This window comes from Schistocerca cancellata, chromosome 5, assembly GCF_023864275.1.
Source record: "Schistocerca cancellata isolate TAMUIC-IGC-003103 chromosome 5, iqSchCanc2.1, whole genome shotgun sequence".
Lineage (NCBI taxonomy): Eukaryota > Metazoa > Arthropoda > Insecta > Orthoptera > Acrididae > Schistocerca > Schistocerca cancellata.
Genome location: NC_064630.1, coordinates 378893647 through 378965735, shown reverse-complemented (window position 1 = coordinate 378965735; position 72089 = coordinate 378893647). Strand labels below are relative to the sequence as shown.

Here is a 72089-nt window from a genome sequence, read left to right as displayed (position 1 = left end):
GGGCTAGCCATTACAAACTTTGCCTTTGTTACTTCAATGATGGTTTGTCCAACTAATAGTAACTGTTAGATTTGATACATGAACAGCTTTGCACCTACGTGTTCATCAAGCCTAAGTTAAGTAGATGTCATTTACTAATATTCTCTATTAAATGTGCTTTTACTTTACATGCAGTACTGAAGTGCTTTACCTCTCCTGCTCCTCCTCACTTCCTTCATTCGGCCTATTTTGCAGATAACAGGAGCAGACCCACATGCCGCCCTCCAGGCGGGATACAAAACTTGAAGTAATATTCAGTTCTTTCAATTTGGCATAAGCCATTGATTTTACTATTTAGGTTGTACAGCAAAACAGCACCCTGATGGATAATATATTTTCATACACCACAATATATTTAATCAAATACACATTTATCCTCTTGAGAATGGTCTTTGTGATTATAATGCACAGCTGGTTGTACACTCATGCTCATAAATTAAGGATAACTGCACAATGTGGTGCCACACAATGTGGCACTACACAAAAATGGTACTAATAGCATAGGCACATAGGGAACACACGACACACATCTGTAAGTCTACAGTATTGGTGATAAGTTGAGAAAACCGTCCTGAAGCACATGTTACAAAACGCCACTGTTTCCTGCACATGTACCTCGACATCAATATGGGATATGATCACCATGCACACGTACACAGGCTGCACAATGGGTTGGCATACTCTGGATCAGGTGGCCTAGCTACTGCTGGGGTATAGTCTCCCATTCTTGCACCACTGCCTGTCGGAGCGCCTGACGTGGCCTAGGGGTTTGAAGACATGCAGCGATATGTCGACCAAGAGCATTCCAGACGTGCTCGATGGGGTTTAGGTCTGGAGAGCAGGCAGGCCACTCCATTCACCTGATATCTTCTGTTTCAAAGTACTCCTCCACAATGGCAGCCCGGTGGAGCCATGTGTTATCATCCATCAAGAGGAAGGTTGGACCCACTGCATCCCTGAAATGGTGGACATACTGGTGCAAGATGACGTCCCAATACACCTGACCTGTTAATTCCTCTGTCAAAGACATGCAGGGGTGAACATGCACCAATCATAATCCCACCCCACACCATCAAATCACGACCTCCATACAGGTCCCTTTCAAGGACATTAAGGGGTTGGTATCTGGTTCCTGGTTCACCACAGATGAAAACCGAGCAAGAATCACTGTTCATAATATACCTGGACTTGTCCGTGAACATAACCTGGGACCACAGTTCCAATGACCATGTACTGTGTTCTTGACACCAGGCTTTACGGGCTCTTCTGTGACCAGGGGTCAGTGGAATGCACCTTGTAGGTCTCCTGGTGAATAAACCATGTCTGTTCAGTCGTCTGTAGACTGTGTGTCTGGAGACAACTGATCCAATGGCTGCGGTAAGGTCCCGAGCAAGGCTACCTGCAGTACTCCGTGGCTGTCTGCGGGCACTGATGATGAGATATCGGTCTTCTTGTGGTGTTGTACACTGTGGACGTCCCATACTGTAGCACCTGGACACGTTTCCTGTCTGCTGGAATCGTTGTCATAATCTTGAGATCACACTTTGTGGCACACGGAGGGTCCGCGCTACAACCTGCTGTGTTTGACCAGCCTACTATTCTACCCCTCATAACGTCATCAATATGTGTTCTTTGAGCCATTTTCAACACTCAGTCACCATTGGCTCATCTTTTTGTCTGCACACTTACCTGCTGCACTGTACTCTGACATGCACCAAAACACCTCTGCGTATCTGGACTGCTGCCAGCAACATTGTGAGATGACCGCAGGTCAAATGCACCGCTTGGTCATACCTTGAGGTAATTTAAACCCGCAAACTGCCCAGCAGAGCGTTGTTTCACCATGTATCAACATTATCCTTAATTTATGAGCATGAGTGTAGTATATGACATAGATCTGCATAGTAATCCAAAACAGTTCACCAAAATGGTGTGTTCAATTAACAATTGCATATTTTATTGAAAACTTGCAGCAGTTAGGTTGGGGTGAGGTTTACCAGGAACTTGGTGCTAATTTAAAATATAACTTATGTTATGATATGTTTGTGAGTATATTTGAAAACAGTTTCCCTAAGATAACAGTGAAGTATAATTGTACGAAACCATGTGAAAACTATGGCTTACTAAAGGGATAAAAATATCTTTTAATCAGAAAATGGAAATGTATCTAACACCAAGAAAGAGTAATGATCCAGAAACAGTCAAATATTATAAAAACTACTCTCCTATTTTATCAAAGTTATTAGAAGGTCCAGATGCACGTGTACCATATCTGAGATTAGCATCTCAGCTAATAAAATTAAAATAATTCAGAATATTATTGAAAGGAAAGTAGGGGAATCAAGAGCATACAAAGACTGTATTACTATCAAACTGAATGAAATGTTTATTAACAAGAAAGCCAGAAGTTAGAAATATTTTTAATAATCTTTTGTAAATGTTGTGGAGAGAATAGGCTCCAACAACTACTGCCTGATCTCACTTCTGACAGCTTTACCCAAAATTCTTGGCAAAGAAATGCATTCAAGAGTAGCTTCACTTATTTGTAAAAATGAAGTGCTCAGAAAATGTCAGCTTGGTTTTCAAACTGGCTTTTCAACAGAAAATGCTATACGTGCTTTCAATGATTAAATATTAAATACTCTGAATTACCGAAGTCCCCAATTTTTTTATGATCCCTCAAAGGCATTTGACTGTGTAAATCAAGGAATAATTCTAGATAAGTTGAAGTATGTGGCATGAGGTGGACAGTATGCAAATGGTTTAATTCATATTTGTTTGGAAGAGTGCAGAAAGTTGAAATAACCTCACTCACTCTTACTCTCCTGGCTCCACAACCTCATCAGTTTTTGGCCTCACCAGGCAGCCTCCTCCACAATGTTCTGTCCTTGGCATCTTCTTCCCTTGCTCCAAGTATGTGAAGAGCCTTGGCCACCCAGTCTCTCTATCTTATTTTTAATCCATTTAAAGGTATTCGTCCTTTGGGTTTCTTCCCCATCACTTCTCTCTGTCTTGATCCGTTGTCGCTTCTACAGAGAGTCCTCCCCCATCTCAGCCTCCTCATGTTGGCATCTGCAACAATATCTGGTTTATTACAAGCCTCCCTCCTTGTTTCTGTTTCTTGTTTCTCATAATTTCCGTTATTTACCCCGACCCCCGGATTCCTAATTCTTCTGCTTCTTCAAACACATGGTCATCAGTGTGTATGGGTTCCCACCTTTTTGTATTGTAATGTCTTTCTGTCCTCATGAATTTTGTTTTCTCATGATTTACCTCTAATCCAACTTCCTTAGCTTTTTGAAACAGCTTTCCTGCCAGTATTTTCAGGTCATCTAGATTTTTAGTAGTTAATGCTACATCACCTGTAAAGGCCAGTACATTCATTTCCATTCCTATGCAAATTCCCTCCTTGCTTCACTTGGTGCATCCATTGCTTCCTGTATTATTACACTGAACAAGAGTAGTGATACTTCATCCCCTTGCTTGACTCCTGTTTTTAAGTCAAAATCCAGCAAATATTCTCCGTTCAGTTTCACTACCCCAATCAACAAACAATATTGCCATTGTTTTGTTGTAGTCCCAGTATTTTGATATGGCTTCTTTCAGTGCAAATATCTGATCAATGATAGACCAAATCCCACTTGCTTCTCATCTCTAATCTCTTTTAAATATGGTTCCAGTCTTTTCTGGAGAACGTTGGAGAACATTTTGTAGGCTGTGCTCATTAATGAGAGGCCACTACAATTTCTGCATTCTTGTTTATCACCCTTTTTATGGATTAGCACTGTAACCACTTCTTTCTTCATTCCAAATGTTAGTCACAAGTTTGTGTACTAGTACTTTGTGTACTAATTTCACAAACAAACAATATTGCCATTGCTTTGTTGTTGTCCCAGATTTTTCTCTTTTTTGTTTCCTTTTTCCACACACTTCTACTGCTGCTGCTTCCACACTTGTTTTTATTGTTTCCCACTGGCCTTTCATATAGAGGCTGTCTTTCATTGTTTGAAAGTCAAATCTGTTTTGAAGCTCAGCGAAAAATTTCCATGACATTTCATTACCTTTCAATGTGTTTACGTTAGTATTCTGTTCTTTTATGCTATTTCCTCCATCTGGTTTTTCTACACCTATTTGTTGTTGTACCTCTGTCATGACTAAGTACTGGTCTGTGCCTGCCTCAGCTCCTATTATGGTTCTAACATTCATTACACTCCTTTTGTTCCCTTTTCTACCAGGACACGGTCTACCTGGTTTTTCGTTCTACCATCTGATGAAACCCACACTTCCTTGTGAATGTCCATCCAAGGGAAGTATGTGCTCATGGTCCTTAGACTGGCTGTGCTTGCACAGGTAAGTCACACTCCATTATCATTACTTTCCACATGTAAACTTTCTGTCTCTGCTATTCCGTTTCAAGTGGTCTCCCTACCAACTTTAGCACTGGCGTCTCCAACAATGAGCTTCATGTCACATCCTGGTGCCTTACTGATTGCCTCTCCAAATACTTCGTAGAAACTGTCTTTCATTTCATCCTGTCCTACCTCAGTTAGGACATGTAGGGCAATTATGATCATATTTGTGAGTCTACCTCATAGTCTTAAAACAGCTACTCTGTCACGGGTTGATTGAAAATCAATTACCGCCACTGCTGTTCTTTCACTGAGCACAAAATCTATCCCATTTTGGAATTTTCCATCTTCTGACCCTCTGTAATATATAATGTGTTGGTCTGTTTCCAGCTTTCCTGTGGCTGGGTTTCTAGTTGTGCAACTAGATCCATTTCATATCGGTCAAGTTGTTCTGACAGAACAGTAAGAGCTCCAAGTTCCGTTAAAGTTCTAATACCCCATGTTCCAAATCGTAAGTCCTTGTTCATAACATATTTTTGATATTCCTTGTTTCCTTTTTCATCTGAGGCATGATCTTGATGCTTCTTAACAGGTTGTTTTTCATGAGACGATTTTTTAGCCCAGTGGCCAACCTCAACCTGGAGGACCAGTCCAGTTACTTTCTCATGGTGAGTGTTTTATTTCCTCACTGCCCTATGACTCTGATGGTGGCAGAGCCAGCAAGCTTTACCCAGTTACTGACAAATCCTGACATAGTTCAGATAATGTGCAGAAATCAGCATATTTCTCAAACTGGGGAGATATCAAGAATGGGTCCCACAGGGTTGTCTTGCATTCCTTATTGTTTTTAACATACATTTCTGACTTGCCATTCTATATCATGAAGATGTGAAGCTTGTTCTTTTTGCTGATGATACAAGTAATCACACCCAACAAACAAAAATTAGCTGAGGAAATTGTAAATGATGTCTTTCAGAAAATTATTAAGTGGTTCTCTGCAAATGGACTCTCATTAAACTTTGACAAAACACAGTATATACAGGTCACCGCAGTAAATGGTATAAAACCATTAACAAATACAGGCTATGAACAGAAGCCTGCAGTTGAGGAATAATATTAAAAAAATTGGGTGTGTATTGAGAGATTGAATCAGAAGAAACACATTGATGATGTGCTGAAATGTTTGAGTTCACCTACTTATGCTGTTAGGGTTACTGCAAATTTTAAGGGCAAAGATATCAGCAAATTAGTTTATTATGCCTGTTTTCATTCACTGCTTCCGTATGGCATGAAATTTTGGGGCAATTCATTACCAAGCAAAAAAAGTATTCAGAGTATTAGGTGAAGTGCACCCAAGATCATCTTCCAGATCTGTAACAATATTGTCTGGTCACTGACTTGATGAATATCATTCAAAAATTGTGAAATGCACCACAGCCGTCTCATCTGTTGAGGAGATATCTTTTCGTTGCTTTGATTAAAAGCAAATGTGAGTAGCTTATGGTCAGTGAAGATTATGAAGTCTCTTCCTTCCAGTAAATGCTTAAACTTTTTTTCAGAAAGATAAATACCCAACAAATCTCTATCATAGATACCTTTTGCGATTGATTCAGTTTCTCTGAAAAGAGTGGAACTGGTTGCCAGTTTCCTTTGGAGTACAGAACTAACAGTAACATCTGATGCATCTGTGCTTAGTGGTAGGAAACTCTAACTCTGAGTTAGGAAAAGCCAGTAATGCAGCATTTGCAATATCATGTTTACAGTTTTCCCTTTCTCTGTGCACTGAATTTGTCTTTTATCCTTCCTTCCACTCCCTTAAGATAGTCATGTGATACAGCCTAAGTCTGCACTGCATCTTTGAGATAGCAACGATAGTAGTTGACAATACGAAAAAACTTACAGAGCTTGTGGAGTTTGGCACCTTACTTGAACGCCTAAACTTCTTGCATCTTCTCAGATATCAGATGGGATCCCACTGGTGATACTCAGGAATTCTATTTCATTTACTCCCAAGACTGATTTTGTGATGTTGATTCAAGTTCCATAACTCTACAATCCAACACTATAAGAGGTGATTAAAATGTTGTTGTGTTAAGGAAACACAAAATCCAGTCCAACCTAACCTCATTAATGAATCGCTGGAATGTTGAAGGTGTATCCAGTGGGTTGAAACTCATTACAGTAAATTCATACAATCCAAATTGTGTGATTATAGCTGTCTTGAGCTTATCTTCTTCAGCAATGAATATCTTATAATAAACCTTAATCATATCAGTTTTAGAAAATATGTTTCTGCCTTGCAGAATACAAAGGAAACCTTCTATTCGAGGAACAGGATAACGGCTAGGAACTGTTCTTTCATTTAAGCATCTGTAATTTCCACATGGACATATCGATCCATCTTTCTTGGATACCATGTGGGGAGGGCTAACCCACGCAAATTTAAATGGCCTTGTGATGTCACTGTCCAACATGAATTTAAATTCTTGTTTTGCCACTCCTCTGTGCTTTGTGTCTAACTGCCTTGCTCTAGGAAAAACAGGACAGCCTTCAGTGGTAATGTTGTGATGACCATCATGTTTAATTTCACTGGGCACTGAATTGGGTTTAAGTATATCTGGACACTGCAACAATAGGTCCGTAAATTTTGTATTTAGACTCTTAGAACTTATGACATTTCTCTCTTAGATTGACAGAACTGAGCTTGACTACGTCTATTAATCTCTTATTATGGATTGAATTTATTCAAAACATCAGCTCCCAATATAGCTATATTGACTTTCGTAATGATAAATGGCCATTGAAACTGATGTCGCAGTTCCAAATGATGGTACAAAGTTTAATCCTGAATGTAGCAATTTCAGTACCATTAGCAGCAGACAGTTTATATGGTGATTCAACATCGAGCTTTGAGTTAGTTGGAATTACAGAAACATCAGCCACATTGTGAACTAAAAATTGCAATCACCTTTTTTGTCGGTTGCAGAAAGGTGAGTTTTGCGGCAATTGCCTTGGGCAGTAGAATTTGCCAGTAACTCAGCTGCTCATTGTTCACACCATTTACATGAAAATGGTGCTTACTTTTGGTGTCGTATTTATTACTGCGGCTATTATTACATTGGCAGTTGAGGCTTCTATGGCAAGACCTTCCTCGATAACTTGTAAACACTGCAGCTATTTGTTGCTCTAGCCTCAAAATTCTTGTCATTATGTCACTCATTGTTACTGGAACATCCTGTAGGTTACAAGCATCACTTTTCAGGATGAACAATTCATTACAGGGATTCACTTCTGTTATTCTATCATCCATTATAGCCACCTTTTCACGTTCCTCTCCAGTGGCAATTAAAATGTTCCTTATAGATCCAGTTTTCCTAGCCAGCATACCGTAAGGACCTTTCCCGAGGCATCTGCTACAGCCAAGGCTTGCATCTTAAGTAATAACTGGCTAGGCTTTTGGTCTCTCAAATTAATCCCAATGGCTGGTCTCTTAATATGTTTATCTTTGTTTTCTTTGAATACATTCAGTAGATGCTCCTTAGACAATGAATATTTATTTACTTCCATGTTGCGAATAATGCCCCTAATATCCTCAACATATTTTGATTCTAATTGTGACAACAGATAGTTAAATTTAGTCTCTTCTGTAACAAGGTTTGAAGAAGCACAAGTTGATGGGGATCTGCCCTATGTTTTAGCTAATGATGAGATATGTGTGTCCAGGGTTTTAAAGTTTTGTGATGTGTCTGGACTCTGGCCTAAACTTTTAGGCTGGAGATTTTAGTGTATTGCGAAGTGGCTGGCTCCTCCCTTTTTTCTTGCGGTCAGCCAGCCACTTCCATCTGCTATATTGTTTTAGCTGCCTCTACCACTTTCTTCCTGTGTTGTCCATGTTTTACTGCTGGCTTCGGTGTGGGTAGGCCCATATTTTTCCAAGCTTGTTACCTGTGTTTTGCGTTCTTTTTTTATCTTACTGTTCTGAGTCTTTTCTTGACATCCGTCTCAATCTGTTACTGAGCGGGCGCTGAAGACCTTGCCATCGTGTGCCCATACAACCCTCTCCATCATCATCATCTACTACTTCACACAACCAAATTTTGGGTTTCTCACTCCAAAAACATGGAATTTTGATGCTAGCCTTATTTGCTTCAAGGCAGTCCCTTGGATGCTTCTACTTGTCGTCATAAGTGTCATCAGTTATAGCTGCTGTAAAGTGGTATATTCACTTGAACTAAAAAAAAGTTGCTTAACAATATTTACTAATAGTTTCCAATACACATAACTAATCACACAATGTCACTTTCTGTTGGTTTGTTTTTCCAAACAAGTTTTGCTGTTTTGTTAGTGTTGCCATCTTCATAAAATTTATACGATCTCTTCCAATTTCTATCACTGTGATTTCTACAGTCACATCATTCATGCACCATGTCTCATGATCAACAGGCTATTTGTGACAGTGTCATTGGTCTTGTGGATGAAGGGAATTTGATGAGGTCAGTTGATGGGATAAAATATGGCATTCCTGAGTTCTCTGCACAATAAAGGATAAACTTTATCAAGATTCTGGAGAGTCCAGTAGGCAAGTCGGAACTGGAATTTGGCATGTTAACAACACCTGCCCAGGATAATAAGCTAGTAAACATATTACAGCAAAACTGTTTTTTAAAAAGCAGTGCAGTTGAAACATACTACTGTGGTCATGCAGTGGCTACAATTTGGTTATCAAATCTGCTGATTAGCATTTGCCAAGGACAATGTCAATCATGACTGGTGGAACATGATATTTTCCAATGAACTGGTACTGTCCTCAGCAAATGATGGTTCATTACAGGTATACAGGCCACAGGTTACTTGTTTCGACATCAAATACATCCACGAGTCATCTTGCAGTGCCTGTGACAGTTTGTCGCTGGATGTGTACTCAAGGTCTTGGAATGCTGCACAGGATAAATAGTTGTCTTGATGCTGCTCAGTAAACCCATAGCATGAGTAATATTATGATCCCACCAATGCAGCAACTATATCCTGTAGAAGTAATCCATTTCCAGCAGGACACGTGATGGTGCAGAAGTGTTTTGCAGAAGAGAATGAGATTTCTCTTCTCAATTTGCCGCCTTCCGCACCAAACCTACATCTTATAAAAATATATGGACAGAGACAAAATCAAACATGCAGGAAAACTGGCCTAACTCTGTGCCAAGAACACATGATGGCCTTTGGAATGTTACCCTTGCTGCCTGGGAGGCGGCACAAAATAAGAACTTTATTACCCATCTCACAGACTCCCTTCCTAACAGATTGCAGACACTTATTGAAGCTGAAAACCTTCGGATGGGATTCAAGTGCTAAAGAAGCTACATGCTGAGCCCTTTTGAGTGAAGAAAATATCTTAAACCATGAACTATTAATTCTGTTAATTTCATGATTTCTAAATGTTAAACAAATTAACATAGTAACAGAATCCATCCTGGGTTTTCCATTGTTTGATTTTGCCTTAATGGAAAAACATGTATTTAGCCAGACATGATCCAAACCTTGTCATCAGGCTGTTACCTACTACACTGATGGTACTGAGCTACGATGCATTATGCTACATGTGCCATAATTTAGATACTTACCACTCTTGACATCACATCACACAATGAAGTACCTTTACTAGTTCCGCATTGCTATAAATGACGTGGTGCAGTTTTCTTGGGTGTTTTGAGAAGGTCTGTCTTTATGCTAAGTGTCAAAGAGGAGTTAATCCTTTTAGTACACTCTTAGCTACAAGTGTTCTTTGCTTTCATGAGCAGATCTGTGCACCCCATAATGTGATTGGGTCCTGCATAACATGGTGGGCAACTAAAATTTCAGCCACAGACATTTTTTGTGCCATCAAGTGTACATGGCATATTTCTATCACAGTGATGTGTGTGATGTGCTGGCAGACAGGAGAGGGCTGTACACAGTGAAAGCAAGTACCCTACTGGACAACACAGTGTGACCACAAAACAGTACAGATGTAATAGTGTGAAAAACTTTTCCCACATTGTTAGCTCAGTGCTGGATCATACCAGCTGAGTGGATCTACCCATGGTCTGCATGCTGGAATGTTGCCCTGTATGCCATTGCATTTGTTCCCATTGCAATAGACACTACAAATATGTTGGTCCGCAGCTGGCTTATGAATGCCATCGTTTGAATGCTGAGTGGTACTATGCAGCATTTCTGTACGAGTCCTGCTTCAACCTTACCTACACTGATGGCAGTCTGCATGTTAGACACTACTATGATGACACCATTTGGCAGCCAAACTGTTAAATGGCATAGCAAACAAACATTAAGTTTGATCATTTCCTGCAGCATTAGATACAATATGCAGTTTCGAGTTCCGTGAATACAGGCCTGAAGCAGTTCTCTGCTTTCTGGCAACTTCATATGCCATATTTCAGCAGAACACAATGAACATGAGGTACAAATCATCTTCAGAGAATGACAAGTACCAATGCTTCCATGCATATTCATCTGACATGCAGCCCATCTAACAATTCTTAGAAACAGCTGGGCAACATCTTGTTCATTACCATCCCCCAAAGACTGCTGCTGATGTATTGTGGGCTCACATACAAACTGCATGGTAGGAACTTCATCTGGATTATATCTGTGTTGTCTGTGATCCCATGCCCTGATATTTACTATAAATCCACAACAAAAGATATTATTGAGCATCATCAAACAGTAACGTCAATCTACCCACACTCGTGTAGTTCCCTTGCATGGTGCAGTGTGCATTTCACCCATTATCCTAGCGGTTGGGCCACTAATTTTATGTGGGTGGTGATCTATTCAGCACAGTTACACAGTGCCTCTTGATCTAGGCTTCTCAGATACACTGTCAGCCTCTCCAGTGCATGGCCTGTTAGAAAACGATCAAACTGGATACTAATTTACTTGTCACAAGGAAACTGTTAATTCAAGCACTGGGTGTTCAAAATTTAGTAATATCTTTGACAATCTCTCTCCACTTTTCCTTCAACTCAGAATTGTTGTTAATTGCTCATTCTGCCTTGAGATAAACTGATAACCTTGATGTCAGGTAATGTCCTATAACAGCATTCTTCCTACAAATGATTACTGTTCTGTACTTCCCTTGCGTGCAGTACAGATGTCAGACCTGTGCCATTCAACCACACACTACCCTGTTTGCAGTCATGTCAAAGTATTTCCTAATCAGTCAAAGGCAATGCCACATGCAAAAGTAGCCATGCCATCTAGCAGCTGTGTTACAGCTTGTAACCAACCAGGTTGAAGCTGTTCCACATGTTATGACTGTAATTCCTGTTAACAAATAATTTCCCCCCTTTTCTTATTTCTCAAATCTCATACATTTTCTGAGAAGAATACATGTGCGAGGTGTTCAAATATTTTGAAACCTCAACTAAACTGTATCCTACTTAAGATTCATTATTCAAGGTAATGTCTTTGATGTGCTGCACTTAGTTTTACTGGGAAACAAGTAAACTAGAAAATATATCTAACTGAATATTCTAGTACACGACATAATAAGAAAAACAATGTGAGTTAAAATGTATTTCTGTGCATAGTGACACCTCTAGTTATAAATAATGATAGTTAAATAACATATTCCAAATTCTGTACTAATTAATTTATGAGACAATTAATATTGAATTTCAGAATTAGCTACATTTTCCATTGCAGATTTTGCCTCAGTGCACATTAGATTCTGACATTTGCCACTGTAGTTTTGTTAGCCGGATTTTTATGCATCAGATGACATACTTTATTAATAGATTTAGTCATTAATTAAGATTTTTGCATAACTTACAATAAATTTCAATATGGTGTTTTTACTCATAAAAAAGATATTCCCTAAGTGGATGCATAAAGTGATTCCACAACTTTTCTAAATTCCCAGATTGCCACATTTTTCATACCCCAAAATTTTATCACTACTTTTAGTCCATTTTGAGTAGCAAAATTCACGTAACTAATTTACATTTAGTGACTGTTGCTAATAGCCATCTGCCTCCCATTTTCCTGAAACCCAGTATTTTAGACCCACACTTTATCGTCTTACAAGATTGAAAGCAAGTGATCTCATATGATTTTTGAGTCTGCCTTTGTGCTACTACCCATTCATTTATAGGTAAGTGTTGTCTACCATAACTTTTGAATTTTTTTATATCTAGAATAGTAATTGCTGTAAAACCACAAAAGACTGTGTAATATCTGTGTCTTCAGAAAGACCATAATTTATCTTAGAATCAGTACACTCATAAATTGAAAAAAAAAAAAAAAACTATAACTTATTTTACGTATCTGGAATTATTTAATGTGGTAATGCAACTAAAGATGGTTTGTCTTGCAAAAATAAGCATAATGATTTTGCATAAAAGTACACAATCACAAATTTTGCCAAAGTATCTTAAAACTTGGATACTTCCCAGTACATTTAATGTCAAATAGTATGGTGCTAGCAATAAACTTTGTTTTTATATCATGATTTAGAATAAGTTTCTGTATTCTGTTGCAAAGTATTATAGCAGCGTGCCTAGATATGTAAGACAAGTAGCTGCGAATCGCGTTAGCACCAAAATACAATTATAAACAGCTTCCATTCAGGAATTAGAATTTAAATATGTTCTATGGTCATTGTAAAGAGATTTCCATGAAAAATACATAAGTATTTTCTTTTGTCAACTGCCAGAGAATTCATATAAGTATTAACCAGACTGCACAACACAGTCCTCACATTTAGTGAACAAATATTTTTTTTTTCCTTCCCCTGCACTCAGACACTGAAAAACTCGGCAGAGATGGACCATTATAGATCTGTTCCCTATGTCTCCTATCTGGGAAAGGAATGCAGACTGATAACCCAAAAGAGTGCCCACGATTAGCCTATCGTGCACATTACCCATCACAGCCTTCAGTTATATTACTTTTCAGTATACACATCTATACATCAAATTCATATTCAACACAGAACCTTGCTGATGCACTACTTGCAGAGCAATCTGTTTAAAGACTGTTAGTGCCTGTTTGATAATACAAGTATTTTCACAATTTCAAAATCACCCGTATCAATATTTTCCCATTTATATTTGTAATACCATTTCAGTCCCTCAATCCCATAGATCTTAACTCTGTAACTATGTGCACAACATGCTCATAAACTCACAGAATCACTGAACAAATATCATTTCTGGCTATAACCTAAACAACACAAACAGTAAGACTTTTATATTTTATGGGCAGAATTCTTATAATGTTATCCAACTATTAGCTACAGACAAATTTAACACCAGTAAATTTTTATGCTTTTGTTAAATTAACATTTATATCATAGAAGGTTACCTGTTAATAACAAATCTACATACATCAATACTAGTATATGAAAAGATAAATTAAATCATCTGATACTTTTAAACTACTTCTTCAATAAATGATACTGTCATACCTGTTTCTGAATTTTATAACTCACCTCATACTATTTTTCATATCAACTGATATCACTTAATCTCACAAATACCACAATTTCAATGAAAACCAGCCTCCAACAAGCTCACTCACTGCCATTTATTAATGTATTCATTAACTATTTGGTGAACACTATAGTGACAGAACATCTCTAATAAAATGTGAACTTCACTAAACAGAATCTGCAAATACAGCATGTGCCAACTGCATCCAAAATAAAGCCACAGAGCAGTAGCAGTGTCACCTTTACACGACACAAACAATTTATAATTTCTGAAAATTATTCACAAAACTGCTGAAACAAGATCAATGACACACGTCACAGCAGCAGATCCAAACTGTATCAAAAAATTTAATTACAAGAGGTCATTTCAGGGTATTAGTACAACAAATTGAAAAGATATCTAGTGCTGTGGTATAACTGATGGGGGAAAAATTGCACTTTTCTCGCTTGTATAACATGAACTGAAAACTAACTCTGCATTCCACCCTTAAGAAACTTCACAACTACTAGAAAATTAACTTCTTACCATTAGCATACATTCAACCTGACTCATTTCTTACATTTAGATTCTGACGACTACAAGCAAATGTTCTGTTTTTTTTTTTTGCGCTGTCTGTTTATAGTAACCTTTTTGTTGCCATAGAAGCAAGGGTTTATTTTACATATTTTCACTCCCCTGGGCTTCAAATAAACTAAGTATTTGTTCAGAAGAAGGGAGCAATGAGATGAGTATGTAATACAGTAAACCCCCCTTAATAATTTTTGTTGCTAACAATAAAAATTAGTTTCAGCTGAACTGTGATTTGCATAATCACAACACATGAATGAAAAATAATATTCATGCAGATTTTGCCTCCTTGTCTGTATGTCAAAGTGGAGTTATGTACCGAGGTGCGAAGTTGTTCAACAAGCTCCCATTTAACATAAAAAGAAGGAGATTGGGAACCCCCTACCACATGAAAAAAATTAAAGACATACCTCATTAGACACTTTTTTGCATATTAGTCAATTGTCTAGAGTCAATGATTGACAATGCTTGTTAGCAATGTACCATGTAGCAGAGCTGATTATGCGAGTTGTGATCAAAAAGTAACAGGAATTTTTGTTTTTCATAAAGAATATTTATTTATTTGGCAATATCAACTTTGTCCCCTTCAAAGTAATCCCCTTTGGACGTAATACACTTGTGCTAGCACTTTTTCCAATCTTGGAAGCACTTCTGGAACTCACTTTTCGTTATGGTGTTCAGCTCCTTCAGTGATTGTGGTTTTGTATTATCAATGGTGGCAAAATGATCTCCTTTCATGGGTCCCTTCAGAGACTATAGAAGGAAGTCACAAGGGGCCATGTATGACAAATACGGTGGCTGAGACAACATAACAGTTTTGTTTTTTCCCGAAAGATCATGAACAAGCGCTGAGGTGTGAGCATGAGCATTATTGTGAGGCAATTTCCATGAGCAGTTTTGCCACAATTCTGTTTTTTTTCCTTCTGATTGCTTCATGCACATAGCTTCCATGTAGTATTTCCTATTGACAGTAAGACCATAAGGCAGAAAATCATGATGCACTATCCCTTTGTAGTTGAAAAGAGTGAGAACAACTTCCCATTAATCAAACTAGTCATTTTTTTTTTTTTTCCCTTATTTCTCCAGGAACTTTCCACTGGAATTATTGAGCCCTGGTTTCGATGTCATACCTGTATATCCATGTTTTGGTCTCCTGTTATAACCTTCTAAAGAAATTTTGGTTCATCATAGACTTCATATGACAACTTCTGAGCGATGTCTATGTGATACTGTTTTTGGTTGAAATTCAATAATTTTGGAACAAACTTTGTTGCTAGACGTTTCATGCTGAAACTTTCCCAAAAATTGCTTGGCATGAGCCACAGGATGTGCCAACATCATCAGCAATCTATCTGATGGTGATTTTCTAAACCATTTTCTTCACTTCTTCCACATTGCCATCAGTAACTGATGTGCTAGGACATCCGGGGCAGTCATCATCTTTAACATCTTCTTGACCCTTTTTGAAAAGTTTATACTACTTGTAAAGTCCTGTCTTGCTCACAATAGATTCGCCAAAAGCCATAGTCAACATTTGAATGTGGTGCTGCACTTTACTCCATTTTTCAAACAAATTCTCTGAGCCATCTTTTTCAAAAGAAAAAATTCTCCGAGCACGCAAAAATGTGTATCAAATTTTCGGCCATCCGCAATACACTAAATATCCAACATATGTGAAAGTGCAAACATACATCAGGAATATGTGTACCAACAAGATAAATAGATTTGACCATTGGATGTATAAATACTGCGAAATTAAAAAATTCCCATTACTTTCTGATCACACCATGTACAGCTACAGAAGTATAGTGAATTGTGAGCAGGTCACTGCTGTTACAGTTGTAGGTAACAGATTTTTTTGAACACCCCCCCCCCCCCCAAGTAATAGCTTTCCTTTTAATTTACTAGGTTAAATTTAGCTATGATAAGCACAAATCATATTAAGCAGGATACTGATAGTTTATTATTAATAGGATACAGCATGCACATTAAGTTTCTGTGAGTTGCTAGCCTTCTGATAATGTATACGTGGATCAGTTCCACATTTGTGAAGGTTCTCCTTCTTGATGGGATCTACAAAATGTGATGAATGAATAAGTGAACAAATCAACTGGGTTTTATTTATAAATAAATATAAATACAATTCATTTCCTTTATGTGCATTTGTTGTTTTCGTGTTCAGAAGGAAATAATTGTGCTAATATTTCAATATTGCAAATACTGAGGAAATCATTTGACATTTTAAATTTCTGTCTCTTTAAAATAACTCATATTCTCAATAATAACAACAATAACAGCAGCAGCAGCAGCAGCAGCAGCAGCAAACACAACACCAGCTGCTACTCACTGCTTGAAAAATTTTAGTATCTTCTTCAAAAACACATCACCCTCAGACTTACATTCAAATTCAAGAACTGTTCTTTGTTCTTGACTAGGATATGACATCAAACTTTTTATACGAATGATTTCTCCATTTTCACCCTCAACATTTTGTAACCAAACGGAATTGAAGAAGAATGTGTCTACAAGAGTCTGAACTACAGATGCCTGTGGGCTATCATGTTTAACTGAAACAACCAGTACAGCTTTATCTTTAGAGTACTTTGCACAAACAGAAGCAGCATCCAGCAAAGATCCACAGATCAGGGCATTCAGCATCTCATTTTCATGTTTTTCAGTCGATGGATGAGAATGATCATTCATAATACAATAATCTTCCAATCCTTCCAACAATATAACATATGGAATGGATGCATGTGTGTGGATAGTGTAAAGGAACTTCAGAAGATCCTGCCATGTTGGTAGGTACCTGAAATATGAGATTGCAAACTTATGTCAAAGTTTAATTTAAACTATGAAAAAGTCAGCTTTTCTCACTACTTTTAATAAAACATTTACAGTGTTTATAAAGATGCTGTAATTCAATGAAACAGAACTTCATCTTCAAATAACCAAGGAAGCAAAATATATTCATTATATGTTGTATTCAGTGGTGGCTACAGAAAAACCTCAAGGACAGGGGGCTAAAGATATCTTGAGCTACCTTTACTTTTACCACAATAAAAAATAATCAAGTCACATGCAAAGTCTCAGAAAGATTTATTTAAACTGATTATACACATATACAAGACAATGCCATCTTATGATATAAAAAAGTTACAATTGTGGTTCTCTTTCTTAAATGATAAATTATATGCGACTATTCTTCTTGGCAAATTGGTTAATTACGTCATCAATAGGACAATAGGGATTGCGGGCGGCCCCGCAAGGGGGATGGGGTACCCCCTATATGTATCCGCCACCGGTTGTAATACAATTTCATAATCGACAAACCAAAGTCGATCAGGACACCTAAAACAACAGACTTTTTGAACCTAACCAAAATTTTTATATCCCGGGAATTCGATTTGTTTTATACATAAGACTTATTTATAATATCTGTACATTATCACTGAAAACCTGTATTATAGGAGTCATGTAAGAAATCAATATTCTGACTGTTGAAACCACTTTAATACATTACCCCATATTTTTTCACCATGAACTGAGGATCAATCGCAACTACAGACCACTGTAGGATAACAAGTTTGATGGGGGACCCACTCACTTAGCCAATTCCAAAATTCTATCACTTACGGTAAAAGGAAGCTGTTGCGTAACATTCACGTTCGATTAACAATTCTTTTCAAAAGAAACATTTATTCAGCAGATGACATAGGACAAAATATAATGATACAGATGTGGCATTACAATAATACAAAGGTTGCTTGATAAGTCTGAGTAAGACCCAAAGAAAATGTTTCTTTCTTAATGTTTGTGAAGTATAAAATGTATGGATCAGAGAGTCCATAAATGTTAATATGTACTTGTAATGCTTTCTATGATAATAAAGGAAGATGCAGCCTTCACATTTTTCTGTGGCCAGCAGGGAGATGCCTTGCTCTTTTGCTATGTTAGCATCTATCAGGTTAGCTCTCAAGACCCATGAATATATTTACGGATATATAAGTTAATACCTTTTAGATTGATTTATCCTTTGCATTACTCTCTAGTAACTTCCTGACAGATTAAAAGTGTGTGGCAGACCCGACAGTCAAACTCAGGACCTTTGCCTCTCACAGGCAAGAGCTCTGCTGGCTGAACTATCCAAGCATGACTCAAGACTCACCCTCACAATTTTACTTCTGCCAGTACAGGTTGTGAGTCGTGCTTTGGTAGTTCGGTCGGTAGAGCACTTGCCCACGAAAGTCACAGATCCCAAGTTTGAGTCTCGTCCGGCTAGCAGCTTCAATCTGCATGGAGGTTTCATGTCTACACACACACACACACACACACACACACACACACACACACACACACACTGCACTACAGAGTTAAAATTTCATTCTGGAACCTCTTGCAGTTATCAGCTTTGTTTGCAGCTGTTCATGAAAGAAATGCAAAAGTGCAGACATGCAGCCAGTTCGAGATTGCCATGATCCAAATACTGAATAGTAAAATTATCAGATCCTTTATTATGCACCAATGAACTGGCAGTATCTCAGAAATGAAGTTCAACACTGAATTAACCATAAAACATAACACAACTGACCGATCATGTTATGCACTTGCCTTTTCAAAATTATGTTGGACCACATCTGTAACTTTGCACTTCTCTCCAATATCACTCTGGAGTAATGGGAAATCACAGCAGGAATCAACAAGCACTGCTCAGCTAATTTCAATTACCATTACTGAATTGATTTCCTACTAGAATGTGGTAGGTGTATTCTCTTCCCAGTAGATGAATTCACAATTGCAAATAATGACCACCATCAGCTCTAGAATGGAATGATGACAATGAGAATTTATACCGGACTTGAACCCAGATTTCCCACTTTTGCGTGCGGTCGCATTACCATTTGGCTATCTGTGCAAGACTCATGGCCAGGCAATTGCTCGCGGTAAGCGGAAAATCTGGGTTCGAGTCCTGGCCCAGCACAAATCTTCATTGTCGTCATTATTTGCAACCGCAAATTCATCTAATGGGTTTCGTAGTGACTGTGGTTGCCACAGTGCATCATCACCAGAATAACACAGGTACTTCAATATTGTATTTATCTGCCGATACTGGGCACGCGTCTTTCAAGTACAGCATCTGATCTGTACAGGCATCCATATGATGAATATGCAAGTACAGGTCGTAGACATTGGAAGTGAAGGTCTGGCCATGAGTCGTGCACAGATAGCCAAATGGTAAGGCGACCACTAACGATAAGTTGGAAATCTGGGTTCAAGTCCCTGTCTGGCACAAATTTTCATTGTCGTCTTTCCATTCTATAGCAGATGGTAGTCATTATTTGCAATTGTGAATTCATCTAATGTATTTCATAATGGCTGTGGTCACCACAGTGCATTGTCATCAGAATAACACAGGCATTGCAATATCGTATTCTCTTCCTTCCATCTTTGCAAATACGCAAGGTAGCAATGAATTGGTCAGTGTGTCAACTGCAATTGAAAATGGAGAAAACCAAGTTCCATGCTATTATTAAACATTTGAGTGCTGTACAAATCAATACACAGTATGAAGTTCATGCAGACTAAACCCCAGCATTGAAAACAATTGATTTTTGGATTAATGAATTTAAATCTAGTCTGACAAGCATCTGAGGTCACCACAAAGAAAACCACTGACAAAATCCACAATATGGTAATGCAAGACTGTAGAATAAAAATTCGTGAAACTGCGGAGACTGTAGGCATCTCAACTGAACAAGTGCATAACATCCTGAACAAAGAATTTGTTCTGAAGAAGCTGTATGCAAGATGAGTGTCACAATTGCTCACCATCGAGTATAAGAAACACCTGAATTTTGGAGGAAATGTTTTGAAGAAAAATGTGCATCTTATAATCTGTAAAAAAATGGTATCATTGTACCCAGATTTGACAATGATGCTACCCACAATTGGTCCCAATCCTCCCAGGTGGTATTCCACAACCCACCCATATATTCACAACATCCTAGTCCATACTTTTGCCACACCAGCTCCCATCTCTTTGCCACATGGGTTACACCCCTGTAGAAGAACCACATGCAAAATCTGTCTGATGCAACCACCCAGCACATCCTACTTTAGTCCTGTAAAGGTTTATCCTACCCTATACAAGCCAGGGACATGTGAAAGCAGTCAATCATTTACCAGGTTTGCTGGAATTCCTGCACAGAATTTTAGGTGTTTGATTAATTTGTATAGCACAATTTCCTATGAGGACTGAAGGGCATAGTATAACAGCTACCAACAATTTGTTTTTAGATCCAACAACATGTTGTGACTTAGCTGTAAAACAATAGTCACTAGTTTGCTTGACCATGATAGTCAAATGTTAATAAAATATACTGGCCAGCTTGTTACATATCACACAAGAGAAGAATTGTATCACAGAATCACAAAACATGATATGATCACAGTGTTTAGAGAGAAATTATGTGAAGAATGTCCAGGAAAAATTTATAAAGCAGACAGTGTTGACAGAAAATTTTATCCTTTCTTAAACATATTGCTACAGCATTTTGAGTCTCATTTCCCCCTAACACAAATATGGGCAAAATCAAACAAAAATGAAGAAACGGTTCGCTAACTCTTCAGATTAAAGAACTTGTGCTAAGAAGAAAGAGCTCTATCTAATTTAATAGACAAGCAGCAGTCAAGAGCTGAAATTATATCATCATCAAAATTGTAAAATCCTCCAGTCTGCCATTAGAAAAAATTGTGTACTTCACTTAAAAACAAAAGTAAAAATTACTTCAAGAATAAGGCAAAAACTATTTAGAACATTAAAGAGGAAACACACAAATACAGTAACCTGAATAAAATTGATTCCCAGAGAACAGCTTTAGCAGATATTGTGACACTTGCAAATCAATGCCCATCAACTTCAATGACTACTTTCCACCGAGGCAGCAAACATTGCACCCACTTGCAAATAACCAAATACAGATACATTTGATCTGTTTGTGCAGACACTACATGAACCACAACCAGACATTAGTTTCAAAATACAACCCCTTAGCAGATTTAAAAAATCATCAGATAATTAGAAAGTAGTAATTCCGCTACCAATGATGGAATTTCAATCAGAATATAAAAATCTTATGATTTGATAGGGTTACTTTTAAGCTACATTTTAATAAATTATGACTCAGGGCAAATTTTGTGACAGATTTAAATATGCTGTAGTAACATCCATTCACAAAACTGGAGACAGAAAAGCACATCTCATTACAGACCTGATTTGCTCCTTCCTGCCTTTTCAAAAGTATTTGAGAAAGTAGCCTATGATAGAATACTCACCAATTTAATTGAACAGAACTTGTTAACTACCCTCAGTTTGGCTTTTGTGCTGCATTCTCTGAGGGGAGAGTGATACAAGGCCTCATAATGAAGCAGAGCTAAACGAGAAAAATTATCCAGTGTGACACAAAATTCTACTCGGTAAACTGAAATCTTCATGCATGGGTCAAGTCTTACCTTTAAACAGAAAGCAGAAACCATTCAGGTCCACCATAACAAGCTCTGGAAGTTTTTCTACACCCAAATGGTCTTTCTGCTCTTCTGCCTTTTAAATACATACAGGGTGTTGCAAAAATGACCGGTATATTTGAAACGGCAATAAAAACTAAACGAGCAGCAATAGAAATACACCGTTTGTTGCAATATGCTTGGGACAACAGTACATTTTCAGGCAGACAAACTTTCGAAATTACAGTAGTTACAATTTTCAACAACAGATGGCGCTGCGGTCTGGGAAACTCTATAGTACGATATTTTCCACATATCCACCATGCGTAGCAATAATATGGCGTAGTCTCTGAATGAAATTACCCGAAACCTTTCACAACGTGTCTGGCGGAATGGCTTCACATGCAGATGAGATGTACTGCTTCAGCTGTTCAATTGTTTCTGGATTCTGGCGGTACACCTGGTCTTTCAAGTGTCCCCACAGAAAGAAGTCATAGGGGTTCATGTCTGGCGAATAGGGAGGCCAATCCACGCCGCCTCCTGTATGTTTCGGATAGCCCAAAGCAATCACACGATCATCGAAATATTCATTCAGGAAATTAAAGACGTTGGCCATGCGATGTGGCCGGGCACCATCTTGCATAAACCACGAGGTGTTCGCAGTGTCGTCTAAGGCAGTTTGTACCGCCACAAATTCACGAAGAATGTCCAGATAGCGTGATGCAGTAATCGTTTCGAATCTGAAAAATGGGCCAATGATTCCTTTGGAAGAAATGGCGGCCCAGACCAGTACTTTTTGAGGATGCAGGGACGATGGGACTGCAACATGGGGCTTTTCGGTTCCCCATATGCGCCAGTTCTGTTTATTGACGAAGCCGTCCAGGTAAAAATAAGCTTCGTCAGTAAACCAAATGCTGCCCACATGCATATCGCCGTCATCAATCCTGTGCACTATATCGTTAGCGAATGTCTCTCGTGCAGCAATGGTAGAGGCACTGAGGGGTTGCCGCGTTTGAATTTTGTATGGATAGAGGTGTAAACTCTGGCGCATGAGACGATACGTGGACGTTGGCGTCATTTGGACCGCAGCTGCAACATGGCGAACGGAAACCCGAGGCCGCTGTTGGATCACCTGCTGCACTAGCTGCGCGTTGCCCTCTATGGTTGCCGTACGCGGTCGCCCTACCTTTCCAGCACGTTCATCCGTCACGTTCCCAGTCCGTTGAAATTTTTCAAACAGATCCTTTATTGTATCGCTTTTCGGTCCTTTGGTTACATTAAACCTCCGTTGAAAACTTCGTCTTGTTGCAACAACACTGTGTTCTAGGCGGTGGAATTCCAACACCAGAAAAATCCTCTGTTCTAAGGAATAAACCATGTTGTCCACAGCACACTTGCACGTTGTGAACAGCACACGCTTACAGCAGAAAGACGACGTACAGAATGGCGCACCCACAGACTGCGTTGTCTTCTATATCTTTCACATCACTTGCAGCGCCATCTGTTGTTGAAAATTGTAACTACTGTAATTTCGAAAGTTTGTCCGCCTGAAAATGTACTGTTGTCCCAAGCATATTGCAACAAACGGTGTATTTCTATCGCTGCTCGTTTAGTTTTTATTGCCGTTTCAAATATACCGGTCATTTTTGAAACACCCTGTACATTCTGTTGATGATTGGTCACGAAGAGTAATGGATTAGGGGATTCACCACAGCATAATGCATGCCATACCATGCAGAAAGTTCAAAACTGTGAGAACAATAGGGGTAAGCTATAGGAAAAGACAGGTAATTAACAATATTTACAAGAACAGAGAGGGAACAGTAAGACTGGAATAGCTGTTAAGAAGCATTGGCAGAAACAAAAGAAAGGTTCAAGAGTGGATTCAAATTCAAGGTTAAAATATATCAATGTTAAGACTCGCTAATGACATTGCTATCCTCGGTGAAAATGAAGAAGAATTACAAGAACCAGTGAATGTAATAAACAGCCTAATGAGTACAGAATATGAACTATGAGTGAAACAAAGAAAGACAAAAGTAATGAGAAGTAGCAGAAATGAGAACAGCAAGAAACTGTAACATCAGAACTGAGGATCATGGAGTATATGAAGTTAAGGAATCTGCAACTTAGGCAACAAAATAACCCACGATGGAACGAGCAAGGATGACATAACAACCAGACTAGCACTGGAATAAAGAGCATTTCTAGCCAAGAGAAGTCTAATAGTATCAAACATGAGGAAGACATTTCAGAGAATGTACATTTGGAGCACAGCATTGTATGGTAGGGAATCATGGACTGTGGGAAACCAGAACAGAAGAGAATTGAAACATTTGAGATATAGTGCTGCAGAAGGACATTGAAAACTAGGTGGATTGATATGGTAAGGAATGAGGACTTCTCCACAGAATGTCAGGAAAGGAATACATGGAAAACACTAAGAAGAAGAAGGGACAGGACAATAGGACAAATGTCAAGACATCAGGATACAAAGTTTCACTGTAGCAATGATGTAAGATGATTTGATTGCCTCTTTGTGAAAGAAAATATCGACTTTATTGAAAATAACTGTTAATTATTGACGAACGCCAAACAGCAATATTTCCCTGTGAGGGCTTTCAGTGCTCTGATATGCTCATAAATAATCGTGGAATATACCATGTTAGTCTTATGCAGACAGTCATTCAAAGATAGTCTGTTCAGTAGTGCATAAATACCCAGATCATGCAATACTAGTTGGAGGTGACTTTTACCTACCAAGTACAGACTGGGATGGCTATGGATTCATTGAAGGGGGTACAGACATACAGCCAGACAAAGTACTTTTGAACACTTTTCTGAAAACTCTTTTGAGTAGCTAGCTCAGCAGTCCACATGCAATGAAAATATCTTAGATCTTGTAGCTATGAATGGTTTGTACCTTATCAACAGTGACAGTATAGCAACAGGAATTAGTGATCATGATGCCATTACAGCAACTATAGTTACAAAAGTTAATGAATCAGTCAAGAAGGTTATGGGAGTGTTTGTGCTAGATACAGCAGATATGACAGTGAACTGACATCACTTTGTTCCAGTAACATGGTCATAGAGGAATTATGGTCAAAGTTTAAGCAGTCTGTAAATCATGGTCTGGAGCGTTATGTGCCTAATATGTGGACAAGGGATGGAAAAGACCTACCTTGGTTTAATAACAAAAATCTATAAGATGCTGAGGAAGGAGAAGCTGTTGCACTCACAGGTCGAAAGAGAATGCACAAATAATGACAAGCAAAGGTTAGTAAAGCTTCATGTGTCTGTGGGAAGACCTATGCATAAAGCATACAACTACCACTGTCATACCTAATATGCTTTCTACATTGAAGTGACAAAGAAACTGGTATAGGCACGCATATTCAAATGCAGAGATATGTAAACAGGTAGAATACAGTGCTAAGTGGCAAAAGATCTGGTAAAGAACTCAATAAAATTCTGTTCATATATAAAATCACTAAGTAAGTCTAAGGCTTCCATTCAGTCCTTTGTTAACCAGTCTGCTGTGGCATTTGAAGGTAGTAAAACGAAAGCTGAAGCTTTAAATTTCACATTCAAGAAATCATTCACATAGGAGAATTGCACAAACATTCCATCATTTGACCACTGGACAGGCTTCCGTGTGGACGACATACTAGATTAGATTAGATTAGTACTTGTTCCATAGATAATGAATACGACACTTTGTAATGATGTGGAACATGTCTGGTTAATAAAAGGTGTCTATACAAGATATTACATTAGGAAAACTATTACATGACACTAATTTTTTTTTTTAAAGGTTGGGAAATTACCCACTTACTACATCCAAAAATTCATCTAATGAGTAGAAGGAGTTGCCATTAAGAAAGTCTTTTAATTTCCTTTTAAATGCTATATGGCTATCGGTCAGACTTTTGATGCTATTAGGTAAGTGACCAAAGACTTCTGTGGCCGCATAATTTACCCCCTTCTGTGCCAAAATTAGATTTAACCTTGAGTAGTGAAGATCATCCTTTCTCCTAGTGTTGTAGCCATGTACACTGCTATTACTTCTGAATTCGTTCGGATTGTTAATAACAAATTTCATAAGTGAATATATATATTGTGAGGCTACAGTGAAGATTTCTAGCTCTTTAAATAAGTGTCTGCAGGATGATCTTGGATGAGCTCCACCAATTATTCTGATTACACGCTTTTGTGCAACGAACACTCTTTTACTCAATGATGAGCTACCCCTGAATATGATGCCATACGAAAGCAGAGAATGAAAATAGGCGTGGTAAGCTAATTTACTCAGATGTATATCGCCATAATTTGCAATGACCCTAATAGCATAAGTAGCTGAACTCAAACGTTTCAGTAGATCCTCAGAGTGTTTTTTCCAGTTCAACCCCTCATCAATGCATACACCTAGAAATTTGGAATATTCTACCTTAGCTACCAATATCTGATCGAAGTCTATATTTATTAATGGGGTCATTCCATTTACTGTGTGGAACTGTATATACTGTGTTTTGTCAAAGTTTAATGAGAGCCCATTTGCAGAGAACCACTTAATGATTTTCTGAAAAACATTGTTTACAATTTCACCAGTTAATTCTTGTCTGTCGGGTGTGATAGCTATATTTGTATCATCGGCAAAAAGTACCAGCTTTGCATCTTCGTGAATATAGAATGGCAAGTCATTAATATATATTAAGAACAGCAGAGGACCCAAGACCGAACCTTGCGGCACCCCATTCTTGATTGTTCCCCAGTTTGAGAAATCACCAGTTTTTTGCATATTACGTGAACTGTTTATTTCAACTTTCTGCACTCTTCCAGTTAGGTATGATTTAAACCATTTGAGCACTGTCCCATTCATACCACAGTACTTGAGCTTATCTAGAAGTATTCCATGATTTACACAATCAAAATCCTTTGATAGATCACAAAAAATTCCAACGGGTGACTTCCGGTTACTCAGAGCATTTAATATTTCATTAGTGAAAGTATATATAGCATTTTCCGTTGAAAAACCCTTCTGGAAACCAAACTGACATTTTGTTAAAACTTTATTTTTACAAAGGTGTGAAGCTACTCTGCAATACATTACTTTTTCAAGAATTTTGGATGAGGCAGTCAGAAGAGAGATTGGGCAGTAGTTGTTGACAGCAGACGTATCCCCTTTTTTATGCAGTGGTATAACAATGGCATACTTCAGTCTATCTGGGAAAATACCCTGCTTCAGAGAGCTATTACATATGTGGCTAAGAATCCCACTTATTTCTTGGGAACAACCTTTTATTTTCCTGCTGGAAATGCCATCAATCCCATGTGAGCTTTTATTCTTGAGAGAGTTTATCATCTTCCTAATTTCAGATGGAGAGGTGGGTGGAATTTCAATTGTATCAAATGGTGTGGGTAAGGCCTCTTCCATTAACTGCCTTGCTTCTTCTAATGAACATTTAGATCCTATTTTCTCTACAACATTTAAAAAATGATTATCCAAAATGTTCTCGACTTCCGGCTTGTTGTTTATCAAGTTTCCATTCGCTTTGATAGTGATGCCGTCATCCTGTACTCTTGGTTGTCCTGTCTCCCTTGTAATAATATTCCAAATTGTTTTGATTTTGTTATCAGAGGTAAATCTCAGACATGATGCACATGCTTCTGGACTTTTTAATAACCTTTCTTAATGTAGCACAGTAGTTTTTATAACATTTGGCTGTTTCTGGGTCATTGCTCTTTCTTGTTGTTAGATACAGTTCCCTTTTGTGGTTACAAGATATTTTTATTCCTTTAGTAAGCTAAGGTTTTTTGCATAGTTTATTATAATTAGCTTTAACTAATAGGACACATAGATTTAACTACTTTCTTGGGGAAACAGTTTCCAAATTCTCTTACAAGTGTATCATGAAATAAGTTATATTTTGAATTAGCATCGGGTTCCTTGTACACCTCATCCCAGTATAACTGCTGAAGATTTTCTCTGAAATTTCTAATTGTTGAGTCATTAATTGAACGCACAACTTTGCAGGATAGTTTTGGATTACTGAATGGAGCTATGTCATATACTGTAACTAGCTGAGCATCATGATCAGAAAGCCCATTCTCAACAGGACAAGAATGTTTTTAAACCTATCTTGGTCTATAAAAGTGTTATCTATCAATGTGCTGCTGTCATTTACTACCCGAGTAGGAAAATTAATGACAGATGTCAAATAGAAAGAACCGAGCAAGACTTCCAGGTCATTCTTCCTATTACACTCTTTCAATGAATCAACATTGAAGTCCCCACAAATAATAATTTGCTTTTCCTTATCTGACAGATAGCACAACAAGGCATCCAAGTTTTCCAGGAATAAATGAAAGTTTCCTGAAGGGGGCCTATATACTGTTACAATTATAAAAGAGCCCTCCTTCAGTTTGACAGGCACATGCTTCTATATGTTGCTCTAGACAAAACTTTTTTGTATCTAAGCTTTCTACACAGTGATAACTTTTGACATATGTGGCAACTCCTCCTCCCACCTTATTCTCTCTACTCATATGTGCAACTAGTTTATAGCCACTGATATTTACCTTTTCCATATCAGACACAATGTGATGCTCAGACAGGCATAGTATATCTATTACATTATTAGATTCAATGTCATCTAAACAAACCAGGAGCTCATTTACTTTATTCTTCAATCCCGGAATATTTTGGTGAAAAATGGTAACATTATTTTTTACTTTACTTTTCAGAGAATCTACTTTTTCTTTAATCCACCAATATTTTGGTTAAATATGGTAACATTATTATTTACTTTCCTGTTGTGAGAATTTCGTGAGTTTTGGACCTCTTTAGCACCTGCCTGCCTGAACTTCTCATTAGACACTGATATTAGCCTAAAAAAGAGGTACATCCATGAGTACTAATGTCCCCCCTTATGGATTTCGCTAACAACCCTACCAGTTTACCCTTCCCTTTCCTATTGAGATGTAGGCCATTCCTTGTGAAATCCCCCCTATCAATAGCCTCGACAGGAACCAATCCAATGTCTGACAGAGTGGCCGCCCTACGAAACTGATCCAACTCCATATTTACCCTCCTGACAGAGCGGTTCAACTGGGGCTGATCATGCTGCACGAAAACAGGCACCAGCCCAACATTGGTATGGGTCATTGCTGAGGCTATTTTCACCAGGTCACACTCAATGCTGTAGCCCTGATCCCTATCAGTACTGTTTCCACTCCACCGACTACCATCACATGATCCTGCTTTGTGAATCCCTTGCACAAGGAACCTATATCCTCTATCACCTGACTAAGACTTGCACTTGGCTTGAAAAAGTTTGTGACCTGGTACCTGTCACCTAATTTTTCCTGCAAAACCTGGCTCATACCTCTTCCATGGCTGCTACCTAGCAACAGAACTTTCCTCTTACTTTCTACTTTTTTTGAAACAGTTGGTTTCCTAGTGAAATACTGTTGCATCTTAACAACATCTACTTCTACTGGAGCCTCTTCCTTATTTAACCGCGTGGTAGCAAGGCAAATCTATTGGTTGTGCCAATTGGGAAACTGTCAGACACTGTCCTCTTTCTGTGGCCCCTGTTCCCAGCTACCACTTCCCACCGCTGTTAAGAGGAGGCTCCCCTCTTAACCTCTTCAGTTCCTCCCTCGCCTGAAGGGCTCTAATTTTCTCCACCTGTTCAGCTATAATCCTATCTCTGGAGCAAACCCTGCAATAGAATGGAAGAGTCTCGTTTGCTTCCCCAATTCCCACACCGCTACAATTTCCCCAATGAAACCACCTGTCACAACAGCTGCACAAAACCCCTGAACTAACTTTCCTACTGCAGCTCACACACTTAGTATCCATGGTAATTTGGAAATTAGTTAAAGAGATTTACTAAGTGATAACGATAATATATTAAATACAGATGCAAAAGGACACAAAATATTTTTTGGAAACTAATATGTAAGTAAGATATTACCAAATGCACTTAAATTTGTAGTATAACTCTAAATATGCACGATCAAAAATTAGGCCTAAACAGCCGAATGTAACCAAAATGAACTTTTTGCGATAGGTGGAAGAATACGTAAATAAAAGAAAAATCTTTAATGGGAAGCTTAATGAATGTATTTAATTAGTTAATCTATACCAAATGCACTTAAGATTGTGGTATAACGCTAAGTATGCACACTCGGAAAGTAAAGCACAGCCGCGAAATATAAACAAAACGAACTTTTCGCGATTAATGGAACAATTTGCAAATAAAAGAAAAACCTTTAATGGTGAGTTTGAAAGGCACCCTAATGAACGTATTTAATCAGTTAAACTACAGCAAATGCACTACCAATTGCGATATAACGCTAAATATGCACACTCGAAAAATTAGGGCTAAGCAGCAGCAAGTAAACAAACGAACATTTCTCGATTACTAGAACACTACGCAAATAAGAGAAAAACTTTTAATGTTGACCTTGAAGAGTACACTAAAGAACGTATTTAATTAGTTAAAAGTGTTCAACTACAATTAATTACAACCTAAAAAACTTATCTTTCAAGAGTGCTCTGTCTCCGTACGTGCGGCCTTGTGCAGGCCTACCAACCCAATCATCCCTGGCATAGAGAAACAGCTGAAGGATTTGAAAGCAAATAAATCAACAGGTCTGGGTGGAATCCCAATTCTGTTTTACACAGAGTACTCTACAGCATTGGCTCCTTACCTAGCTTGCATTTATTGTGAATATTTCGCCCAGGACAAAGTTCCAAGTGACTGGAAAAAAGTGCAGGTTAGTGCTGCATGTTGTTGTTGTTGTTGTTGTTGCCTTTAGTCCAAAGACTGGTTTGATGCAGCTCTCCATGCTACTCTATCCTGTGGAAGCTTCTTCATCTCCCAGTACCTATTGCAACCTACATCCCTCTGAATCTGCTTAGTGCATTCATCTCTTGGTCTCCCTCTACGAATTTTACCCTCCATGCTGCCTTCCAATACTAAACTGGTGATCCCTTGATGCCTCAGAACATGTCCTACCAACCGATCCCTTCTTCTAGTTAAGTTGTGCCACAAATTTCTCTTCTCCCCAATTCTATTCAATACCTCCTCATTAGTTATGTGGTCTACCCATCTAACCTTCAGCATTCTTCTGTAGCACCACATTTTGAAAGCTTCTATTCTCTTCTTTTCTTAACTATTTATCATCCATGTTTCACTTCTATACATGGCTACACTCCATGCAAATACTTTCAGAAACGACTTCCTGATATTTAAATCTAAACTCGATGTTACAAATTTCCCTTCTTCAGAAACACTTTCCTTGCCATTGCCAGTCTGCATTTTATATCCTCTCTATTTTCACCATCATCAGTTATTTTGCTCCCCACATAGCAAAACTCCTTTACTACTTTAAGTGTCCCATTTCCTAATCTAATTCCCTCAGCATCACCCGATTTAATTCGACTACATTCCATTATCCTCGTTTTGCTCTTGTTGATGTTCATCTTATATCCTCCTTTCAAGACACTGATCATTCAGTTCAACTGCTCTTCCAGGTCCTTTGCAGAATTGCAATGTAATTGGCAAACCTCAAAGTTTTTATTTCTTCTCCGTGGATTTTAATTCCTACTCCAAATTTTTCTTTTGTTTCCTTTACTACGTCCTCAATATACAGATTTAATTACATCAGGGATAGGCTACAACTCTGTCTCACTCCCTTCCCAACCACTGCTTCCCTTTCATGCCCCTCAACTCTTATAACTGCCATCTGATTTCTGTACAAATTGTAAATAGCCTTTCACTCCTTGTATTTTACCCCTGCCACCTTCAGAATTTGAAAGAGAGTATTCCAGTCAACATTGTCAAAAGCTTTCTCTAAGTCTACAAATGCTAGAAACGTAGGTTTGACTTTCCTTATTCTATCTTCTAAGATAAGTCGTAGGGTCAGTATTGCCTCACATGTTCCAACATTTCTACGGAATCCAAACTGATCTTCCCTGAGGTCGGCTTCTACCAGTTTTTCCATTCGTCTGTAAAGAATTCATGTTAGTATTTTGCAGCTGTGACTTATTAAACTGATAGTTTGGTAATTTTCACATCTGTCAACACCTGCTTTCTTTAGGGTTGGAATTATTATATTCTTCTTGAAGTCTGAGGGTATTTCACCTGTCTCATACATCTTGCTCACCAGATGGTAAAGTTTTGTCAGGGCTGGCTCTCCCAAGGCTACTAGTTGTTCTAATGGAATGTAGTCTAAGCCTGGGTCCTTGTTTTCACTTAGCTCTTTCAGTGCTCTGTCAAACTCTTCCGCAGTATCATATTCCCATCTCATCTTCATTCTCTTCCATTTCCATAATATTGTCCTCATGAACATCACTCCTGTATAGACCCTCTATATACTCCTTCCACCTTTCTGCTTTCCCTTCTTTGCTTAGAACTGTGTTTCCATATGAGCTCTTGATATTCATACAAGTGGTTCTGCATAGAAGAAGGATAAATAACCGACCCACAAAATTACAGACCAATATCCCTAACTTCAGTTCACTGCAGAAGTCTTGAATTTATTCTCAGTTCAAATAAAATAAACTTTATTGAGACTGACTAGCTTATGTCCGTGAATCAGCTTGGTTTTAGAAAGCACCGCTCATGCGAACTCAGCTTGCCCTTTTTTCGCATGATATACTGTAGACTATGGATGAAGGGCAACAGGCTGATTCCATATTTCTAGACTTCCAGAAAGCATTTGACACAGTGTCCCACTAAAGGCTGTTAACGAAGCATATGGAGTAAGTTCATCTATATGTGAGTGGCTTGAAGATTTCTTAACTACTGGAACCCAGTATGTTGTCCTCAAGGGCGAGTGTTCATCAGAGACAAAGGTATCGTCAGCAGAGCCCCAGGAGAGTATGATAGGACCAACGTTGTTCTCTACATAAATCTTCCCTCCACCACACACCGTCAGGTGGCTTGCGGAGTATGGATGTAGATGTAGATATGATTTGGTGGGCTCGGTGTATAGCAATCTGCAATTGTTTGCTGAGCATGCTGGGTGTATGGTAAGGTGTCGAAGCTGAGTGACTGTCAGAAGATACAAGATGACTAGACAAAATTTCTAGTTGGTGTGATGAATGGCAGCTAGCTCTAAATGTGGAAAAATATAAGTTAATGCAGATGGGTAGGAATAACAAACCTGTAATATTTGGGTATAATATTAGCAGTGTTCTGCTTGACACAGTGAAGCCGTTTAAATGTCAGGGCGTAACATTTCAAAGCAATATGACATGGAACATACATGTGAGAACTGTGGTACGGTAGGCAGATGATCAACTTCAGTTTATTGGGAGAATTTTAGCAAAGTATGGTTCCCATGTAAAGGAGACCGCATATACGATACTAGTGTGACCTATTCTTGAGTATTTTTTGGCTGCTGGGGATCTGTACCAGGTCAGATTGTGGGAGGACATCGAGGCAGTTCAGAGGCGAGCTGCTAAATTTGTTACCGGTAGATTCAAACAACACATAAGTGTTACGGAGACGCTTCGGGAACTCAAATGGGAATACCTGGAGGGAAGGCAACATTCTTTTCAATGAATGCTTTTGAGAACATATAGAGAACTGGCATTTGAAGCTGACTGCTGAACGATCCTACTGCTGCCAACATACATTGCACATACGGACTGGGAAGTTAAGATATGAGAAATTAGGGTTCATGTGGAAGCATATAGACAGCTATTTTCACCTATTTTTCCCTTTCTCTATTTGCAAGTGGAACAAGGGGTGAGGATGGGGTGGGGGATTGGGGGGGAAGAGGGGGGCACAATGACTAGCAGTAAGCTATGGTACCCTCCACCACGCACCATATGGTGGCTTGCAGAGTATCTATGTAGATGTAAATGTAGATAAGCAGCATTGTCTTGTAATTTAACCTTAAAGGAGGAAGTCTTTAATTCATTACATAACAGAAGGCATCCACTAGACAAAATCTTAATCTGAGGAAGCTTAAGTTAGAATTCTGGCCAAATAATTATATCTAAAAGTATGTATTAGAAAAGTATTGATCTGAGAATATACCAGAAGTTTATGAATACTAAGATACTTTCATTTATCATTTTCAGTGATTCCCTGAATTTTATATGAGGTGTTGCCCACATCCATTGGAATGAATGAGAACTGATCTGGTAAAAGAGCCTGCATGCAGCCACGACTATAGCGTGAGGAATTTTGCACTCTTATTTGAAATTATGAAATCTATGGGATGATGAATCATGTCTCATTAAGCTGATGTCATTGTGCAAGTACAGACTCTTGGTGGATCCAATGCAAGAAGAGTACAGATGATTTACAGTTTCAGGTCTGCAGCATCACTGGAGAGACCTCCAACAAGCTCTTCTTCAGCATGCAGAAAATTGACAAAACGAATTTCACAGGTGTTCTGAAACTGTAGCTGTGCTATTGTTAGTACTATTATTCACACTTCTTATACATTGACATGATACAATGCAATCTTAAGGATTATTAATTTTAAGTCATCATTCACTTTTTGTATGAAAGAGAATTTATTGGATTTTTTAATTAGATATAGAGATACTCAACTTGCATTCAAGTCACATTAGTTTCCTGCCAAGTAACTTAATTACAATTAAAAAAGAAATTTTAAAGAATCAATTATCATTCCTTGTGATAGCATAAGGAAATTATTCCATGGGGCTAGAGGGAGTTGTTGAGGTCAAAACTGCAGAGGAAAACAGAGAATGGAAAACAGCCAGTCAATAACCGAGGACATAGGTTGCAAGTGCTGTTTGAAATGAAGAGCTTGGCACAGGAAAGGAATTCATGGTAGGCTGCATCAAACCAGTCACACAACTGATGACAAAAAAAAATTTAATATTAAGCTTCCTGATTCTCTTTTAATTTCTAGATCTGTTATGTAATATCAGTTACTGACATCCAACAAAAAGTTTGTTATGACAAGAGAAAATGCTGAGATAAAGTTTGCCGATTGTTCTGGACAGCAAAATCTGAAAACACTATTGAGAAAACCATAGAGTAATTCAAAAGTACCCAGTCCGCAGCTCAGGGTCTAGTGGCTAGTGTTGCTGCCTCTAGATCACAGGGTCCCGGGTTCAATTCCAAGCTGGGTTGGTGATTTTCTCTGCACAGGGACTAGGTGTTTGTGTTGTTCTCATCACTTCATCATCTTCATCATTCATGACAGTAGCTAGATTGAACTGTGTAATAATATCTTGGACTGAGGAAAAATTGGAACTTCATACAAGCGTTGAGGACCGCGCAGTTCAGCACCCCACAACCCAAACATCATCCTCATCAGAAGTACCCCTGTTTAGATCCAATAGTACACATAACAACAAATTCATGAAACTATCCTAAACCTCCTGGAGTAATTAGTCAAGCTTAAAATCTCTTTGGACCTCTGCAGTACAAAAGTAGAAAATTTATTGAATCTCTGATTACTACTTTGTGGTCTGATACAGCCAGCTCCGTACCACAGATCCCAAATAAGTGTAAAATTTTTATATACTATTATCCAACTCCTCGGTACCGTCACACAACTGTACTGCAAATGACATGTCCTCATGAGATCTTTAATGTACTGTATCATTGAAACCACGTATTTTTTGAATATATGTAAGTATAAATATGGTATCTGAAATTAAGATAGTGGCTGCTTAATTTGCTGCTGTCAGCCAATCACAGTGAGCAGGGTCATGTGATCTAGTCAGCCAATTACAATACGACTTTTTTGTCATGCACACACGAGTTAATATACACATTCAGGAAGAAGGAAACAATTCTTCACATATAATTTGGGTTGTTACAAATACTGGCTTTCTTCCAGGTTTGTGGGTATGCTGTGATGTAAAAGCACATTCCTGGCTATGAGAAATATTTGGTTGTTATTGTTCAAATATGTTGCAATTTCCACATTGTGATTTCCAAGGATATGCTTAGGCTTGGATGTAACAGCACAACTGAAACTGCTAAAAATGAAACAGTGATATTTATATTCTTCACTGTCACAAATATTTCAATGTTGTTTTCCGAACAGATCATGATTTCCAGACGTGTGGATAGGCTGTCTTCAGCTGTTTTTCTGAATATGTCACACAAAAAATCTGGTTATAGTACGGATTGATCTGTAGTGTAGCTTGAGGACTAGGTTAGGTTGGAAGGCAAAAGTTTGGCTAAGTGCTTGTGCAACCAATGAATGTGAAAGCAAAATATCTTGTTGTTGTAACTCACTGATCTGTAGCATAGCCTCAGGTCTATGTTAGGTTGGAAGGTAACAAACAGTTTTTTTGTCTTCACAAAACCAATGAACGTGAAAGCAAAAAACATTGGTATAGCTGTGAAATGTATTATCTTGCTTCTCACAAATATTTGACTATTTTCTCAATATGTTGCAATTTCTGAGGTTGTGGATGGGCAGGAAACTAAGAGCACAGTTTCAACAGATGGAGTCAATTATTTGTTAAAACCTAGATTATAAATTTCCTGTTTCACTAAACTGTCAATTTTTAAACACAGTTATAGCTTTTTGTGGCTAGTTCTCAGCCTATCCCTACTGATCAAACTATGAGTCAGGTGTGACATTATTGCACAACCAATATTGATACTACACTCCTGGAAATGGAAAAAAGAACACATTGACACCGGTGTGTCAGACCCACCATACTTGCTCCGGACACTGCGAGAGGGCTGTACAAGCAATGATCACACGCACGGCACAGCGGACACACCAGGAACCGCGGTGTTGGCCGTCGAATGGCGCTAGCTGCGCAGCATTTGTGCACCGCCGCTGTCAGTGTCAGCCAGTTTGCCGTGGCATACGGAGCTCCATCGCAGTCTTTAACACTGGTAGCATGCCGCGACAGCGTGGACGTGAACCGTATGTGCAGTTGACGGACTTTGAGCGAGGGCGTATAGTGGGCATGCGGAAGGCCGGGTGGACGTACCGCCGAATTGCTCAACACGTGGGGCGTGAGGTCTCCACAGTACATTGATGTTGTCGCCAGTGGTCGGCGGAAGGTGCACGTGCCCGTCGACCTGGGACCGGACCGCAGCGACGCACGGATGCACGCCAAGACTGTAGGATCCTACTCATTGCCGTAGGGGACCGCACCGCCACTTCCCAGCAAATTAGGGACACTGTTGCTCCTGGGGTATCGGCGAGGACCATTCACAACCGTCTCCATGAAGCTGGGCTATGGTCCCGTACACCGTTAGGCCGTCTTCCGCTCACACCCCAACATCGTGCAGCCCGCCTCCAGTGGTGTCGCGACAGGCGTGAATGGAGGGACGAATGGAGACGTGTCGTCTTCAGCGATGAGAGTTGCTTCTGCCTTGGTGCCAATGATGGTCGTATGCATGTTTGGCGCCGTGCAGGTGAGCGCCACAATCAGGACTGCATACGACCGAGGCACACAAGGCCAACACCCGATGTCATGGTGTGGGGAGCGATCTCCTACACTGGCCGTACACCACTGGTGATCGTCGAGGGGACACTGAATAGTGCACGGTACATCCAAACCGTCATCGAACCCATCGTTCTACCATTCCTAGACCGGCAAGGGAACTTGCTGTTCCAACAGGACAATGCACGTCCGCATGTATCCCGTGCCACCCAACGTGCTCTAGAAGGTAAGTCAACTACCCTGGCCAGCAAGGTCTCCGGATCTGTCCCCCATTGAGCATGTTTGGGACTGTATGAAGCGTCGTCTCATGCGGTCTGCACGTCCAGCACGAACGCTGGTCCAACTGAGGCGCCAGGTGGAAATGGCATGGCAAGCCGTTCCACAGGACTACATACAGCATCTCTACGATCGTCTCCATGGGAGAATAGCAGCCTGCATTGCTGCGAAAGGTGGATATACACTGTACTAGTGCCGACATTGTGCATGCTCTGTTGCCTGTGTCTATGTGCCTGTGGTTCTGTCAGTGTGATCATGTGATGTATCTGACCCCAGGAATGTGTCAATAAAGTTTCCCCTTCCTGGGACAATGAATTCACGGTGTTCTTATTTCAATTTCCAGGAGTGTATATTGAGCACTGTGACATATTGTGATATATGGGCCCATTCAAAGTTGAGTATTGTTTCCTTTAATTGTAGTTTAGTCTTGAAAATGTTGTGTTACTAATGTTTGCTGGGGATTGCTATAGAATGAGTTATGGCCATGAATGGTGGTTCACAATTTCTTACCAGACAGTGCAGATTAACACAAGTGCCATGTTCAAGCTAATTTTTTGTGAAATGAGAATTCATTCCGTTGGGAAGGGTAGTCGCATGGTCAACGTACAATGCACATTCAAGTCAACTCCCCAGATTGGTACTTGATTTGGTGATTCACAAACAATGGCTGAAAAATCTCAAAGTTCTGCAGCACGTGAGTCTCCACTTGTTATCTGAATACTGTGAGACTTGTCACAAATTTCCATATGTCTACATGTATAGTGACTGTATGGTCTTTCTTCTGTCACGGAGACTGTATTAAGTGGACAACATCAATTCACAACAGTTAAAGGCCCCAGAAATCAGCATTGAAACAGGCGACACAAAATCTGAGAAATGAAAACACACAAGCTGTAAAAAGATGTTGAAAAATGCTTCTGTGAGTCCTTTGAATCACAGACCAACAAAGTCTTGTAAGAATAATAAAAGACAACATCCTTCCTGAGACAACAATCATTAGCGACTCTTTCAGTTCGTGTGATACTCTAGGTACTGAAGGTTTTTCAGCATCTTGGAGTGAACCAAAGTGCGAACTTCGTAGATCTGAAAGATCATCTGCCTCTAATAACCTTGATGTCAATGGGATGTTGAACCCAATCTTCCTTTTGCTTCCTCCTTCTGAAAGATAGTTCTGTTCACATACAAAATGTGGAGAGAATGTGGCAGAATGTCAGAGGTGTCATCTCACAATATGCTAGAAAGATTGAACATTTAGTGGGTTGCCTAGCTGAGAACACGTTCTATAGAACATATCACACAAAATAAATATTAAATCACTATTTTGTTGAGGTGGGTAAACTTCACCTGCCAGGCAGAAACATAATCTACAATTCCATGCCTTCCACAGAAACTGGACTCCTCACCATTACAGGCATGTCATAGCATCATTTTGTGTCTTACTGCACACTTCTGTATATTGCTTTGGGACATATACTTTATTCCTGTTTCGTGCTTTAGGTTTTATCATCATTTGTGTGGCCATGCAATTAAAAATGTGATTGGCTGATCACATCATGTGTCGAGTGCTCTTATTCTGTGCTGTGACTGGCTAACAAGATCAAGTGTCCTGCGTTCTGACTGCCTAAGAGAAGCACATTGTCCACCGCAATCTCAATTTCACAGTTCTTGACACTACAGTGCTGTATTTGGTGGATTTTGTATTTATTCTACTGTATACTGAAAATATGCAGTTTCAGTGACAGAGGGCATTAAAGATCTCTTCAAAATACATCCTCTTTTGTAAAGTTTGCTGTGCTGCAGTAGCAAGAAGTCTGATAACAAAGCTACCCCAGAAAGTCTTGGTTGCATGTGTCAATTTCTGAATATATGATCAAATTTTTGGCAGTTGACCACACTAAATGCCAGAGATTTTGGCAGTGCTATTACTAAGAACTTGAGGGTCAGATAGGCATCTACTGACAGCCTAATGCCTTCATGATGGACAATGTCTAAATGCCTTGGGGCAGAGAATCAATTGGTTCATCCATTGATGCATTTCAAAATGTCTCCCTGTCCCTCCTTTCTTTGATGTTTCCATCCCTGGTACTACCTTTACCTCCTGGCAGCTTTAATGTTCTGAAAACTTCAATTTAACACATAGGCCCCTGCCTCGAAAAATCTGGGGAATGCAGAACACAAGCAGCAGTGTTATCAGGACTATATGGGCTTCCTGAGGTACCAAGGAAGGTACCCTTTAGTCCCACAGTTACTAATATTGGCACACAAATACATGAACTGACAAAATAACTGAAACGCATTCTCAGAAAATAAATGGGGTAGAGTGAGTACCAACATTAGCACCTCCATTCACTTTGTACACCACCTCAGTCAACTAAGTCATGGAATATGGATATTATGGTCAGTTTTGATGAGGTCTTCCTCTTGAAAAGAGTACTACTTTCTGTGTCCTTGGAACTATTTGCAAAAACTGGAATCTTCTGCCACATTCTCACATTAACTATTTTCCTGATACATGATGAAACTAATCTCATGGTCCTAATGCCAACTTTCTGGGAAAGCACAATTAAAGAGTCTATCAAAATAAAGCTGTCAGAAAAACTAATAAATCAGGACAGAAGTTTCAATTTGAGCAACAGTTGGGACCCATCACTCAATTTATTATGATCTCACCAACCATCCTATGTATCAGAGCTGGAAAATACTGAGAGAATGGATGTTTCACAGAAAACAGCATGTCTTCAAAAAATAAAATAAAAATAGTAAAAAATGATAATCAGAGGTCATACTGGATGCCAGAAACTATTTCTGATACAAATAGAGGCATAAAACCAAAAATTCTTCACAGTCTGGTTGGAGTCCATGCAGAGAGGACACACAACAAAACAGCTAGCAGCTCCTGATCAAGATGACTGGTTTGGTTGTCAAAATATTGTGCAAAAAAATGGAACAAAAAAACTAGACTCAACACCCAAATGCACACCGTTAATACAATATACAATTAAGACCCCTCCACGAAACATGGACCTTGGCATTGGCGGGAGACTTGTGTGCCTCAGTGATACTGATAGCCGTACCATAGTTGCAACCACAATGGAGGGGTATCTGTTGACAGTCCAGACAAATGTGTGGTTCCTGAAGAGGCACAGCAGCTTTTTTGGTAGCTGCAGAGTCAACAGTCTGGATGATTGACTGATCTGGCCGTGTAACATCACCCAAAATTGCCTTTCTGTACTGGTACTGTGGACAGCTGAAATCGAGGGGAAACTGCAGCTGTAATTTTTCCGAGGGCCTGCAGTTCTACTGTACTGTTCCAGAAATAAAATAGTCCCCCATTCTGATCTCCAAGCAGGGACTACTCAGGGGGATGTTATCATCAGGAGAAACAAAAGTGGCATTCTGTGGATCGGAGCATGGAATGTCAGATCCCTTAATCTGGCAGGTAAGTTAGGGTATTTAAAAATGGAAATGGATAGGTAAAAGTTGGATATTGTGCGAATTAGTGAAGTTCATTGGCAGGAGGAACAGGAGTAGGTTTAATAATGAATAAAAAAAAATTGGAACGTGGATAAGCTACTATGAACAGCATAGTGAGCCCATTATTGGATCCAAGATCGACATGATGCTCACACTCACCATAGTAATACAAGTTTGTGTGTCCGCTAGCTCTGCAGATGATAAAGTATTGAAGAAATTTACAATGAGATAAAAGAAACTGTTCAGATAGTTAAGGGAGACAAAAATTTAATAGTCAAGGTGGACTGGAATTCGATAGTAGGAAAAGGAAGAGAAGGAAAAATACTAGGTGAATAAGGACTTGGGGGAAAAAATGAAAGAGAAAGCCACCTGGTAGAATTTTGCCCAGAGTATAATTTAATCATAGCTAATACATGGTTTAAGTCTCATGAAAGGTTGTATACAAGGAAGAGAACTGGAGACACCGGAAGGTTTCAGATTGTTCCATAAAAACACGGGAGAACTGCCGGATATCAGTAACATCCTGTCGTCATATTTCAGTGCAGAGTAGTACTACTACAGTGGCACTCACCTGAAGATGGCCAGAAGACTCTGCGCCGAAATATCGTGGCAGGACATTACTGATATCCGGCAGTTCTCCCGTGTTTTTATGGAACAATCAGTACGCCGGGAAAGCGTTAAACATCACAGGTTTCAGATTGATCATATAACAGTATTGCAAGAAATGTTGTAAGCAAATTTTAAATTTTAAGACATTTCCAGGGGCAGATGTGGACTCAAACTACAATTTACTGGTTATGAACTGAAGATTAAAACTGAAAAAACCCCAAGGTAGGAATTTAAGGAGATGGTACCTGGATAAACTGGAAAAACCAGAGGTTCTAAAGATCACACAATGGAGACTCCAGGCAGGAATATCATCAATGTAGGAAAAGACAGATTGCTACTTGTCATAAAGAAGACACGTCAAGTTGCAGATTGGCACAATCAAAAGACACTTGTGTAAAGCTTTCGGCCTCAGCCTTCATCAGTAAAGAGAGAGACACACAATTCACATACATACACAAGCAGGCACAACTCACGCACACACGACTGACAACTCCAGCATCTCGGGCCGGAATGCAACAATCACATGCGATGAAAGAAGCAATCTGGAGTGGGTGAGGAGAGAGATGTCTGATGGAGTGTACAGTGACTACACTGCCAACTGGCGCAACTTCAGGAGTTTGTGGGGCAGGGAGATGAAGGAAAAAAGGAACAAAAATGGAGAGGAGCAGGGAAAGATGGGCGGGTGTGTGGCAGTGGGCGGGAAACCATGAGGGTGAGAGACAAAAACAGGGAGGAGATGATAAGACAGAGGCAGTGGACACTGTTGGGTGGAAGATGTAGGGACATAGTGTTACCATAGGTTGAGGGCGGAATAATTACAGCAGCACAGAATGTGTTATAAGGATAACTCCCATCTGTACAGTTCAGGAATGTTGGTGGTGGACGGAAGGACCCAGATGGCTTGGGTAGTGAAGCAGCCATTGAAATCAAGTGTTATGTTCAGTTGTATGTCGTGCCATAGGGTGGTCTACTTTACTCTTTGCCACAGTTTGGCGGTAGCCATACATCCTGGTGGGGAGCTGGTTGGTAGTTATACCAATACAAAAGCCGTGCAACGATTGCAGCCTAGCTGTTAAATGACATGGCTGCTTCCACAGGTGGCTCAGCCCATGATGTGGTAGGATAAACCTGTGACAGGACTGGAATAGGAAGTGTTGGGTCTTGCACCCAGGTCTTACACAAGCATATGATCCTTGTAGAAAGTGGTTGGATTGGGAGTGGGAGAAGGATGGTCTAGGATGTTATGGAAGTTGGGTGGATGTGAGAGGGGGGGGGGGGGGGGGAGTGACAGAACACCACTTTAGGCAGTGTAGGAGAGACCTCAGGTAGGATGTCCCTTATTTCAGGGCAGACTATAGACAATCACAGCCCTGGCAAAGGATGTGGTTCAGTTGTTCCAGTCCAGTGTGGTACTTGGTGATGAAGGGGACAATCCTTTGTGGTTGTTTCTTGGGGGTGGTAGGAGGATTGGGTGTGTGAGGGGAAATGGCACAGGAGATCTGTTTGCCAACTAGGTCTGGGCGTAATGCCTTTCTGTGAAGGCCTTGGTAAGACCCTAAGCATACTGAGAAAGGGAGTTTTTGTCACTGCAGATATGCCATCCTCATGTGGTCAGTCTTTATGGGAGGGATTTTTTTGCGTCGAAATGTAGATACTGTTTGTGGTTGGTGAGTTTAATATGAACAGTGGTGTGGATGGAGCCATCACAGAGGAAGAGGTCAACATCTAGGAAGGTGGCACATTGGGTGGAGGAGGACCATGGAAAGCGGATGGGAGACAAGATGTTGAGGTTGTGAAGGAATGAAGATAGGATGTCTTGGCCCTGGGTCCAGATCAGGTAGATATCATCAATGAACCTGTACCAGACTAGGGGTTTTGTGTCTTGGGAAGCTAGGAAGGTCTCCTCTGGATGACCCATAAAAATGTTAGCATAGGAGGGTGCCATGCGAGTGCCTGTAGTTGTGTTACAGATTTGTTTGTATACCTTCCTTTCAAATGAGAAGTAGTTGTGGGTTAGCATAAAGTTAGTAAGATGTGTGATGAATGAGGTAGTGGATCTGGAGTTTGAAGGACATTGGTAAATGTGGTGTTCAATAGCAGTAAGATCATGTGTATGAGGGAAGCTGGTATGTAGGGACGTGGTGTCAACAGTGACAAGAAGGGATCCATTAGGTAAAGGGGTGAGGACGGTGGAGAGCCTGTGAAGGGGTAATTGGTTGGAGGTGTAGGTCCATAAGGGCCAAAATTCTTTCAGTGGAGGCACAATAACTAGCCACAATGGGGCAACCATGGTTGTTGGGTTGATGGATTCTGGAGAACATGGGTGTGTGGGGTGTCATTGGAGTGAGGAGGGAAATGAATTCAGGGGAGATGTTCTGGGAAGGGTGTAAGGCTTTAAGCAGGGACTGGAGTTTGTGTGGGACTTGTGGGATTGGATCATCCTCGCAGAGTTTATAGGTGTAGGAGTCGGATAGTTGGCAGACACCTTCTGCCAGGTAGTCACTGTGATTCATAACAACAGTGGTGGAACCTTTGTCTGCAGACAGGACGATTTGTGTTCAGGTTGTGTATGGCTGTTCTTTCCTCTATTGAGAGGTTTGTGTTCTGAGGATGGGACCTGTGGAAGAACCATGAGCCTAAGTTGGAGGCAACGAATTCCTGGAAGGTGACCAGTGCGTGGTTAGGTGAGAGGGGGGAAGATCACTGTTGGTTGGTGGTATGAACTGGAAGAGGCAGAGTTCAGTCTTGGAATTAGCGATTGGTGACAAAGAACAGCTTCCACTGCACGGATCTGGGGAAAGAGAAAGGTCTTTGACAAGTTGAGAATGGTTAAATTTGGCTGTAGGACAAATGGTGGGACCCTTCAATAGCATTGAAACTTCTGTTGAGCTGGGAGTTTTGGTGGAAAGGTAATAGTAGTGTTATGGGAATGTTTTGCTCTGGTTTTGGTGGAGAATTGGTAGGGAGTGTTGGGGGATGTGGCAAGTTGAAAACAGCAACTGGGCTGGGTTTGACTGCTAAGAGATGTGGACAAGGAGGAAAATTGTGGGTATGTCAGGGGTTAGTTAGCGGTGCCCCAAGGCAGCAGTGCAAAACCACATTTGTATTTTTACATGGTTTCACCTATTTTTGCATATTTGTGCATATTTTTGGGTCTCTGTGCATGTTTCTGTGTGTCTTCTAAGTATTTTTTGGGCATCTTTAGGCATCTTTTTGCTTATCCAGCTCCTCTTACAACCACCAACACCAATTTTGCCATGCTGCCTAAACCATGGAAACCACCTAAACGGCCTAACTATAAAGATTCCTTTCTCTGGATCCCACCCCTCCTTTCACAATGACATACACCTTTTCTGATATCATCAGTCCCTGGCCCTCACAAACCTGGTACTGCTAAAACAAACCTCCATAGCAAAGGCATCTCAGAACCACCTCGGCTCCCTCCGCAAGATACTACTGCTCCGTAATCCATACTCCAATAATAACTCTGAAATTAAATCCCTTGCTCTCCAGCACATGGAGGAGCATTCCAGACACCATCTCCATAAGTTACCCAACCTGCTGACATCCTACTGTCACCTTGGGGCACCACTATCCAACCCCTTTTGTACCCAAGGTGTTCCTCCTCGCCCACCTCTCATGGTAGCTAAACCCTGCCTAGCTGACCTTTTCTTCTTGCCACACCCCCCAAAACCCCCTACCAACTCTCCACCAGATCCAGAGCCAAAACATTCCCATAACACTGTTGTAAACCTTTCCACCAAAATCCTCAGCTCCACAGTAGTTTCAGTCCTGTCCAAAGTCCTCGCCTTTAGTCCTACACCCAAATCTAATTATGCTGAAATAGTCAAAGACCTACTCTCCTTCTCCCAATTCCTGTGATGTAAGCAGTTCTTTGCTGCCAATCCCACCAACAAAAACCACCCTAATTTCAACTTGGAACCTGCCTCTTCCAGTTCATACCACCACTCCAGTTCATACCACCACTCAACTGTGATCCACCCCCCTCCCCCCACCTAACCACCCACTGATAACCTTCTAGGAATTTCTTACCTCCAACTTAGCCTCAACATCCTTCCCCACGTCATTTCCTCAGAACACCACCCTTTCAGAGAGGAAAGAATAGCCATACACAATCTCAAAACAAATCTTAACCTAGTGATCCTACCCGCAAACAAGGGTTCCACCACTGTTGTTATGAATTTCAACAAATCTTAACCTAGTCATCCTACCCGCAAACAAGGGTTCCACCACTGTTGTTATGAATTTCAGTGACTACCTGGCAGAAGAATTCTGCCATTATCTGACTATTACACCTATAAACTCTGCCAGAGTGATCATATCCCACATGTCCAACACAAACTCCAATACCTGCTTAAGGTCTTAGGCCCTTCCCAGAATCTCTCACCTGAATCAATTTCCCTCCTCACCCCTATGAAACCCCACACACCCACCTTCTACAAGCTCCCCAAAAACCTACAAACTCAACAATACTGGACACACCACAGTGGCTGGTTATTGTGTTCCACTGAAAAAATTTCAGCCCTCACTGACCAACACCTCCAACCAGTTACCCGTAATCTTGCCTTCCATGTCAAAAACACCAACAATTTCCTTCACCAATTCCTCACCATCCCCACCCCATTACCTCCTTGATTCCTACTCATCGGTGTTGACACCACATCCCTATACACCAGCATCCCTCATGCCCATGGCCTCACAGCTACTGAACACTACGGTTCCCCATGTCCTTCAGACTCCAAACCCACTATCTCATTCCTCATATTACTAACATTATCCTAACCCACAACTATTTCTCATTTGAAGCGAAGGTATATAAACAAATTCATGGCACAGCTGCAGGCAACAGTATGGCACCATCCAATGCCAACCTTTTTATGGGCCATCTAGAAGAGACATTCCTAGTTTCCCATAACACTAAACTCCTAAACTGGTACAGGTTCATTGATGATATCTTCATGATCTGGACTCGGAGTCACAACACACTGGCTTCATTTCTTCATAACCTGAACAGATCCTCCCCCATCTGCTTCACGTGGCCTTCCTCAATCCAGCAAGCCACCTTCCTAGATGTTGACCACCTCCTCTCTGATGGCTCCATCCACACCTTTGTTCACACTAATCCAACCAAGCGCCAACAGTACCTGCACTTCGACACACAGTAAATGTGTGCAAGTTTTGTTGCATATGTCTGATGTAGGATAGATGAATAATATATAATTGTAATTTTCATTGTGCCTTGTCTGTCGCTCTATGTGGTGAGCAGCAATCTATTCTTTCCATATCGTTGTTATTACATTCTAGTCTTCCACTGACAGAAGCAATAGATAAAGGAACAGCTAATGAGTTGTTCCAGTCACACCTGGAAAATAGGGTGAAAAGATAGATACAGATCAAACTTCAGATAGTGCTGAACTTGTAGTGAAACAATGGAAACTCCAGGTAGGTATATCAACAATGTAGGAAAAGATAGATAGCTACTTACTATAAAGAAGACACATTAAGTTGTAGACAAGCACTGTTGTTATGAATCACAGTGGCTACCTGGAAGAAGGCCTCCCCCAAATATCTGACTCCTCAATCTACAAGCTCTGCCAGAGTGATCTCATCCCAGAAATCCACTAAACTTCAATCCCTGCTTAAGGCCTTTTGCCCTTCCCAGAACCTGTCCCCTGAATCCTTTTCACTCCTCAGCCCTATGACACCCTGCACATCCACATTCTCCATGCTCCCCAAAATCCACAAACACGACAACTGTGGATGCCCCGCTGTGGATGATTATTGTACTGAAAGAATTTCGGCTCTCACTGAACAACACCTCCAACCAATTTACCTCCTGGATACCTACTTGTCACTGTTGACGCCACCTTCCTATACACCAACATCCCTCACACCCACGGTAGTAGTAGTAGTTGTTGGGATGTTTAAGGGGGACTAAACAGCGAAGGTCATCAGTCCCCCATTCCAAAATCAGGCGAGCCGAAAATCTACGGAGCAGGTAAAAACCAAAGGGGGAGGAGACGTCCCCCCAGGCGCTAAAAGAACACAAATGGAGCAACAAACATTACAGACAAGAACAGCAACAGACACAAGGACAAAAGACACAGAAAGGGAAAGGTGCAGGACCTCCCTAAATCGAACCATAAAACGGACTACCACGGATAAAATTTAAAACGTCATCAGCCATGGAGGCATCGTCGGATAAAACCGAAGCCAAAGTGCCCGGGAGATTAAAAGATTGCCGGAGTGTGCGCAGTCGAGGACACTCCAGCAAAATGTGGCCGACCGTCAGCCGGGACCCACACTGACACAGGGGGGGATCCCCCTGACGCAAGAGATGGCCATGCGTCAGGTACGTATGGTCGATGCGCAGCCGACACAGGACCACCGAGTCCCTGCGAGAAGCCCGCAGGGAGGAACGCCACACAGCGGTCGTCTCCTTGACAGCCCGCAGTTTATTCGGGGCCGTCATGCCAAGCCACTCAGCAGCCCACATCCCAAGCACCTTACGGCGCAACACCAGCTGCTGGTCGCGAGCCGTAAGGCCGATCTCCAAAGCTGGGGCGTCTATCGCCCCTTTGGCCAGCCTGTCAACACGTTCGTTCCCCAGGATGCCAACGTGACCTGGCGTCCAAACAAAAACCACCGAACGACCAGAGTGGGTAATGGTGGAAACAGACTCCCGAATAGAGGACACCAGAGGAGAAGAGGGATAGCAGCGGTCGATGGCCTGGAGGCTGCTCAGGGAGTCACTGCAGATGACGACGGACGCACCTGAGCAGGAACGCATATGCTCAAGAGCGCGCAAGATGGCCACCAGCTCTGCAGTAAAAATACTGCAGCCAACCGGCAAGGAGCGTTGCTCAACATGGGCAGCGTGAGCGAAAGCGTAGGCAGTGCGACCATCAACCAGGGAACCATCAGTGTAGACAGGCTCACAGCCCGGAAATGATTCGAGGAGCGCAAGAAAACGGCGACGGAGGGCCACAGGCAGAACCGAGTCCTTAGGTCCCTGTGCCAAATCCAGACGGACGGACGGCCGGGACAAACACCAGGGAGGCGTAGGTGTACAGACCCGGAAGGGAGGCAGAAGAGGGAATGACCCCAGTTCGGACAGCAGGGACTGGACACGGACAGCGACGGAAAGCCCAGACCTAGGTCGCCGTTCGGGCAGATGGAGGACCATGGCAGGGAAAAGCAGGCGACGATTGGGATGGCCTGGCGAGCAATGTACGTGGACAGCATAGTCGGCGAGCAGACGATGGCGGCGAATCTGCAGCGGGGGAACCCCGGCCTCCACCAGTAGACTATCCACGGGGCTGGTGCGAAAAGCGCCAGTTGCAAGCCGAACCCCACAGTGGTGTATGGGGTCTAACAACTTCAATACTGAGGGGGACGCAGACCCATAGGCCAGGCTCCCATAATCAAGCCGGGACTGCACAAGGGCCCTGTACAACCGCAGCAGCGTGCAGCGATCTGCACCCCAAGACGTGTGGCTAAGGCAGCGGAGGGCGTTGAGGTGCCGCCAGCATTTTTGCTTCAGCTGAGTAACATGAGGAACCCATGTGAGTCGGGCATCAAACACGAGTCCCAAGAAGCGGCAAGTGTCCGCCACTTCAAGTAGGTGGCCGTCGAGGTAAAGTGCAGGATGAGGGTGGACCGTCCGACGCCTGCAGAAGTGCGTAACTCGAGTCTTGGGTGCAGAGAACTGAAAACCGTGAGTCAGAGCCCATGATGCTGCCTTGCGAACGGCGACTTGCAGCCTGCGTTCGGCGACTCCCGTAGTCGTGGAGCTAAATGAGATGCAGAAGTCGTCGGCATACAAAGAAGGAGACACCGACGACCCCACTGCTGCAGCCAGACCATTAATGGCCACTAAAAATAAGGAGACGCTCAACACCGAGCCCTGCGGGACCCCATTTTCCTGTATGTAAGAGGAACTAGAGGTGGCACCGACTTGCACCCGGAAAGAGCGGCGCAATAGAAAGCTTTGAAGAAAAGCCGGGAGCCGACCACGAAGACCCCACTCATGCAATGTGGCGAGGATGTGATGCCTCCATGTGGTGTCATACGCCTTCCGCAGATCGAAAAACACAGCAACGAGATGCTGACGTCGGGCAAAGGCCGTACGGACAGCAGATTCCAGCCGCACCAAATTGTCCACTGCAGACCAGCCCCGACGGAAGCCACCCTGGGATGGAGCGAGGAGACCACGCGACTCAAGGACCCAACACAAACACCGCCCCACCATACGTTCGAGCAATTTGCACAAAACGTTGGTGAGGGTAATGGGACGATAGCTGTCCACCGCCAGTGGGTCCGAACCGGGCTTCAAGATGGGGACAATAACACCCTCTCGCCATTGCGACGGGAACACGCCTTCGCTCCAAATGCGATTAAATATCGCGAGAATGTGTCTCTGGCAGTCCCTGGAGAGATGCTTCAGCATCTGTGCGTGGATGCAGTCCGGTCCTGGTGCTGTATCAGGGCAATCAGCGAGGGCAGCGAGGAATTCCCTCTCGCTGAAAGGAGCATTGTAAGTTTCAGAATGACGCATGTGGAACGATAATGGCGTCTGCTCGGCCCGCTCCTTGAGAGAGCGAAAGGCGGGGGGATAAGTTGCAGTCGCAGAGCTCGTAGCGAAGTGCGCAGCAAGGTGTTCAGCAATGGCGGCAGCGTCCGTGCACACAGCGCCGTCCAAAGAGATCCCAGGGACACCCGTGGGGGTCTGGTGTCCATAAATCCGCTGTATCCGGGACCACACGAGCAAGGGGGAAACACGGGAGCCCAAGGAGGAAACATACTGCTCCCAGCACTCCTGCTTACGCCGTGGAATAAGACGGCGGGTGAAGGCACAGAGCCTCTTAAAGGCGATGAGGGTCTCCAGAGACGGGTGCCGCCTATGACGCTGGAGAGCCCGCCTACGGTCGCGAATAGCCTCAGCAATCTCCGGCGACCACCAGGGGACAGCCTTCCTCCGAGGGAGGCCAGAAGAACGGGGGATGGAAGCCTCGGCCGCTGAAATGATGGACGTGGTTAAAACACGAACCACCTCGTCAATGTCACCCTGTGGGGGAGACTCAATGGTTGCAGCGGAAGTAAAAGCTGGCCAGTCAGCCCTGTGGAGAGCCCAGCGGGGCAAGCGCCCAGAAGAATGACACTGGGGCAGTGACAAATAGATGGGAAAATGGTCACTACCACACAGGTCAGGGTGCACTCGCCAGTGGAGGGATGGGACAAGGCCAGGGCTGCAAATAGAGAGATCGATGGCCGAGAACGAGCCATGGGCCACACTGAAATGCGTGGGAGCACCGGTGTTCAAGAGGCTAAGGTCGAGCTGAGCCAACACATGCTCCACGGCCCGACCGCGAACATCGGAGACAGTCCCACCCCATAGAGGGTTGTGGGCATTGAAATCGCCCAGCAGCAAAAAAGGTGGCGGCAGTTCGGCTATCAGAGCAGCCAGGACATGCTGTGCGACAGCACCATCAGGTGGAAGGTAAATACTGCAGACGGTGATAGCCTGTGGCGTCCACACCCGAACAGCGACAGCCTCTAAAGCTGTTTGTAGAGGTACAAACTCGCTGTGAAGAGAGTTAAGGACATATATGCAGACGCCACCAGACACCCTTTCATAAGCTGCCCGGTTCTTAAAATAACCCCAATAGCCACGGAGGGTGGGGGTTCGCATTGCTGGAAACCAAGTTTCCTGCAGAGCAATGCAAAGGAAAGGATGACGGCTGATAAGTTGGCGGAGCTCAGCTAGATGGTGGAAGAAACCGCTGCAGTTCCACTGGAGGATGGTATTAGCCATGGATGGGAAAGGCGTGAAGGGACTGGGGAGGCAGATTACGCCTCCGGGGCCCCTGCTGCTACTGAGTCACCACCTGGACAACAGCCATCCATTGCATCCGAGGGACTGGCGAGATCCATGTCCTCAGCGGACGCCAGAATCTCCACCTCATCTTCGGATGCAGAGGGAGAAGGTTGCGGAGGGACAGGTGCCACCGCAATTTCAGGATGCTTGGGAGCCTTTTTCTTCGACTGCTTTGCGCTGTGCCTTAGGTGGGTCTGGCTGGGAGGGCCTCACTGGGTCAGTCTCAGAGACTGAAGACGACCGTGACGCCCTACGACCAGCGACTGGTGGTTGTTTGACAAACTTGCGGGCGTCCGCTTTGGCACTGGGCAAAGCCTGGGATGGGAGGGCCCCAAGGGACCCCTTCCGGGCAAGAGGAGCCGAAGAAGGCTCACGCTTCTCTGGCTGTGAAGGGGGAACAGATGTCCCCGGTGGTTGGGGTGGTGTTGCTCCTGAAAGAGATGGAGCAGGAGCAACAGGGAGTGAAGTGCCCCCCGCAACCAAGGGGGCCGGTGAATTCTGGCAGAGCTGAGAGCGAACTCGTGTTGCAGCAGTGGCATAGGTAGACGTCATGGGCACGGGATGGAGCCGCTCATATTTGCGCCTGGCCTCGGTGTAGGTTAGGCGGTCCAGGGTCTTATATTCCATTATCTTCCTTTCCTTCTGGAAGATCCGACAGTCCGGTGAGCAGGGGGAATGGTGTTCTCCACAGTTAACACAGATGGGAGGCGGAGCACATGGAGTATCAGGATGCGAAGGACGTCCGCAATCCCGACACGTGATGCTGGAAGTACAGCGAGATGACATGTGCCCGAACTTCCAGCATTTAAAACACCGCATCGGAGGAGGGATATATGGTTTCACATCACAACGGTAAACCATCACCTTAACCTTTTCGGGTAAGACATCACCCTCAAAGGCCAAGATGAAGGCACCGGTGGCGACCTGATTATCCCTCGGACCCCGATGGACGCGCCGGACGAAGTGAACACCTCGTCGTTCGAGGTTGGCGCGTAATTCATCGTCGGACTGCAGAAGAAGATCCCGGTGGAATATAATACCCTGGACCATGTTCAGACTCTTATGCGGCGTGATGCTAACGGAAATATCCCCCAACTTGTCACAATTGAGCAACCTCCGTGACTGGGCAGAGGATGCCGTTTTGATGAGCACAGAACCAGAGCGCATCTTGGACAAGCCCTCCACCTCCCCGAACTTGTCCTCTAAATGCTCCACAAAAAACTGGGGCTTGGTCGACATGAATGATTCTCCATCAACCCGAGTGCACACGAGGTACCGGGGTGAATATTCTCCACTGCCTTCTTTAGCAAGACGTTCCTCCCATGGAGTAGCTAGGGAGGGAAATGATCTCTGATCCAATTTCTTCCCGTTGAGGTTAGACCTCGATCGCTTAGAGACTGTTGGTGGAGGCCCACCAGCGATAGATGATGTACCACGCTTCATTGCGGGTCATCCGCCCTGATGCCACCTACTCCGACCAAGGGCCCTCCCCACGGGCGCCACCAAGCCACAGCAAAGGCCACCTGGCAGGATGGCCATTGCCGGGAGTCCCGATGCCCCAGGGCGATGGGCATCTACTCCTTGGCATACGTGGGGAGTTAACGGCGCAGGCATCAGTAGAGCGATCCCTGTGTTGTCAGGGGGCTACAACCAAGAGGGTACATGGCGGCCCCACCACAACGGACTGGCTACCGTGCTGGATCTTAGGTGCAAAAATGGCCAAGGTCGTCATCGCAGTTAAAAGAAACACTGCAGAGTGCAGTGTGGTAATCGCCCAAGAGATCGAAAACGAGCGGGACACCATTGCAACGACGAGAAAGACGGCTAAAGGTCTAATTGCACGACGGATACAGTGCACCATGTAAGGCGCCCTTCCCCAATTGGCTCGCTCTTCGGAATAATTTAGAAAGATGGAGGTCAAACCCGAGAGGGGACCATCACATAATGCCGAAACATGTGAGACTCCTTTTAGTCGCCTCTTACGACAGGCAGGAATACCGCGGGCCTATTCTAACCCCCGAACCCGCAGGGGGAACACCCACGGTCTTAACCACTATTGAAACTACCTTTCCCAATGCCCTTCAGACACCAAAGCCACTACCTCTTTCTTCATACACCTTACTAACTTTATACTAACCCACAAACACTTTTCCTTTGAAGGGAAAATACACAAACAAATCCACAGCACAGCACCCTCCCATGCCAAACCAATATTGGGACATCTAGAGGAGACCTTTCTAGCCTCCCAAATCCTGTTAATGTTCATTGATAATATCTTCATGATCTGGACTCAGGGCCACAACACCCTGGCTTCATTTCTTCACAACCTCAACAGCTCCTCTCCCATCTGCTTCATGTGGTCCTCCTCAATCCAGCAAGCCACCTTCCTAGATGTTTACCACCTCCTCTCTGATGGCTTCATCTGCACCTCTATTCACAATAAACCCTCCAACCACTAACAGTACCTACACTTCGACAGTTGTCATTCCTTTCACACCAAAAAAACCCTCTCTTATAGCCTGGCCACCTGGGGATGGCTACCGTATTTACTCGAATGTAAGCCGCACTCGAATCTAAGCCGCACCTGAAAAATGAGACTCGAAATAAAGGAAAAAAAAAATTCCCAAATCTATAAGCCGCACCTGAAATTTGAGACTCGAAATTCAAGGGGAGAGAAAAGTTTTAGGCCGCACCTATAAATCGAAACAAAGTTGGTCCATTGTAATATGAGACACAATTTAGGTCGAATGAATGACGATACAGCTACAGTAGTTTGGTTCGAGTCGAAAGCTTGGCAGTTAAGCTTTACCAGGTAGCCATTGCTATGCGTCAGGCGCTCCGTCCGTATTTATATGGATACCCTTTCTTTTTCACGTGCTTCGTCTGGTTTGAATCGATTGCTTATTTTGCTTTGATCTGATAAGTGCCGTTTTCTATGTTATAGGTGTTTACGTCAGTCACTCCAAGCTGAAAATGCATTACTATACTGTGTCATGCATTGTTTGTCGCATTCTGATAGTGCGTGTTTACGGCCTGTCGCTGCTCGCGGCATGGCTTGCTTTTGTGCGCGCTACCGCCGCCTACAATTAAAAAAAGAGGAATCGTCTCATTAGCGAAACAATGGCAAGAGACTGCTATTTGTTACTTACACTGCTGCTTTCTTTGATAATGATCAACAAGAACCAAATAATAGACTGCGTATGATAGAACATGTTCTGAACGAGAGTTAGGCGAAAATTTTTCTCCGTTTGAAAATCTTTGCGGCCGCTTCTTTAGTACATCAAATTCTGCACAGAAATTAGTCATCTTAGATTTAAAAATCTAGTCAGTTGCCGTGCTTTATTTCTGACTGTATCACTATTAGGCATAAGAGTAATACGAGTATAAACATGACACGATACGTATATTCTTCCGCGTTTGCTGTTGTCTCACTCTAGTTTCGTAGTTTATTTGGCAGACAGGATTTAAATGAGATAGAAGCAAACACGAAAGAATACATGGCAAAATGTTTATATTCGTATTATTCTTATGGTGAAGAGAATACTGCATGTGATTCACATTTCATCAGGTTCCTATTAGCAACCATCTCTTCTCACAGGTAGGAAAAAATTCAGAACGTAGAGTTGGCCATATTGACAAAAATCCCAGTATTACCAGTCGGATTTTCGTAGTACATTGAAATTCGAAGATGAACAACATGGAATTTGTATTTACTTCATTGGATAATGTATGAAAATGCAGTGGTCGAAACTCGGGCTGAGAAAAAAAGCTCGTCTTCCAATTTTTTTTTTTTTTTTAATTTTATTTACTGACGCAGAGGTTTTGGCGCCAGTATTTATCTTTGTGCCTACAAAGGATGCCTGTGTAGCGCTACATATATTCGACGGCAGAAGTTAGTTAAGGCGGCTTCTATCAACATTTTTCAGAACTTCAGCTTGCTTTGCACTCGATTCTAAGCCGCAGGCGGTTTTTTGGATTACAAAAACCGGAAAAAAAGTGCGGCTTAGATTCGAGTAAATACGGTATTTGTAATGCTCAGTACACTAAGGGTCTCACCATGGTCTTCACAGACAGGCACTATCCCCAGATCTCCTGTGCCATTTCCCTTCACCCTTCCAACTCTTCCACCACTCTCAAGAATCAGCCTCAAAGGAGTCTCCGCTTTTCACCAAGTACCACCCCAGAATGGAAGGGCTAAACAACATCCTTCACCAGGGCTCTGACTGCCTATCATCATGCCATGAAATGAGAGACATCCTACCTGAGTACTTCCCACCCCCTCCTAAATTAGTGTTCTGTCACCCAACATCCTAGTCCATTCCTATGTCATTCCCAATCCCAAGCCCTTGCCACTTGGGTCATATCCCTGTAGAAGGCCCAGGTGCAAGACCTGCACAATTCACCAACCCACACTTGCTACACCAATCGTGTCATACGTTTATCCTACCCCATCAGGGGCCGAGCCACCTGTGAAAGCAGCCATGTCCTTTACCAGCTCTGCTGCAGTCATTGCACAGCTATTTATATTAGTATGACTACCAATCAGCTGTCCACCAGCATGAACGGCTACCACCAAACTGTGGCCAAGAGCAAAGTAGACCATCATGTGGCACAACATGCAGCTCAACATAACACATTTGATTTCAATGGCTGCTTCACTACCCGAGCCATCTGGATCCTACCCTCCGCCACCAGTTTTTCTGAACTGCACAGATGTGAGTTATTTTATCCCGGCCTCAACCTATGGTAACACACTGTACCTACATCCTCCACCCAACAGTATCCACCCTGTCTGTCCTATCATCTCCTCCCCATTCTTGTCTCCCATCCTCATTGTTTCCCACCCTCTGCCACCCCCCCCCCCCCCCCCCACACACACACACCTTTTTTCTCCATCTCCCTGCCCCCACAAACTCCTAACATTGCACATTTTGGCAGTATAGTCACTGCACACTCCATCAGACAGTGTTCGTCTCTCTCCCCACCAAAACACTACTATCCCTTCACCTTTGTCACCCCCACCAGATTGCTGCTTTCATCACATGTGATAGTTGCACTCTGGCCCGAGATGCTAGAGTTGGCAGTCGTATGTGTGTCAGGTGTGCCTGCTTGTGTGTGTGTGAATGGTGTGTCTCTCCCATTACTGATGAAGGCTGTGGCCAAAAACTTTAAGAAAGTGTCTTTTTAATTGTGCCTGTCTGCAGCTTGACCTGTCTTCTTTACAATAAGCAGCAATCTGTATTTTCGGACATTGTAGAGAGCTTCAGATGGAACATTAGGGAATGACTGATGAGAACAGGGTATAGGAATACAGTGGAATAAGAATCGGTAACTTTGAGAGATGAAATACTGAAGGCAGCACAGAGGATCAAGTATGTAAAAAAAGGTGAGGATTAGTAGAAATCATTGGACAACACGAAAGATACAGAATTTAACTGATGGAAGGAGATGATAAAAAATGCAGTAAATAAAGTGGGAGCAAGGGAAAACAAACACCTACAAAATGAGATTGACAGGAAGTGTAAAAGGGGTACATAAAAACAGCTAGAGTACTAATGTGAAGATTTCGAAGCATAAATCACAAGGGGAAATTAAAGAGGCCTTTGGAGAAATGAGAGCTACCTGTATGTATTTCTAGAGCTCAGTGGGAAAACCAGCCCTAAGCAAAGAAGGTAAAAACAGGAAGGCGGAAGGAGTATACAGAGGGTATATAAAAGGGAGATGTACTAAAGGGCAATAATATGGAAATGGAAGAGGATGTAGATGGAGATCAGATGTGAGATACGATACTGTGCGAAGAATCTGACAGGGCAATGGAAAAGCTAAGTTGAAACGTGGCCCTGGGAGTAGACAAAATTCCATTTGGGCTATTGAGAGCCTTTGGAGAGTCAGCCATGACAAAACTCTTCAAGATATATAAGACGGGCGATATACCCTCAGATTTCAATAAGAATATAATAATTCCCGTTCCAAAGAAAGCAGGTGCAGGCATATGTGAAAAATGACCGAACTATTGGTTTCAAAACACTAACATGAATTCTAACCAGAAGGACACAAAAACTGGTACTATGTTTACAGCATTTGTAGAGAAAGCTTTTGACTGTGTTGACTGGAATATTCTCTTTCAAATTCTAAAGGTGGCAGGTGTAAAATACAGGGAGCAAAAGGCAATTTACAATTTGTACAGAAACCAGATGGCTGTTATAAGAGTCGAGGGACATGAAAGGAAAGCAGTGTTCGAGAAGAGAATGACACAGGGTTATAGCCTGCCCCTGATGTTATTCAATCTGTGTCTTGAGCAAGCAGGAAAGGAAACACAAAAAAATTGAAGTAGGAACTAAAATCCAGGAAGAAGAAATAAAAACTACGAGGTTTGCCGATGACATTGTAATTCTCTCAGAGACAGCAAAGGCCTTGAAGACCAGTTGAGCAGAATTGACAGTGTTGTGGAAGGATGAGATAAGATGAACATCAACAAAAGCAAAACAAGGATAATGGAATGCAGTCGAATCAAATCAGGTGATGCTGAGGGAATTACATTAGGAAATGAGACACTTAAAGTAGTAGATGAGTTTTGCTGTTTGGGCAGCGAAATAACTGATGGTGGCTGAAGTAGAGGGGATGTAAAATGTGAACTGGCAATGGTAAGAAAGCTGTTTAAGGAGAGAAATTTGTTAAAATCAGGTATAGTTTAAAGTGTCACGAAGTCCTTTTTAAAAGAATTTGTACAGAGTGTAGCCACATATGGAAGTGAAACATGGATGATAAAACAGTTTGGACAAGAAGAGAATAGAAGCTTTTGAAATTTGGTGCTACAGAATAATGGTTCAAATGGCTCTGAGCACTATGGGACTCAACATCTTAGGTCATAAGTCCCCTAGAACTTAGAACTACTTAAACCTAACTAACCTAAGGACATCACACACACCCATGCCCGAGGCAGGATGCGAACCTGCGACCGTAGCAGTCTCGCGGTTCCGGACTGCAGCGCCAGAACCGCTAGACCACCGCGGCCAGCTACAGAATAATACTGAAGATTAGATTGGTAGATCATGTAACTAATGAGGTGGTACTGAATAGAACTGAGGGAAAAGAAATTTATGGCGCAACCTGACTAGAGGAAGGAATCACTTGGTAGGACATTTTCTGAGACATCACAAGATTATCAATTTAGTACTGGAGGGAAGCATGGGGGGTAAAAATCATAGAGGGAGACCAACAGATGAATACAGGAAGTAGAGTGAGAAGGATGCAGGTTGCAGTAGTTACTCGGAGATGGAGAGGCTTGCACATGATAGAGTAACATGGAAAGCTGCATCAAACCAGGCTTCAAACTGGCAACCACAACAACTACAGAAACAATATTTGCTCTTTAACTTACACAAATCTAATTAAGCTAAAAACTTCAGTTCCTGGACTGCACAGGCCATGAATCTGTGGTGGAATTTGAGAATACCGTCTCACCGAGATATGAAGAACTTTCTTCCCTTGCTGAGCCCAATGAACTGCAAACTGAAACAAAAATATATGTAGTTACTACTCTCATATTTTAAAGAGATGCAAACTACTTTTGTAATCCAATTTCAGCTCCACAAAAAACTAAAAGTAGTTACGAACAACAAACTGAAAGTCTGTTTATGAAAAGTTTCTGTCAAGGATTTGAAGGGGGGGGGGGAACACACCCAATTTAACATAGTAACAGCCAATTATTCAAGTATTTCACAAGTCTGACAAGATGTGAGAAATAAATATTTATCACAACCCTAATTTGGCCAAAATAGTGTCAGCAAACTATGGAAGTGAATAATGGATGAAGGTTAAAACTATGTGAAGTTCATGTTTTATAGGTAGTGTACTGCTTCTCAATCATGTTCTGACTTTATAAGCGATACAAAACACTGACATATGGTTGGTGAAACAATAAGGCTACGCATCGTCAGAAAATTTGCTTACAGTGTTAACAGTTTTCAGTTTCCTATACTTCCATGGTGGCATGTATCTTTAAAGCGGAGGTCATTAATTTAAAACTATTCAACCACAAAAGTTTTACTAGCAAGACTGAAAAATATGCAAAGAAGTCAAGTCATACAAATACTGTTGAGTAAGCAATTATGGGAAATATCCACAGTTGGGGAGCTGCCTCAACGTGTAATGTCCCTTTGTAAATTATATATTTGCTTATATCAAATACACTGGGTCTTCTGAATAGAGCAGATGGGAGTTCTCCCTGCAACACAGCCTTCATTCCCATAATCACACACCTTATATCCCACAAGTGCACCTGCATAGTCTCTGTGCATGTGTGCATGCTCCCACAGGCAGCACTAACATCTCCCCCCCCCCCCCCCCTCCTCATCTGCCTGCTGTTACTCCCCTCCCCACACCATGCCTCTGCTTCACCCATCCTAACACAAAGATCACTCCACAATGCAGATGCAGTTGCAATCAAGTCTTAGCACTTGGAGATGACAGTGGCTGTGTGTGTGTGTGTGTGTGTGTGTGTGTGTGTGTGTGAGAGAGAGAGAGAGAGAGAGAGAGAGAGAGAGAGAGAGAAAATATGGCGAAAAGATAGATACAGATCAAACTTCAGATAGTGCTGAAATTTATGTGAAACAATGGAAACTCCAGGTAGGAATATCAACAATGTAGGAAAAGATAGATAGCTACTTACTAAAAAGAGACACATTAAGTTGTAGACAAGCACTGTTGTTATGAATCACAGTGGCTACCTGGCAGAAGGCTGCCCCCAAGTATTTGACTCCTCCATCTACAAGCTCTGCAAGAGTGATCTCATCCCAGAAATCCACTAAACTTCAATCCCTGCCTAAGGCCTTTTGCCCTTCCCAGAACCTGTCCCCTGAATCCTTTTCACTCCTTAGCCCTATGACACCCTGCACATCCACATTCTCCATGCTCCCCAAAATCCACAAACACGACAACTGTGGATGCCCCACTGTGGCTGATTATTGTAACTCCATTGAAAGAATTTCGGCTCTCACTGAACAACACATCCAACCAATTGCACGTCACCCAGACTCTCATGTCAAAAATACCAATCTTCCTTCACCAACACTCCACCATCCCCTCTCCTTTACCTCCCGGATACCTACTTGTCACTGTTGACGCCACCTCCCTATACACCAACATCCCACCTTCCTAGATGTTGACCTATGCCCTCTCTGATGGCTTCATCCACAACTCTGTTCACACTAAACCCTCCAACCACCAATAGTACCTACACTTCGACAGTTGTCATCCCTTTCACACCAAAAAAACCCTCTCTTATAGCCTGGCCACCTGGGGATGGCCATCTGTATTGACAAGAACTCAGTTGCTCAGTACACTAAAGGTCTCACCATGGCCTTCACTGACAGGCACTATCCCCAGACCTAGTTCACAAAGAGATCTCCTGTGCCATTTCCCTTCACACTTCCAACTCTTCCACCACTCTAAAGAACCAGCCACAAAGGAGTGTCCCCTTTTCACCCAGTACCACCCCAGAATAGAACAACTGAACCACATCATTTGACAGTGCTCTGATTGCTTATCACCATGCCCTGAAATGAGGGGCATCCTACCCACGATACTTCCCACCCCTCCTAAAGTAGTGTTTTGTCGACCAACAGCATAGTCCATCCCCATGCCACTTCCAATCTCAACCCCATCAGGGGGTGAGCCACCTGTGAAAGCAGCCATGTCATTTGCCAGCTCTGCAGCAATATTTGCACAGCCTTTTATGTTAGTATGACTACCAACCAGCTGTCCAGCAGGATGTGGCCATGAGCAAAGTAGACCACCCTGGGGCACAACATCCAGCTCAACATAACATACTTGATTTCAATGGCTGCTTCACTACCTGAGACAGATGGAACCTTCCCTCCACCACCAGCTTTTCTGAACTGCACACTCTCCACTCCTGTAATTATACTGGCCTCAACCTCTGGAAACACACTGTACCTACATCCTCCACCCAACAGATTCAACCCCCTCTGTCCTATCATCTCCTCCCCTTTTTTTGTCTCCCACTTCTGCCCCCCCCCCCCCACACACACACACACACACACACACACACACACACACCCCTCCCTTCCCTACACACTCCTGATGCTGCACCTATTTGCATACTAGTCCCTGCACATTCCACCAGAGGGTGTTTGTCTCTCCCTCCATCCACACACTATTATCCCTTCCCCTTCCCTGACCCCCCCCCTCCGCCCACGACTGCCCCTTGCATCCTACATGATAGTTGCATTCCCATCCGAGATTCTGGAGTTGTCATTCATTCGTTTGTGTGTGTGTGTGTGTGTGTGTGTGTGTGTGTGTGTGTGTATCTTTACTTACGAAGGCTGTGGCCGAAAGTTTTACGCAAGAGTCTTAACTGTGCCTGTCTGCAACCTGATGTGTCTTCTTTACAGTAACTAGCATATCAATCTATCTCTTCCTACATAGTTGAACTTGTAGTGAATCAATTATCGGATCTTGTAGTGAATCAATTATCAGACCAATGCAGTTCTTAGTATATACAAGTAATTTCCTAGGTAACATATGTCAAGGAAGAAGAAATCTCTTTGCTGTTAACAGCAACATTACACCCACTGATGAAAAACCAGAACTTTCGCTTGAAAAGACAAATAGAACACTGGTTTGTGTTTACAACAGGTCAGCATGTAATAAATTAACATTGTACATGAAGAAAAAATAACACAAACTTCAGCTTAAATAGGGGAAACAGTTGTCTCATTCATTCACTTATTTAATGATTCTTTTTTTATTTATATTTATTCCAGCTATGGACCACAATATTTGACACCAGGTAATTAATTTACTTCTATGAGGACCAGCTTCAGACTGAGTATGATCAGTTTTTCAACCACATCGAGCCAACATGTGTAAATAATATGCTAAACAAACTTGGTTGTTTTTATACACAAATACACATACGTCCAGTGCACGCTATACTAACAAATATGTTGAGTCAATATATCTTTGAAGTGGTAAGGTTAATAACATTTACTTTACCATATTTACATATGCTGACTCCTCGTTACCAGAAAATTGCTTGTATTTAATCTGAAGGTAGACTCACAGAATGAAATTAGGCCTAACTCTGTGGTGTAAAATATTATCATCTGTAATTGGAATAAATACATAATAAAACATTTTCTGGATAATGGTGGATTTTCGTTGTGACTATGTCACAACTCATCAACCATTCGTCATGTTCTGTAGACCCCATCAAAGAGCAGAACCTACAGGGATGTGCAACAAGTCAAGGCATACATTTAAAAAGGGCAAGGAAATTGCAGAAACTTAACTGGAATATTTCATCAAAAATAAAATGTAAGTATACTGTCTAGTGATATTTGCCAGATAAATGTCATCATGTAAATTTGAATGAAAGCTGCTACTTTGAAAAAATGCTGTTGCTTTCCCAGTTACATTAGGTAACTGCTGTTTATCTGCTGCTAGCAGGTTAATATTTCCTTGATGTTTCAAAACAAAACTAGAAGACTATTTACAAAATAAACGTTTTTATACAGTAATTAAAACAGGTTACTTAATTTTAGGAAGTTCTGTACTATACAAGTAACATATACAGAAATAATAATTAGCTAAGGCTAAAAAACAAATATAATTCAGGTAAAAGGAAATTCATTATCAATTACTGTGTAAGAAATTAATTTCAAGCTGTTAAATTTTCAATATTTTGGATGACAAAATCCACACAATGTAAATTATTTAATGGATTAATTTTCTTCAAAGAAAACTTCTGCCTATACCTGTATACACTAGTCTCAATTACAGTACATTACTACATGTTAAACAAATGAAAAATTTATAAACTGTGTCGCAAATAAAAACTTTTCAGGTTTAGTATTGATTGGCAACTGATATGGAATAAACACATAAAGATGCTTGCAATGAAAAATTCATCAGCATGTTCTCCTTTAGGGTCCAATAGTGAGGCAGTGCCTTGTCGTTACATACTATTCCTGCATACATTCTACTACTCTTCGATATGACAATGCTTTCTGGCGACCAACTGCACAACACAAAATAATTTTCATATTCCAGGAAAGGCCATAAGAAAAGTAATTCAAAACTAGTGGTAAAGTTCAGGAAATCTTTAAAAACACAACTGGGTATCCTTGCTGTGTCAAGTGCGTTCATCTCGCAGTCAGTTATACGCAGTATGATGAATACCAATGAATAAGCCACAAATAGTTACGACAGATGATCAGAGAAAAAGAGCTCATTTGGATCTACATTTACCAATGTCATTTGGTAAGGCACTGGCCTCCGATACTGTAAGATCATACTCGTGTCCAGTCGTCCTAATTTTGGTTTTCCAATGTCGCGATCGTTCCTTCGCCACGGGCACGACCAAGTACCTATCCTCTCTTCGTTAATCGCTTGCGTATTTATTTATGTCAATATACATAGTGGGCATTTTTCTTGCAGTAAGCCGAAAAACAGTGTAGCACTGAAAAGTTAATAAAATTACTACATTGCACTACAAAATAAACGCTGTCCGTTTTCGCACACAAACAGGTCAACTGACACACAGCATCTTATTTTACGTGAAAAGAGAAGAGAATGTAGTGGAAGTTTCCTTCTATATGTAATTTGAGACTTAAATGACCTGATATAAAATTTGTAAACCGAACCTGATAAAGAAAAATGGAATGATTGACATCAAGCGACCCAAGCAACAGTAATGTATCAATGTCTTTGGGTTTCATTGGCTTTTCCACAACATTCTTCCTTCCAGTTCCAACTATATTTTTTAAGCTTCTTCAATCCCTCATTTTACCATTTGTTCATTTCAACCTCACAATCTCCCGCTATAATCACAGATTACATATATATTGCGAGTATCTTCGACCTTCTATGGTCGAAATTCACTACCCCATTTTCAGTGCGTCACGGGAAAACAGTTGAAAATTTATTCCCTTGTTCTATTATTTCCAACAAGTGATTTTGCAGTATAATCAATAATTAGTATCATTCGTCCATTACACTACTGATGGATCACCGAAGACAAACAAGCTGCAAGCAACAGTACTTTCTGAATAAGTGATTTATTTTATTCTGAAATCATATTTAGGGAAACAGCCGTAATATTCTCATACTGTTATGGATAAAATATTACTATTTAACGGTTTATAAACAGAGAGATGTAGTCTCGGTGTTTTGTTTAAGTATGAGGATAGTGTTGGTAGTACTACATGTGGATGAGTGTGTGGTTCACAGATGTTATGCATATACAGATAATTTACAGTATCTTTGTTCAGATATATTTATGTCTCACATCAAAACAAAAACAAATTGTGTATCGTGATTCTGCTGAAAGTTGTTGGAGGGTGGATGTTGATATGTGTGGCTTTATTCTAAGCCGCTTTGGATTACTATTCGCGGACTGGCAAAATATTAAATGAAAAGTCCGAATTGTGTCTGCAGTGTTCGGATACGCCCAAATAAAACATATTACTGAAGAAGTGCCCCTTCTTTAGAGACCCCTAATAAATCAGTTTCCCATATTGCAGATGACTTATTTTGATTTGTGACAAAAAATAAATAGAGCGTTGAAATGATGAATGAAATATGGCTTTCCTTTATTCTTCAATATTGTGAAGTAATGTATCTTCCGTCACGAAATACTGGCTTCAGTATTCTAGTGAATGCGAGCAAGTATGTGGCAACAACTCTGTGACTTCCATATTATGAAATTATCTAGTGTTAAGAGTATATTCTATCAAACAACTCAATGACAGTAATGCTCCAGTCTTCAAAGGAATAAAAGTTAGCGTTGCAGTTGAGCGGCAAGCGCTGCAACCTTCGTAGGTATATAACAAAGCCATGTAACAGTAAATATGCTAAACTAATCATCATCGGATTCTCATGCCTACCCGTTTTGCTGTGATTTTCCCCAGTATACTGTTTTGTTGCAGGAACCTGGCCTCATGCAACTATGAAGGGTGTAGAGATACGTAAGTTGTCTCCTGGAAAGGCAGATAACACATTAAAATCTATATAAATAGTTTAAAATTTCCAAGATGTGATGTGCTAAATAGTTATGCACACATTCCTCATTTGTTGTTTTTTTTTATTGAGTACCAGCCATTAGATTGACGATCAGTCAGGTGAGACATTTTTTCCAGACATTTGTCCTAACAACGTAATTATTATGTGCTGTTGTTTACAAAATTAGAATATGCAGTTATAATTATTATTCATAAAACTAGATAAATTTGTATTTTGTACACAGGAAGCTGTAACTCAAAATCATTTTTTTTTTTTTTTTTTTTGCAGGAGTTGTATGTCAACAATGCCACGTCGTAAAATACCTCAAACGTTGTATAAACTGTGCTTGGAGGAAGCAGAATTGTTAATAGCAAATTCTTGTCAGAATATTCATGACAGATATGGAAATTATGATGACGAATTTTGCAGAATTGCTGCCCAGGAGCTGCAGAGTTACTTACTGCTAAACATTCCAGGCATTTTACTGGATGACATATGCGACCGCAGAAGGTTTTCAGCACACAGCAGACAGAATTATGATCCACGAATAAGTCTCTCCATATACATACACAAAAATATGAGGAAATTCTTCATAAGTGAGACGTCTGATGAGAAAAAAATTGGATCGGGTGACTCATTCTGGGTAACACAGTTAAGCAAATTACAGAACATTGTGGTCCTGGACATGCATTTAGCGTGTACAGATGAGATATTAGAAGTTGTGGGCAGAACTTGCTTGAAATTGGAACAAATCAATATTGTGTCAAAGTTGGAACCAGACAAAGGAAAAATAAATTCTTATCCATTTAATGCATTGAAACTAAAATTCTTTGTGTCAGATGATGGTTTACATCATTTGAAAAACTGTAAACTTTTGAAATACATCACTATGAACAAGATAATTCGTAGTCATGTTGGTGGCAAAATGATGACACCTGCTGGTATAAGAGGCCTCGTGAAGTCTCTTCCTCAGTTGCAATCCATTTCATACAATTACATGGGTATAGTTCTTGGTGAAGAAATGGATGACATTGACTATCTACCTCTTACCTGTATCAGTGACTACATTGCTGATGTTAAACACACTCAAGCTATTGCAAGGTTGTGTCTTAACTTGCATCATTTGTGCTTGGGGGTGCAAAGTGACATTATTGCTCCTGAGATTCTAAATACTTTAACAAACAGTAGTCTTCAATTAGTTGTGCTTGAATTAGACCAGTTCCCATTTTGTGATGAGATGGTTCAATTCTTGATAGAAAAAGGAAAAGCTCTACAAAGCCTAAGGTTGCGATCAGGAAATATTTTACACCCTAAGCATGTACGCATAATTGGAGAGACTTGCCCAAATTTAAAAAGCCTTTCACTTAGAGAGAAAGATACATGGAAATATTTAGGCAGAGAGTGTGAGATGCCAAGCAGTTTTACACCATGCAGTCAAGTGCTTTTCAGTAATTTAGAATGTCTTAAAATTGAAGGTACTGACTGGATACCGAAAGACATCATTCCTCTACTTCTGATTAATGCCAAACACATAGAAAAGCTGTCCATCTTTAAGAGAAACCATTTTGATCCAATAGAGCCTATTCTTTTCCATGTTCTAAAATATAATCCTCTTCATCACCTGAAAAAATTTTATTTACTGTTAGGCTGTGATATAAAAATGTGTACAGTTGTGTATCTTGCTAAGAACTGCTTAAGCATAAGAGAATTAGCGTTTTCAAAATATGGCACTGATGGATCTGCAGAACTGAAAGAACTGAATGAAGACATCAAAAGATTAAATTTAGATCTAAAAGTTTGTCCATTTAAACTAGAGTGATTTGTACAGGTGTAATGTTAACTTTCATGCTGTTTTTAACATTCTTATTGAAAAAAAAACATTGTTTTTTCAACAACAAAATCTCTACATTACACCTACACGATACATAAAAGTTCTACTACTGTTGATACAAAGAAGTTTCTTATTGCTACCTCACACACACTCATATAATTTTGTTTTGATAAAATGTCATTGTAATGTCAAAACTAAACCATTTGCTCAACACATTTTTGTTGGAAATTTAGAACACTTCATGGTTTAGACAATTTAAAGCACCGTTCTTATTACAATGGCTTTGATGGTTTACCATTTGTTGATCATCTACGGTATGTCTGGATATTTCATCTGAGTGCATATTCAACTCAGACATGCAATTAAAAGAGAAGTACATTTCCCCCACCCGGGAGACTGGAGTTATGTTTCTGGGAGAAATTAATCATGTATAGTACCTAAAAACCCTGAGCTACAATTATTATGACAGAACCGAATTACATCACGTTTCCACTGTAATTACGTATACAACTGTCAGATGAAATAATAGTTTGATGTTACAGCCATTTTTGATGTAATGGTATCTTTGTTCAATTTTTTGCCGGTGTTCATTTATTGTGAATCAGTCATATTGTAAAATTATAAAAAACTGACTCCAAATGTTAAGGTACCAGTATGCATAATAGAATGACAGCGAAAACAGATATTGTTAAACCAGGATAATTTCACCTCTTGTCACATACGTGTGGAACCTATTTTTCTTTTTAAGCGGAGGCCATTTTTAAATCCATCTGAATATTAAGATGTCCATTTGAAAATTTGGATTTTCTTAGAAGGATCTGTAAAGTGCCACAAAATACTAATAACGTAATGAAGAGGTAGTGATAGATTTTGTGATTAGCTTGTATTTGATTAACATTAACTGCCATACCTTTAGTTTTCTCTCATTATCCTGTATTTTCCTTTTGATGGAGTGGTGTTTTTTCCTGGTTTATTCTCACAACTGTAACAATAGTATCCTAATTTTTGTAAATACTTCAGTGTTAAAGGAGACACTCGCCAAGAAACGGAACTGTTGAGTTGTCTATAGGCACACACACAAAAGGTGGAAAACTTGTTAGCTTTCAGAGTTATCCTTTTTTGGTGAGTGGTCTCCTTTTATCCTAAAGTATTTAAATTGTACAAGAAATGTCCTACAATATTTGTACCTTCATTTTTCTTTCATTTTTTCCATTCCATGCACCCATTCCATTCCAAAGTGTGTTCTCTCAAGGTTATTTATTTTTGTGATTGATTTTTTTTACATTCCTGAGATTATTGTATTATTATTATTATTATTATTATTATTATTATATTTTGATGCATGTAATTGAAGATTTATGGGTGCTATTCTAATCAAGGAACACATTATGGTGTAATTTACCACAGAGGGAACTATATTTCATACTGTTGTACAGTAACTTATAAATGAAAAAGTAGTCATGCAAGCACAAATTATATTTAAACATGTTTGTTTCAACAAACTGTTGAAAGATGTTCGCTGTTTATGTACCAACAATCTATTATAACATTTTGTTTTAATTAGTGAAACTAAGTGTTTTTAATAAAAAATTAAAGCTAGTCAGAAATATTAACAACTGATTAAACAAAGAAATGTAGGTGCAGCTATATGATAACCTAATTCACTGAAAGGAAATAATTCTTAACCTCATTTGTAACCTTTTCTCTATTATATGCTCAGAACTAACTGAGAATTGTGATCAGTGATGACCCCACAGATCTCTCTTGCCAGACTTGTTGACTATCCATTGTGCGAATAGCACTGGATAGTACTAAAAGACTTACTAACTTGTTGCTAACGAAATTCTACACACAACTTCGCTGAGTGTTAAGAGATCCAAACTATTTCAGTAATTGTACCTTTGATACCTAAACTGTTGTAAAACCAGTCATCACTTCTAGTACTTCCTCTTCTCTTTCCTTTAAATTCTGTATTGATCCATTGTTCTAAATCACTCAATACTTGTATCTGTGACATTTCGATATGGCATTCTTCCTTCGTTTTTCTTGTGAAATACTTGAGAAGTCACCATTTATATGATTATTTAGGTCCATTATGTTCTGGCATTCAGTTTTGGACAGTACAACCACTTTCAGGTGGAATAAGCGATAGTGATTTCTTTATATTTACTGTATTGTATTGGAGCATGCTTTCCCATCTTCTTCCAGATGTCTTCCTGTACATTTTCACTATCATTAAATGGTCTTCTTTCTCTCCTTATGTTTCTATTTTACTTATGTCAGAGGCTTTCAGGGGGTTTTGCTCTCTCCTCTTCCCCTTAATTTTCCTTTTTAGTAAAGCATTTCTTAATGCTTGATGAAAACCAAGAGTTAACGGAAATGAGTCTGTGATTGTTGAATACCTTTCTTTGCATTTCAAATAGGAACTATGATGCTTGTTTGTTTAGGGGTAGTGTTAAATTATATTGTGTAGAACCTGCAGAAACAATTCATGGTAGAGTATGCCCTGAAACTGGACAAATGTGATAGATATGACTGTACTTTTGAAAAAAAGCATCTTTATTTGCTGCAATAATTTCCTTGTGTGATTTATTCCAAGAGTTGTTGTCAACTTTTTGCAATGAACTGCCGTGGTAAGTGTTAGGAAATTTTATTATGTGTAACTTTTTATGAGTTATTGATTCACATAAGATAGACTAGGAGGAGGAGCATGTTGTTTTGCAGACATTGTAAAGGAAAAAGGTTTTGGCTGTTATCAGTCACATTAAGTGGTGAAAACTGTGCTTTGAAACAAAATGTTTTGAATGTTAGGGAAGGCAGAAGAGAATATAATTAGGATTTGTGTGTTTTAGAGTATGAAAAAGATCCATTTTTCTTGTAAAGAAAAAACTAGCATCCCACCCCCTCCTCTCTCTCTCTCTCCCTCCATCCCTCCCTCCCACTCCCCCCTCCCCCTCCCTCCCCACACTCTATCTATCTATCTATCCATCCATCCATCCATCCATCCATCCTCCCACTCCCTCACCCACCCCCTCTTCCCTTCAGCTCCTCCAACCTGAGAGGATAGTACTGTGTGTGTGTGTGTGTGTGTGGTGTGTGTGTGTGTGTGTGTGTGTGTGTGTGTAACTTATGTAATTGAAGTGTCTTTCAGAATGGATCATGTGGAACCTGTTCCTTCAAATTAACTTTTATATGGTTGATGTGTTTTTGTCATTTTGTTCTCCATATTTACTGCCATATGCTACTGTGTTACATATTTCTGGTAAAATACAGATGGAATAATTCCATACTCCATGCAATAATTTATCAAATGTTGATGACGATAAGCAGTTTGATAGTTCTAATCAAGCTTCCTACACTGAAGAGATGGTTATCAATGACTGTTTATTTTATGACAAGAAATTATATACTTTTGTTTTGTGCTACAATCACAGTTTTATGAAAATATAATATTGCATTCTTTTAAAATAAATTTGTTTAATACACCATTTAGTACTTACTGTGCATGCAAACAATCTACAATGATAGGTATCAGGTGTTAATTAAATTACTTGGATGGTGACAGAGATTTTTCAATTTGGAAACCACTTACTTCTGTTGAATTTCTTATAATAAATTTTGAAAATGTCTTACTGAACTTTTTCTTGTTGTGATCGAACTGTATTTATTCAATGAAGTTCTTACAGATATTCTCAATATGACCAGTAGAATAAATATTTGTTTTTCATCCTGTTAAGATTTCTCCAGGGTTAACGTCTTAGACAGTGTCTCTTCATCTGTACATAGATTATAACTTCTTGTAGCTTTATGTCAGCTAAATTTCTCTTGTAAAAATCAAAGGAGTATTCTTAATAAGGTAAAATTTATGTACCTGAACATATGTAATTTAATATGTACGCACACTTAAACTTCAGATACCAATGTTTTAACACTACAAAATATTTTCATAATATGTAACATAAGATTATTTTATAATCATATAACATAAGCTTATTTGCAGTGCGGTATTATCAGGAAGAATGTTATACAGCTGACTATGTGTTTTTTGTCCTGGAATTCATGTACATACAGTGAGTTCCTCTTTACCATATTTTGCAGGTGTTTTCCTACTCACATTTGCATCTATGCCATAGCTAACTGCAAGATGTTGAGACGGCATGAATCTGAGACATATGTTTTTTTGTAGTGCACAGTGATTGCCATGATTCACAGACAGATGTGTTATCTTTTGTACAGGGAGTGTTTTGCTATCTTTATATATATGCTGTTTCTGCAGGCACTAATACTGTGAGCAACACTTTTTTCCCCAGTAATTTTTTCTACTTTCTAATCAAGACATTTGGTAATACCTCTCTTATTGTTGTAGCTTATTTTGTTCTTATACCTTCATTGTGAAATACTCCAAATTAATTTGAGCTACAGATTAAGGTAATCAAATTGTTATATATTATATCATGTAGGAGAAGGATGGGTCATTATGTACATAATAAGAAACGAGCTTTGAAGTAATGTACTCATTGCTTGTTGTATTATCTGTAGACAAAATATTCCATTACAAATGAAGATATTTGTTTTATTAGGCTGTAGTATTGCATTAACATTAGTT

The 72089-nt window shown here is 40.9% G+C and overlaps 2 protein-coding genes across 6 annotated transcripts; one reads left to right on the top strand and one right to left on the bottom strand.

The window, feature by feature from the left end:
- Positions 1 to 16537: 16537 nt before the first annotated feature.
- LOC126188082 (uncharacterized) lies at positions 16538 to 64525 on the bottom strand. 3 transcript variants are annotated; one of them, XM_049929535.1, is made up of 4 exons: positions 64296 to 64522; positions 63901 to 64111; positions 59009 to 59139; positions 16538 to 17252 (listed from the first exon to the last, which is right to left on the bottom strand). In XM_049929535.1, the coding sequence occupies exons 2-4, from the start codon at positions 63943 to 63945 to the stop codon at positions 16787 to 16789; spliced, it is 642 nt and encodes a 213-aa protein (XP_049785492.1). In that variant the 5' UTR covers positions 63946 to 64111; positions 64296 to 64522; the 3' UTR covers positions 16538 to 16786. The 3 variants fall into 3 exon arrangements, with proteins under 3 accessions (XP_049785492.1, XP_049785494.1, XP_049785491.1); XM_049929537.1 differs by lacking the exon at positions 63901 to 64111 and having other exon boundaries at positions 59092 to 59139; positions 64296 to 64525; XM_049929534.1 differs by lacking the exon at positions 63901 to 64111 and having other exon boundaries at positions 64296 to 64514.
- Positions 64526 to 64952: 427 nt separating this feature from the next.
- Positions 64953 to 70432, top strand: LOC126187973 (uncharacterized). 3 transcript variants are annotated; one of them, XM_049929361.1, is made up of 3 exons: positions 64953 to 65319; positions 65580 to 65771; positions 65941 to 70432. In XM_049929361.1, the coding sequence occupies exon 3, from the start codon at positions 65948 to 65950 to the stop codon at positions 67469 to 67471; it is 1524 nt and encodes a 507-aa protein (XP_049785318.1). In that variant the 5' UTR covers positions 64953 to 65319; positions 65580 to 65771; positions 65941 to 65947; the 3' UTR covers positions 67472 to 70432. The 3 variants fall into 3 exon arrangements, with proteins under 3 accessions (XP_049785318.1, XP_049785317.1, XP_049785315.1); XM_049929360.1 differs by having other exon boundaries at positions 64953 to 65472; XM_049929358.1 differs by having other exon boundaries at positions 64953 to 65495.
- Positions 70433 to 72089: the final 1657 nt, after the last annotated feature.

Bases quoted from the DNA above. Each gene is read 5' to 3' on its own strand.
- LOC126187973 (XM_049929361.1), top strand. From the start codon at position 65,948: ATGTCAACAATGCCACGTCGTAAAATACCTCAAACGTTGTATAAACTG.
- LOC126188082 (XM_049929534.1), bottom strand. From the start codon at position 64,370: ATGAAACCCAAAGACATTGATACATTACTGTTGCTTGGGTCGCTTGAT. The intron at 59,140-64,295 runs GTTCGGTTTACA...TTTTTGTTTCAG, and splicing joins ATTCCATTTTTCTTTATCAG to TTTGCAGTTCATTGGGCTCA. The intron at 17,253-59,008 runs GTAAGTTAAAGA...CTCATATTTCAG, and splicing joins TTTAGCTTAATTAGATTTGT to GTACCTACCAACATGGCAGG.